This window comes from Amblyomma mixtum, chromosome 8 (assembly GCF_055824585.1).
Source record: "Amblyomma mixtum isolate Tamu chromosome 8, ASM5582458v1, whole genome shotgun sequence".
Lineage (NCBI taxonomy): Eukaryota > Metazoa > Arthropoda > Arachnida > Ixodida > Ixodidae > Amblyomma > Amblyomma mixtum.
In genome coordinates this window covers 92,482,867-92,554,955 of record NC_143019.1, presented here as the reverse complement: position 1 = coordinate 92,554,955, position 72,089 = coordinate 92,482,867, and the positions used below count along the sequence as shown (strand labels likewise).

Genomic DNA, 72,089 nt, shown 5'->3' with positions numbered 1-72,089 from the left:
AGGGGCTGTCTGGCTGGTGAGTGCAGGCATAACGGACATCGGCGCTACGTTACGGCTACGAAGCTCCAGGATGACGGGGAAAGGTATAGCAGCCTCCACCAAATGTAAGAGCTGGTTGTTGGTCAGTTGAATTTGCACCACGCTGAGTTTGCACCACCCAACGGTTGAGCCAAGGTTCGGGCTGCGAACGAACTTTACGCCACAGGTTCGTCGCCTTCTTTATTGTCACAGTTCCCCACAATGAGTGAGCGCGGCTGCTGCGCTAAATAGGGAACATTTACAGTTGTCCAAAATCCAAAGTCATGGCCTTTGCGATCCCTCTGGGTGTCCCATTCAGGCGGCCGTGATCGCTTCAACGTAGTGGTGGAAAAGAGCGATGGCGCCGAAAGCGTTTCTCACTTTCCTTTTTCTTAGTTCATAATGGCATAATATTTTGTGTACGTAGTCCTTTTTTTTCTTTATAGATTGAGAATGCAACACTGTAGCTAACTAATCATTATGAAGAGAAAGCTTTTGACTAGGCCACATTTTCATGTTGTTTGTGCATAAGATTTTCTTTTTTCAGAAAATCTACCATCTAGTCACGCTCAGAGGAAGTGCGAAGCGTCCCTGCTACACTGTCATCGCTTCATTCTGCCAAACGGCGGAACAGGCCTGCTCATACTTTAGGAGACAAACAAGGTAAGCTAAATATTCCTCTTCTCGAGTGCGAATAAGTGTTAGTGGCATCTACAGCCTGCTTCGACAGCACGCTTTCAGTCAGTCATTTTCAGCCACCAATAGCTGCTGAAAAAAATGGCGTTAGCGGCTGAGAGCGCCGTTAATGCCTTCATAAAGCAAGTAAATGCAATCTATATTTGTTGTTAAGTATGTCAGTTTCTATAGCAGTTTCACAAAGGGATGTGCCCTCGGGAAGACGAGTGTGAATGTTGATGCATATTCTGCACATTTGTCGCTTTTTAATCTCTTTTATGTAAAACAATTTTACTAAGCACCTCGTTTGCCCTGTAAATTGTCTCTTAAGAAGGAGCCGCTCGAGAAGAGTCTCATGAGCGCAGACATGACAGGAATCATCGTATTTCAAGCAACAGGTTAGCGAAAAGTGACTGAAATATCAATAGGCGTCCTATCAGCCGGAAATTCAGTGCTAATTGGTAGGAAGCACGGAACAAATAGTTTTTTTCCTTATTCTTCGTAGCCGCTGTTTGTTTATCAACACCGCTATGGGGTCAACGAAGCTGTGTATCGCCTAGCGAAAAATCGCTGCTTTGCACGGCTACTGCAGCTACCTATACTTCCTACTACTACTACTACTTATACTTCCTTAAACCCAAGCCTTTCAATTGATATTCGACACGTATTGAAGCTCCTTGTACTTGTTTATCCACTTTCTGAGCTGCCAGTCGCTTCGGTAGTACGAAGCCTTATTCTGGCGCAAAACAATCTATCCGCTTTGGCACGGACCGCAGCGGTGCTGTTACTGGCCTTATGGCTCGTTGGCACTTGAACATTCGGCGCCGAGAACCAGACAAATCCGCCACCGCCGAATACTGCCCCTTTCCCACTTCCCGGTTACTACGTCGCCGCTCGTGGCATACAGAGATATGGTTAGAAAAAAGCATGAAACGACGGTGTCGACGTTCCATAAGCGTGTTACTGCTTATGTCCGCTAAACGGAGGTATTTTGCTGGACGTTACGCTATTGATGACAATCCCTTTTTTAGTTCTGCGTGTGCAGGCAGAGACGCAAGTGGCTCAGCCTAGGGGCTCCATCTATTGTTGGACGGAAACCATATTTGTCGACAAACTAACGCACATCTTAAGCCTAGAAACGGCAGAAGCGTCACTTCGCATGAAAAACAAAGAAACTTTATCCCTCATACTTTTTATTATAGGCGAGATGAGACGGAACGAAAGACTAGTGTCCCTGTTATCTCCACTGAATGCGCTGAAAATGGCAGTGACAACGACAAAATCAGTACAAAGAAGTAAAGTAATAAAAAAGTAACTGAATAAGAGGTAGCAAAATTACGCCGTTCGTCCTTCAGTTGGTCCATTTCACGCTATGGACTAATTATTTGGTCCGTGAAATTTGCATACATCGCGGACGCGGTCGCAATTGCTCCTTTCGTGGTGATCACGGGGACCAATGGCTGCTATTGCTCCCACGGGGTCAATTTTTACTACGGTGTTCTATTTACGAGAATATACGTTCGTTTTGAAAAGAGGTACCCAGGACGTTTGACACGTTTTAACGCATTTTATTTATTGGGCTTACAGGAAGATCTTCCTGCCATCCCTCTACATATACATGTCCCATCTGACTCGGCTGGGCGAGATGAGTCTGGAATGCCGCATCTGGCCCTTGACAGCCGGTGACAATCCGGAAAACATTACGTTTGACAGATTGGGTGGGACGCCTAATATCGTAAGTGTTTGCTTGTGCAGAGTATATTGTTGTACTTTCCATCTTGGCATCGCGTGCTTTTACAGAACGAAGACTTGTCTCTCGCAACTTTTCTCTTCTTCGTCTTGCCCGCCTAGGCCACCTCTGACTTTCGACTTGGTGCTCATACCAGTGGTATCAATATAAGTGTCGCTGGATCTCTTACAATGAGATCCCATCTTTATAAGCCTAAACATGTGAATGTAGGAGAGGAAGAGGAATTTTCTTTCTACCAGCCTTGCGAAGATACTGAATCCTCCGACTTTCCACCGAGTTTGGTGAGTGAAGACATATTGCACATAGAGAATTATGTCTTTTCTCAAAATATTTACCGTTTGTTCTCGCAATGCGCTGCCTCTAATTGCGCATTAGTACAACCGTTGGCATGGGCACACAAGATCAGCTGCAGGTCTGCTCCATATCGTTAATCGTGTGCCCATAACCATTAGTATATCCATTCGTTGCTGCGGAACTGTGTTGTCTTTTACTGAAAGCCCCCTAATGACACCCAAGCCACCAGACTACAAACACGAGCGAAGAGTGCGGGCTGCCAAACAAAAGTCGCGATTCTATAAAGGTGCATTCGGTATTACAGAAATATTTTACACCAGGTTTACTGGAACTCTTCCTATTAATTCAAAGCCTATCTTAAGCATTCTCACAAAAAATAACGATGTAATTGTGACACCTACTTTAACTAAAAACGCATCACTCGAGGAAAGCTTTCCTTCCTTTTCAATCAGCATATTTCCTTTTCAACCACCAATTTCTGAGCCTTAGAGGAAACCAGGGTCCTTCATTGCGTTTACTGGTCATGAAGCTTCACCACAAGCTTGAGACAGGACGTATTACGTTTCAGTTTGCATTGAGCACCGCCATCAAGTAGCATTCCTTCATGCCAAACAAAGCATGTTTGTTATTCTTTGATCCCCAGGACGCCCCCATACACGAACAACCTTCCCTTGTCTGCCGTCGAAATATGTGGGCACTCTTTTTTTAAATGCACCTCATCTAATATGCTGCTCAGTAAAGCCCATAAAGTGTTGGTATTTGCGCATGCTGACATTTATTTGTTTCCTTCAACTGCTGGTTCAACCCAGTCTATTGAAATGCTGACCCCCTTCTTTCTTTTCCCTAGTGCGTGGCTCATAGCAGATGATTTTTATGCGTAAGTCTATTTATCTCGCAGTTTCTTTTTTAAGTATTCGCGAACCTAACATTATGCTTTGGCATTTGATATTTTTAGCCAGTTTCTGCCGTTGCACTTTGTATTTATTCCTTTTTGTCTTCATCATTGGTGTAGCCCGCTCTAATCGCCGTGAGGATCGTCTATATTTTTACTTCTATTTTGTAAGTTTTCTTCTGCATTTTATAAAGCAACCCACTTCCTTTTGTAATGCCGTCGGGCACTTAGGGCAATAAAATAAATAAGTATACTTCCGCTATCGGCTTTACTGGGCTTCTTAGGCATGGGAACAGCGATGGAACACGCTGTTTGTGGAGCACGCCGCAGATGATACTGTTAATAATGTTTTTTCGAGCCAGATTACCTGCAGTTGTGTTGCCTAGAAGGGATATTTCTGTGACTTAGCAACAAATTCCGAACCAGGAGAGGAACTTTTCGCTACCACAAAGAGATGCTGTGTAGGAGGTGCGATGTATTGGCGACATGGAAATGTTTCCTGCGGTTCGTATTAGCACATTTTCAAAATTTCACCTTGAGATTCTTGCACATTGAATTCTACCTGCATCCTTCAGCGACAGGGATGCATTCATAGGTGCATCTTGGAGGGGGCTTCTTGGAGATGGAGTTCTGTATGAACATTCCCTTTCTGGAAGTCTTCTTCGCAAAAAGCGGTATTTCGTTGGTCTCCCAATTGAATATTGTTGACTGTGATTGCGACCCCATCCCACGACTCTCTCTCCTCGCATACCGCCATTTCTTACCGGGTATTCGAGTCGGCGATACGGAGTAAAGTCCTTAATGCACAATGAAGCACAAAATTCGTCGCAACCAATAAGAACTGAAGATTTTGTTGAAATCTCCCACTGAATTTTGGTTTGCTTTGGATTTTTCAAGGTTTTTCTTTCCAAAGCGACTAAAGCTATGAGTGACGCCGTTGGACGGGTAAATAAACCTTATATTAACCACCTGGGGCTCTTTAGCGCGCCCTAACATCACATAGTAAACGTGCTTCTAGCATTTCGCCTCCACCGAAACGCGACCGCCCCGGCCAGGATCGAAACCGCGTTGCCGGACCAGCAACCGATCACCACAACCACTTAGCCACCGTGAAGGGTTCATTCTCTGAAATCAGCATTTCGGTTCGCGCAGCAAGAAAAAATGCTCCGCATTGCTGAATGGTGTGGACCATTAAATCCGTTAATTTGGCTGCTTCAAGATTTCTTATGCAACATCATTAGTTGCCGATGCACCTTAGTACGCATTTAATGGTCGAATTTTAACTTCCTCCCTTTTGTTTCTTTCACGTTTTCCGCGCCGCTCTCGTTCTGCCTTTATCTCCCGAACTCCATTATACACGCAGAGTTGCATGCCAGCGATTTTTAGACGGCGGCTAAATTCTCTGTTTTTTCTTTAATGGGCTTCTCCTTTCTGATTTGGCTGCTGACCTACTGTGAGCGCTCCCCAGCGCCACTGCGTGCTTCGTTGTATTTGTAGCCCGTAATAATGTCACAGGCACTTCATATCGGTTTAGTTGTAGAACTCTAGACAGCTATATTAGGTTTACACACATTCTCCCTTTTCTACAAGCTCTCTTCAATCCGCTGCTCTAGACGCGCAGCGCCACCGATGAGCCTCTCCTCGGGTGGCACGTTTCGCAGCACCAGCTGCACATGAACCAAGCTGAATCCCCCCGTTTTCGCCATATTATTCCTCATCCTTACTTGTTAATCGCCATCCGAATGGTTGCCGTCGAAGCCACCTTCCGCTTACGCATTGCTACTCTCACGCCATATTATTCCTCATTCCACAGTGACTCCCCTCCTTCCAAGGCAAGTACTTTCCGGCTGGTTCCCATGCCAACCACCCTCCGATTGCGCCTTACACTCTCGACATACCCTCCTCCTTTGACGGTGACCATCCTCTGGTTAGCGAATGTAATCAAATCAAATTAAATCAATTTTATTTTCCTTGAAATGGGACGGTCACCTAGGTTAAAAGCTCTAGAAACCGCTTCACAATGTTTCAGGAAACCGCTACAGGGTGCGGCAGCGGCAAACAAAACGAAATAACAATTTGAGACCAATACAGAAGTAGGCATGAATAAAAACTTAAGCAACACATACGTGAATGTAACACGCCATAAAAAAGAAAACAAAAGCACTAATGAAGTCATTAAAAACGGCTCAGCATTATGACCTTACTTGGCAAACACTTGTACTGTAATAATTGTAATTATAACTGATGGAGGGATACAGATTAAAGTTCCAGAATGTAGGTTCTCAGATGCTTTAAAATAAATCCAAGAGTTTTTTTTAAATATTTAGCCCACCCTTGCAGTGCTGTTCTAGAATCTAGCGGGTATTAAATGGGATGTCACAGCGCTCAGTGAAGTTAGGAGGGTAGGTGAGGCGTATGCAGTACTAGAACACGGGCACATAATGTGCTATCATGGATTAGCGGACAAACGAGAACTAGGTGTGGGATTCCTGATCAATCAGGATATAGCTGGCAACACCGAGGATTTTTATAGTATTAACGAGAGGGTGGGAACTATCGTAATCAGGCTTAAGAAGAGGTACGATTTGAAGGTGGTGCAGGCCTACGCGCCTACATCAAGCCATGATGACCAGATAGTTGAAAGCCTCCATGAAGAGGTGGAATTGGCAATGAGCTAAGTAAAATCACAGTACACTGTGCTGATGGGAGACTTTAGTGCGAAGGTAGGCAAGAAGCAGGCTGGTGACCAGCTGGCATGTGGCTACGGCATAGGTTCTATGAATAGCAGGCGAGAGTTATTTCTAGAGTTAGCAGATAGAAATGATTTACGGATCATGAATACCTTGTTCCGCAAACGAGAAAACAGGAAGTGGACGTGGAAGAGCCCCAATGATGAGACTAGAAATGAAGCAGGCTTCATACTGTGCGCTAACCCTGGCATCGTAGAGAATGTGGAGATCCTCTGAAGGGTCCGTTCTAGCGACCGGAGAATGGTAATGTCTCGTATCCGCTTAGATTTGAAGAGGGAACGGAGGGAGGTAGTGAAGCGGAGTTAGCGAGTTAGCGGTAGGATGGAAAGTAGCTCAATTCAGTATTTCGCTGAAAAACAGATATTCCGCTTTAACTGAGGAATACGACCGTAATGTTGAAACAATGAATGATAATCTCACAGCCGTCGTTACGGAGTGCACCGTAGAAGTAGGTGGTAGGAAGGTTCGACAGGATATCAGCAAGCTATCTCAGGAGACTAAAGATCTGATTAAGAAACGCCAAAACATGAGGACGTCTACCTCCATAGACAGGATGCAACTAGCAGATCTATTGAAGTTAATAAATAAGCACAAGGTAGCCGACATAAGAAAGTCTGACATGGAGAAAATTGAGCATGCTCTAAGAAACGGAGGTAGCCTAAAACAAGTGAGGAGAAAACTGGGCATAGGTAAAAACCAGATGGAAGCGTTAGGAGACAAGGAGGGTAATGTCATTAGCAATATTAATAAGATAGTTAATGTAGCCGGAGAGTTTACAGAAATCGATGCAGCAGCCAATGAAATCAGAGCATTAATGACAGAGGCAGTGGAACACAGCAATGGGACATCCCGCCAGTAACGAAAGAGGAAGTAAAGAATACCTTCGGAGCAATGCAAAAGAGAAATAGAGCTTGTGAGGATCAGGTAACAGCAGATCTTTTGAAGGACGGAGGGGAGATTGTGCTAGAACAACTATCTACCCTGTATACGCAATGCCTTATGACCTCGTGCGTTCCAGAAACTTCGAAGAATACTAATATTATCTTAATTCATAAGAAAGGAGACACCAAGGGCGACCGACTTCCGGCGGCACATTTTCCGGATACTTACGGCGTCAACATAGCCATGTAATGCTTTCGGATTAATAAGCTCCTTAGAGGAGAGCAGATCGCAAAGTGAATTTTGATTTTTTAACAGCGATTTTGTAGTGTGCACGTAAGAAATAAGGGCTGTAGTTGTCAGACCTTCCTGAACGCTAAACTTTCAGATCAGTTCCAATGTCAGTTTATTTGTGATGAATTATTGAATTCAAGTACATATTTGTTGTGATAGCCAGCGGTTAATTTGGGTTCAAACACTAACGCTACACAATAACAAATGCAAAAAGCCAGAACTTTAGCAGAAATGTCTTAATTCTCTATTAGCATGAGCAGGGTCGTTAACTACACCAGTGTTGAGTACTCGGAAGAACACAGATGTAGAAAAGAAACACAATGAACATGCTCGGTTGTCGAGTGAAACAAAAAGTTATCTGCTACCCGTAAAATATATAACAGCCCTGCTGAAAAAAGTTGTATAATGCACTAAACTCATACAGTTTGTCATACAAATAATATAGACTTATCTTTCAAATGATAGAAAATTATTATACAAATTTCATACATTTGTATAAAACAATAGTGATCATAGAGATTTCATAGAATATCATACAAATTGCATGATATATCTTACAAATTGAACGATATCCTATGATGAAGCCTCTATGAGGTTATTGCATCATGGAACTTTTTTTTTCAGCAGGGAGGAGTCCATACAGTGTCAGACAGGACGAAGCAAGCTTTATTTCCATTGGTAAATATTGGGGCCACTTCTCTGAAGACGAAAATGAGCGATGATGATGAATATACACAGATGAAGATGAAGGTCACACGATAGTGATGAATATGTGCACATGAAGGCAGAGGTCGCGCACTGTTCCTGCAATGGAAATAAAATAAATTGTCACGTTTATTAACTTTTTCACCCATGAAAGGTCTAAATGACTGATGCACGAAATCTGCGCTGGTTCCTTGCTGTTGTGACCGCATGGATATGTTTATAAGCACAGCGATAAATCGAAAAGAGCAATCATTGACTTATGGATGATCGACTTGCTGCATTAGTTATTCTTAATGCTGACATTTTGAAACTCGAAATAGGGGTGGAACATTTATGGTGAGACGCTTCCAACGTTTTCACACAGTATGATAGGTGGCTTCCAGTGACAGCGACAAAACAGTGACAGCTTGAGAGACAAAACAGCTGTGTAATTTTTTTTATATCTTGGTTCGTTTTTTACTACTAGTTGCACGTCTATAGTCACTATTATTATTATTAAACGTGTCATTTCAGCTCTTCAGAACATTTTAACAACCGAGAAGTTATGATAAATCATTACTTTATCGATGAAACAGCAATGAATTGATGTCACCCACACTTCGCGCACTTTTACGCGTGAAGCTCCCGGACACCCTTAGAGCGTGTGGGGGTAGCGGTCTCGGACTCAAAGGAGATGCCCTCGACTCAGCGTGGCAAGCTCAGCAGAGACCAGATACCAAGTGGCAAGATGTTTTTGGTCGTTTGGTGCCCAGCTTTCGCCGGTCGCAAGCCATACAATGGGTGGGAGCCAAAGGTTCACAAACAAAACATTGTTTATACAGCAATAAAACGATACAGAGGACTTCACAATCACTAGTACGAGCACATACAAAGTGATTACCAAAACAATGCAACTCGTGCAAAATTAAACTCGAGAGAGAATAGAATACAAAGGCAATATTGCACCTAAAGCGCACAAACACAAGAGAAAAGCAAACAAATAAAACACAATTTGTTCACCGGGCACTTCGGCAGTCCGACGACCAGAGTTCCACGACGATGCCGTCCCGCAGACTGGCGAACGTTGCCTCGTTGGTCCGATGCTGGCCGAGTGGTGTTTTCCCGGGAGTCGAACGGGCGCGCTTCGATGAAGCTTAAAAGGCGGTCTGGACTAATTTGACAGCGGTCAACTTCTTTTATAGGCTCGCTCTTACGTCTGTTTGTTCTACGCGCCAAAGTAGGCGCGTACATAGACACAGTATCTCCCGTGTAGTTTCCCTTCCTTTCTCTCGCCAGCCGCGCGTCCTCATTGGTCAAAGTCGGAAGACGTTTCGCGAAGGTTCGGGCTAGTTCTGGCGTGGCGCCGCCGCCGACGGGCGAGGGAGACGTTTCTTAGTGCACGCAAGGCTACGTACGCCCTTTTCCCCCCGTCAGCAGTAGAAGCGACTCGGATGTTCTAGAGAAATCTTCGGCATGGATGACTCATTCCCTTGGCGCACGTCGTGTCGGTGAGCGGTGGTGGAGGGGAGAGCGAGCCACGGGCTCGGCGGGGGTTTTCCTTCTCCCCCGTTCAGCTCGCGCTGGCGAGACGCCGTGCGCGCGGCGGTGTTTTCCTTTGTTTGTTTCAAAAATGCGCCGAATTTTGTGACACTGCCCCTTCCTTTAAGAATATTGTTTAACAATATTCACAAAACACAAAATTCGTGCGCACATGCATGCGCTCACAAACTCAAGGCGAATGCCAAAATGCATACTACAATACCATGACGCTTTTCACATACGTAACACAGTGCAATGGGCAGACTGCACATCAAAACACGAAGTTCGGCTGTACAATTCGCGCACACATGCATGCGCTCACAAACTACATGTGGAAATACCATGATCAATACCATGATGTTTTCACATACACAACAAAATGCAGTATTCACAATGCACTCCAAAAGCACGGCGCGATTGGGAACAACATTGAGGCATACTTTCGCCTATACTTCCAGATTCGGCTTACACCGTGGACTCGGAACAGAACTGTTCCCCTCAAGCTTTCGGTCGCGCTTTTAATTCTCTTACGCACGCGACTCTGACTTTTCTTTCTGTCGCGAGGTCTGCTCTTCTTTCGCCTTGTGTTGAGGCTTCTCTTCCGAACGCGGTTTTGGCTCCGCTTCCTACTCGTACTGCTGTCTGGTTTTGCGCCCAGACTTCGAGCCCTTCTTCCTTTCCTGCGGGTAGCGCGTCTGTTGCGAACAAATTTAACGACAGTTCGCTCATGACGGCTCCGCTCCTCGTGTTCTCCTCGGCGCGCGCTCTTCCGTTTTCTTTTGCGCCTCCAGACGGTGTCGTTGCTGAAGGCTGAGCTTGCTTGTCTCACCTTCTTTTTCACTTTGCTGCGATGTTCGCGCAGCTGCCTTGCCTTCGGCTCGGCTGTTTTCAGTTTAGTTTTCTTCCGTTCCATTTTCTTCCAGAATTTTCTCCAGGGCTTCCGCTTCTCGGCTTCACCTGCTTCGGTGGTTCCGACTTATTTCTCTTTCTTTTGTCCTTCTTCCAAGCTCTTCTAGGCGTCAAGCCCGGTTTACTGTCAACTGCGTCATCCGAGTTGTTCTCTCTCGGAGAAGCTACTGATTCATCTTTATTTTGTTCTTCGAGGGCTGAGCTTTCTTCTTCCAAGTCCTTTTTCCTTTTCTTCTTCCTGACTACTCTTCGAGCGCAATGCTCAGAGCTCGGCTCAGGAGTCATTGGAGAATCATTCTCCTTACGTCCGAATTCAGTTTTCTCTGAGTCGTTCCTGAGCTCGTCAGCACAGTGCAGAGGTGCTCCATTCCTTGTACTGCACATTCTCCTTCCTCCAAGGCAAAAGTTTCCTCGCCTTCCTCATTTGGGAAAACCCTCCTCGCTGCTCGAGGGTTCACTCGGAACATTTTCCAGGTTTTCAATGAGTGCGCTCTCCTCAGCCATTACTACGTCTGAGCTTTCGCTCTCAGTTGCCATTAAACCCCTCTTTCTCGTAGTCGGCACTGCAAGACTCACACGTGTTGCACTCGGACTCCTCCATAGAGATCTGAACTGCTTCTTCGTCCTCAGGCGGCTGCCCTAGGGTTCCCTCTGACTGAAGCGTGAGGTTCGCCTTTACTTCAGCGCCTACTACCTCAGCAGTAGCTACACTTTCAACTTCCTGAGGAAGCGACACGCCGGTCTGTTCTCCACTCTCTATGGTTGCAGCTGCAGGCACAGACTGTTCCACAACCAAATTCTGACTTGTGCAGCTAGCTACAACCTCTTCCGTGGTAGCCCAGGAATTAATTTCCTCTCTTCCACCCGGCCTCTCCGGGGGGTAAGCACCGCTAGCTCCCTGACGTTTCTCAAACGCCGCATTTCAGCAAGCTTCCCCTGAAGGATTGCCATCTCTTTTTCAAAAGCCCTTTCGGCCGCTTTTTCTCTCGCCTTTTTCGTTACCTCTCTTCTTCTTCACGTTTCTTTTGCCTGTCTTTCTCAGCGGCTTCTCTAGCACGCTGCCTTTCTCTCTTTCTTCTTGTTGTCTCTTCCATTCTCTTTCTCTCTCTTCTCGAGCTCTCTCTCTTTCCTGGTCCACCCATTCTCGCAGTTCGACTCCGGTCATCCCATCTGGAAGCCGACCTATATTAGCTTCTTTAGCTCCTTAAAGCTCATATTTGGAGACCGATCTCTAAATTCAAGGCAATGAATACGTCTACACAGCGAACCTCACTAACCGCTTCAGCGCGGCACCTCCAAATATAGCTCTGCTGATTAACACTCGTTTACGACGTCTTCGTAAACTCCTTCGGACTCTTTCTCCGTTCTCTGTGCTTACAAACACCAAACGTCATGTCGTGGACGCCAGAATATATTGTCACCCACACTTCGCGCACTTTTACGCGTGAAGCTCCCAGACACCCTTAGAGCGTGTGGGGGTATCGGTCTCGGACTCAAAGGAGATGCCCTCGACTCAGCGTGGCAAGCTCAGCGGAGACCAGATACCAAGTGACAAGAGGGTTTTGGTCGTTTGGTGCCCAGTTTTCACCGGTCGAAAGCCAGAGAATGGGTGGGAGCCAAAGGATCACGAACAAAGCAATGCTTATACAGCAATAAAACGATACAGAGGATTTCACAATCACTAGTACGAGCACATACAAAGTGATTACCAAAACAATGCAACTCCTGGAAAGTTAAACTCGAGAGAGAATAGAATACAAAGGCAATATTGCACCTAAAGCGCACAAACACAAGATAAATTCAAACAAACAAAACAAAATTTGTTCACCGGGCACTGCGGCAGTCCGACGACCAGAGTTCCACGACGATGCCGTCCCGCAGACTGGCGAACGTTGCCTCGTTGGTCCGATGGTGGCCGAGTGGTGTTTTCCCGGGAGTCGAACGGGCGCGCTTCGATGAAGCTTAAACGGCGGTCCGGACTAATTTGACAGCGGTCAACGCACTTCTTTTATAGGCTCGCTCTTACGTCTGTTTGTTCTACGCGCCAAAGTAGGCGCGCACATACACACAGTATCTCCCGTGTAGTTTCCCTTCATTTCTCCCGCCAGCCGCGCGTCCTCATTGGTCAAAGTCGGGAGACGTTTCGCGAAGGTTCGGGCTAGTTCTGGCGTGGCGCCGCCGCCGACGGGCGAGGGGGATGTGCCTTAGTGCACGCAAGGCTACACCCTTTTCCCCCCGTCAGCAGTAGAAGCGACTCGGATGTTCTAGAGAAATCTTCGTCATGGATGACTCATTCCCTCGGCGCACGCCGTGTCGGTGAGCGGTGGTGGAGGGGAGAGGGAGCCACGCGCTCAGCGGGGTTTTCCTTCTCCCCCGTTCGGCTCGCGCCGGCGAGACGCCGTGCGCGCGGCGGTGTTTTCCTTTGTTTCAAAAATGCGCCGAATTTTGTGACAATTGAGCACGAAATTCTGAGGCGCTCCTGCGTAGACCTTGGGGCCTTAAGCCACAGTGTTTATTTCGTTATCAGGATCGCCTGCTCAAGTGTGCCCACGGTCGTTATTAAATCTAGAAATACAGCTCCTCTTAGCATATTGTTGTGTACAGCCGCGTTAATTGACTAAGTCATAAAACGGCTGTGGAATTGTACTATCTGTTTGCTAATAATAAAAAAAAAACATGCTCTCAGATATTGGCCTGCAGGCATTTGAGTCTTTACAGTCCCAATCCTTAAATATCTTTCTTACCTTGACTATTATTATATTGACGCATATTTGTGAACAGAACATTAGCAGAATGGCCTATAAAGAAACATGAAACGGCACCAGCATCGCGCAATTTCCTTTAATCACCATTAGGCTTCTAATAGGGGATTGATTATTACTGGCGTTCGCCCAAGCCCTGCAATACGGCTACATAGAAAAGGTATAACGCTTCCTCAAAAATATGGCAATTAAAGAAATATTCAGACAGGTCCAGGGCTCGCACCATGACCACCTCTTCAGTGGAGCAGTCGGTCTGCAAACTGAGCTAAGCAGGACAGCTGCGATATGGTAGGGTGAGAACGAATTTATTCATTTGTTTATTTACACATGCCTTAGAGACCTCAAGAGAGGCATCGGGTAAGGGGGTCAAACAGAAAAGTTTGAATAAAATAGGTTAGAAATAAAAAGTATGTTAAATGTCCAGCAAAACAGAACAAAAACAAGTGAGATTAGATAATAAGATATCGCAATTTAGAAAACGTGATACAAAGTACACGACAACTATGCGGCACAGAGCGAAATAGGGGAAATGCACCAAGTATTATACGAACGCAAAACAAAACATTTCAGGTATATATGAACATAACTGCGTACAAATAGAACCAACGAACCAATAGTCTCGACCTGCTGAACGAAAATTATATGGTTGGTTGGTTGGTTGGTTGGTTGGTTGGTTGGTTGATGGGGTTTAACGCGTCAAAGCAACTAAGGCTATGAGAGACGCCGTCCGGATATGTCCGGAATGTCCGGAAATTTCGACCACCTGGGGTTCTTTAACGTTCTTTAAAATTATATGAATCATGAGTATAAAAATGACGTGCTAAGCCTTATAAAAGAAGTGTTTGGGTATTTAATCGCGAGAGGTGTCATGATTGCACTGCAGGCCGATGCAGTCCGGAAGATCGTTCCAGACGCGGATGGCGCGCCGGAGCGAACAGAAGTTCAAAACATTTGTACTGCCAATCGAAGAGGAAGCAGTGTTGGTACAATGTTCAGAGGAATCTCCCAAGGTGGAATAGATTTCCAATAAGGGAGTATTTACTTATTGGCATCCAACCGGAAGAAGCAAAGCTATACAGCTTTTTACGAAACTCCGTAGTTAGTCCAGCCAAGCCCTGGTGTGCAGCTGCGCTTTTGTGGATGTCACTGAGTAATTAGTACCTGACTAATAATTACTCCAATTTGGGGAATTCCCGTAAACATTTCACCTTTATGCTTATGCCATCAAAACCTGTGCCTTTAATCGTGGCAATTATTGAAACAACCCACTGTTTTTCTTTAAGTTCAGTTCATAACCTAACAAAACTAAGGCATGCTGGAAACACGCCTCAGTTTTGTTCAACAGTCTCGCGAGGAAACAGCAGCTCATAATTGCTATCGAGGTGCAGAAAGTGGTAAAGGTCTACGTGTATTTAGGGCAGGTAGTGGCTGTTGGCCCGGATCATGAGAGGGAAATAACTAGAAGAATAAGAATGGGGTGGAGCACATATGGCATTCTGTTTTAGATCATGAATGTCAGTTTACCAATGTCCCTCTATATAAAACTGATAACAGCAGTATCTTACCGGTACCCACCTACACAGAAGAAACGTGGAGGCTAATGAAAAAGGTTCAGATTAAGTTAAAGACCACGAAGGGAGCTATGGAAAGAAAAATGATAGGTGTATCATTAAGGGACAGGAAGAGAGCAAGAATGTTATGCGATGGCAAGACAACCGCTGTACCTTATCGGTAACGGAGTGTATTCTAGGAGAAGGCAAGCGTAGCAGGGTACGCCTGAAAGTTAAGTGGGCGGATGAGACCAAGAGCCCTGGTAGGCTACGCTTTATCTCCTGCTTTATTGCACGGTTGTTACCTCTATACCACAGCAATAATTAAACTTCAAACTACAAGCTTGCGTGGATTCGGTGGCTGCAGCTGCCAAAGGACAGGATTAATTGGAGAGACATGGGAGAGGTCTCTGCCCTGCAGTGGGCGTAGTCAGGCTGATGATGATGAGGATGCTAGACGTGACACTGATTGTATTAACGTTGGTTAGGTTTTGAGGGTGGTGTGGATCTACTGACGCGGAAGGTGATTTGATAATGTGAACTGTATTGTGAGCGCTGAATCAGGAAGGGCATGTCACCTTCGTTGGCTGCCCGCAGTTTCTTTGACAATACTCTGGAGTTTTTTGGTGTTTCCTTCAGCGAGAACTCTGCAATCTCTGCTAGTCCTCTTTTTCGAGCTCTTATGGCCGTCTGAGACTTGTTCCGCATGGTCTTAAATTGACGCTAGCAAAACTTGTTACAATCTTGTGCCTTGCATTTATTTTACTAGTCGTGTTTAAAAGAATTGCTGATTCATTCAGCGGCAAATCAGAATATTGCAAGCGTGAGTTGCGATCGTTTCATTGCTAGTAGATATCGCACGCGTTAGAACAATGATTAATATTGAATACACTGTAACAATAATTTTCTGATAAACTTACTCCATATCAGCTGAAACGATTGTATGAGCTCGCGGTTCATTATAACTAAGCGACTCGGAGAATAGTTGCTTCTTTGGTAAATTTATCTGTTGATAAGGTTGATAAACAACACTGGCTGTTATCTCTATGTTAAAATCTGCAAGCGCATGCGCATTAATTGTTGCTTGTGAACTACTGAGAGTGTAGGATCATTGATAATGTTTTAAAAGCAGAATGACTTCAGGAAATTTACGTTTGCACTGTTTATTGCAATTCACATATCAGTTAAGGTCTTCAACAATAAGAATTTGCTTCAGGAAGGATAAGATCGCTTCGAGTTTATTCAGAAAGGACGCTTAGCAAGAATATGTGGGTCGATAAATGACATGAATTATAATCGATGGTTCTAAATCAACAAAGGGTGCTCGCACTGAGGAAATGTTAGATATGAAATCCTCCAAGATAGAGAGGTGCTGTCCTTTTATGAAAAACGCAACGGCAGCTCCACCAGCGCGAGACGGACGTGGATCCGATATCGTTGCGTCTCCTGGAACGCCTGCACACTCGTCTTTTTTTGAAGCCACTGTTCATTTCTTGCTCTTGAACTTCAAGTGGCTAAATCCAGCCTTTAATTCGGCCCTGCCAGCAGTCTTTACCAAGTGCGCCGGCAACGAGAATCCCAATAGCGTATGTGCCATATTATGAACATTGTACTAGCAGATGCCTCAGAGGTAGAAATGCATTTTTTAACTTGGCACATTGGTCGACGAAGGCAGTGTTTATGAATAATTTTGTTCCCGTTGAGGGGACGATATTCTGGCCCTTATGAGATGACCACACCATACTGAAAGCTTTCGCCCTCTGTTCGGAGAAAAACGGCAGCGCTCAGTGTTGCTGCCGAAAGGGGTTTTAAAATTTAGGGCCCTCCTCTTACTAATCTCTTTCATCTACTCTGTTTTCTCTCCAGCTATGCAACGCTGGATTTGTTCCAGCAATATACAATGAAGACGCAGTCTCTGTCTTTTCGTACAGCCGTTTGGTGAACCTAACTGTGACGTTCGAAACCATGCGAACGATAGCAGAAAAGGTGAGTTTTCCTTACGCTCTCGACTCTTGTAATCGTAGCGCACAGTTACGTTGTGAAGGTGTAGTTAGCAGCAAAAGCAGCTTGAAAACTCATTTAGTTTCTGCGACAGCCACCAAGCGATGCATAGTGCTAACCAATAAGATAGTGGTATAATTTTAACGTCGTTTAACAGAGTAGACCTGCGAAAGCACATGTTTAGCGTGGTTACCTAATGGTCTTTTTTTTTGCTGGGTCGTCAGCACGTCTGGTGGGCATATTAGCAATATCGTAGTGTTGGGTGATCAAGCGCAAGTGTGTCATTTGATAGTCAAAATATCTACCGCTGTACTTATCAATGCAGAAGCGTATGCCCCCTGTAAAGACCTCAGTATTCCTCCAATGAGATTACGGAAATATTCTCATGACCTCCCCCACACAGAACAAAATTTTGCTATCTTGCCTAGTAACAGATATCGTAAACTATTGCCCTCTGCATGACAAAAACCTTCGTATATACACTGCTGCTGCACAGAGAGACGTGTTAGAAGCATATAAACATCAAAAGCTTCTCATCATAACCTTGCTCTGAGTGAAGGCAAAGCTCTAGAAGGTTTATCTGGCCGCATAACATAATTGACAAGCCAGTTAAAAAAGCGCTGCAATTGCTATCATGAACAGGACCGATTATGCAGCGGATGCCGAGAGGCAGTTGTCAGATAAGGCATTCTACAACCGACCGGACGGTAGCACGATCGAGAAATTTGAACAAAATATTGAAGAAACCCACGGCGGGCTGTAGAAAGGGAAGAAAACCCGTCAGCGCAAACTCCACTCCCTTAAATTACCTAAATTCCACCTAAATTTTAAAATTCTACAATCAAGTACATAAATTCCACAAGCAATGCAACCCCGGAGGTCTATCGTGTCCGGCCTCGGCACCGTCACTGAAAACCTTTTCCAATACATTGCTAGCATCATAAGCAAATTTCCACCTACATTTTCATCTTATAGCAAGTACACCAACCACTTCCTTCTGAAATTTTGGACCTTATACTTACTGTCTCCTTTCTTGTAAATCTAGACGTTGCGTCCTTCTACACAAACATAGCACAGACTGATGGCATTCAGGTAGCTCATCAGGCTTACAGCCAGTCAGTACACGAGGCATTGATTGAAAACAGCACAATAAAGTCTTTACTCGTTTTGGTACTGACACCTGATAATTTCGAATTCGTCGACGTCCATTACATCATATTCAGGGGCACAGCACAATAAAGTCTTTACTCACCGTGACTCTAAAACCTGATAACTTCAAAATTGTCGACGCCCATTACATCATATTCAGGGGCAAATCTATGGGAAGAAGAATAGGTTCTAATTATACGCATATTTTCTTGGCTATCTAAGAGGTGGACCTTTTTTGCAGAATGTGATCACAAAGCGTTTTACTATAAACATTTTGTCGTGTCCGGTCGCTGTGTTGAATGCAGCGAAAGACGCACACGGTACTTTTAGACTTCGTTTATTTAAAGCTGAAGAGGGTGCGACCAGCGTCGACCGAGGTAGGAGCCGAACTGGCCGCCCGAAGAAAGGAGGGAGTGGAGAAGCGTCCACGGCAGGGAGTGGCTTCCCAGAACAGGAGGAGGGTGCGGGGGCGCACCGTGGGGGGGCATCCGGCGACAGCGTGCGACGAGGGGCAAGCGGTCGTTAGGAGGAGGATTGAGTGGTCGTTAGGAGGAGGATGCGAACTGTCGTTAGGAGGAGGACGCGGGGGCGCACACACACAAAAGCAATAAGGGGACACAACACATTTCAATGACGATATTTTCTTAGTTTGCCCACTGGGTGAAAAAGCCCTCCAAAAGTTTATGCGATCCTTTCATAATGCTTACCCGTCCATCAAATGTTCGCACTACTGCAAACGCTCAAAAGTGAATTTTATGGACGTCAGAGTTGCGGCTTGTCTAAATCTGCTTATTACCTAACCCTACCTGAAACTTTGGCATTCAAGGGAGTATTTGCCATTTTAGAGCGCACACATGAGGCACTGCAACACATCTGTTCCTTGAAGCCAAACACACAGCATTAGGCGCATCTGTTCAAGGAAGGATTACTTCAGCTCTAACTGTGCAAAACTAAAATGCACGCCGTTGCGACGGGAATACCCAGCTACACCGCAAAAACCATTGTTGATGGCCATAGACCGAGGAGGCAGACTGAATTGCGAAGAGATTATCAGGAGCTACAATGCTACCTACTAATAAAGCCCTCCGAATATAGTTCTAACTCACTCCGCCTCTCTTCCAAGTGTCTCGTACATTGTAGCCAGACACTATTACACACACACTCTAAGTGAACACCGCAAATCTGCGTCGCATACCGAAGAAGCAGAAACATTCAAGCAATTTGAATTTTGTCCAAATTTAGCATTCCGCTTAGCGCGGGCTATGCACCCTGCAGCAAGCCTGAATGGCTGGTCGGCGCCCAGGTTGATGACCGCATCAACCACCGCCTTCAGCAGAGACTCAGATGCTTCCATCCAAATAAAAAAAAACTTCAGTTGTGACAGCTCCAACGCGGTATATCTGCTTTAGTGTTTAAGGTGTCAGCTGCAATGTATCGGCCAGAGACGCGCTTCCAACTACGGTTCTATAACCGTTGTGCACTCACAGACCAGCGACGCGCTTCCAACTACGGCTCTATAACCGTCGTGCACTCACAAACTATCTTCCAAAAGTCCCGTCATCGAGACTTTGTAAGATCGCTGGTCAATAATTAAGGCAGAAAACTTAAACTGGGATCAGAAGTCCCAAATCTGAAAACGGGCGACACAGACCACGGCCAGAAGTCGCCGCGGTGGATCAGTAGATGCGGCGCTCGGCTGCTTACACGAAAGATGCAGGCTCGATCCCGACGGCGGGGGTCGAATGTCGATGGAGGCCCATGTACTGTATGTAGGCCCGTGTACTGCGCGATGTCAGTGCACGTTAAAGAACCCCAGGTGGTCGAAATTTACGGAGCCCTCCACTACGGCCTCTCTCATAGCCTGATTGGATCTGGGACGTTAAAAACTTATAAAACCACAACCAAAGGATAGCATTAACGTAAGAATTTGGGCTAGTTCGTACGCATTCGTGGTTAAGTAGCTCAAAAAGAAGACGAAGAGTCGTGTGTCTTGTTGCCGTTTTCTTATCTTCGTCTTCTTGCACTCGTTAACCATGAACTAAAGCACAGCCAGTCCAAAGACACTAGCGGCCTCGCACAACACAGCAGCGCCTCGTCCTTCTGATCTTCCTATGCCAGTGAAAGACCAGGCCCGTCACTCATGGCTGGCGAAAATATACGTGGTGTTTGACGTAACTTGAACAAACAATTTAAAAAATGTGGCGCACCGGAGCTGGGTGAAACCAAACACATTGTTTCATGTCACGTGGCGCTGCTCAGAGCAGTTTTAAAATTCAGCGTAATTATTTAAAACGGTGAAAATATATATGCAAAAATGTTAATATTTACTTTATGGTCCCGAGTGTTTCGTTAAGCTGTCAAGGGTGTTACGAAACAACCGATCCAGTTTTTTGTGTCAACGTGTATTCTACGTGGTCATTTTTTTTAAGCTTTAAAGAAAGCATACAAAATCGGAAAAAAAAACTTTCGTGATTCCGCGTTTGCGCTACTGTACTGTAGCGCTGACAAACGCGTTTTGAGTGAAAGCAACGTGCGCGCTCCGCGCCTAGAAGTGCGCGGCCCTCGCCCAGTGCGTCAGCACTTTCTTACTGAACTTGGAAAGCGCCGGGATCTGAGATAAATAACATGGAGTCCATCGACAGCAATTTCGACAGAGCTTCTATTGAGCCATCGCATAAATGAGGCAAAGAAGAGAGGCAACGCGGTGAAGTCTGGTCATCATCATCATCATCATCATCATCAGCCTGACTACACCAACTGCAGGGCAAAGGCCTCTCCCATGTCTCTCACATAACCCTGTCCTTTGTCAGTTGCCGCCACTGTACCCCCCCAAACTTGTTAATCTCATCCGCCCACCTAACTTTGTTCCGTCCCCTGCTACGTTTGCCTTCTCTTAGAATCCACTCCGTTACCCTTAAGGACCAGCGGTTATCTTGCCTTCGCATTGCATGCCCTGCCCAAGCCCATTTCTTCCTCTTGATTTCAACTAAGATGTCATTAACCCGCGTTTGTTTCCTCACCCACTCCGCCCTCTTCCGATCTCTTAACGTTACACCTATCATTTTCCTTTCCATAGCTCGCTGCGTTGTTCTTAACTTAAGCTGAACCCTCTTGCCTCCACGTTTCTTCCCCATAGGTGAGTACCGGTAGGATATAGCTGTTGTATACTTTTCTCTTCAGGGATATTGGTAAGCTCCCATTCATGATCTGAGAGAACCTGCCATATGCGCTCCACCCAATTCTTATTCTTCTAGTTATTTCCCTCTCATGTCTCAAGTCTGGTAGGCTCCGCTTTTTTTAATTTTGATCATTTTGTCGCCTGTCCAACTCAGCTGCGTCCGCTCACCTGAGCACGGCAGGCGAGCACGTTTCGTTGATTTAAAATACGGTTGAGAGCGCAGGAATATGGTGGCGTATGAGCGCTGTCACGTGTTTTTTTTTTCATAATTCGCGCCTTCTCTTTAAATTCTGGAAAAAGGAGCACGTAGGAGGCACGTTGCTACAAAAAACTGGATTGGTTTTTTTATTAATCTCTTCTTGACCCACGTGACCCTTAAGTGAATAATACAAAATTTATGAAACTAATCATAGCTAGTAAACTAAATAAGCGAAATCAACAAACATGAGGAACACCACACGACGGTAAGCGACATGCCGTTGGTTTCGCCCAACTGCGGCGGGCCACTTTTCTTCAGTCCTCGGTTCATGTTACATAAAACGTCCTGTATATGATACACAGAGTATTCTGCATTTATATCACTGGGTTGCAAAAACAATAGCTTGCGGAAACTACTAGCCTGTTTGGGCTCAAGCACAGACCATAGAGTAGCTTAGGATAGTCTGTACTTTTGAAAAAAAAAATAATTTAAACATCGGAACTTGCCTGAACTGTCCACAATCGGCGAAAAACTGCACTCGTCTGCGTGGAGAATTTTGTCTAGGCGAGCGGAGCAGCTACTTTGACATGCTGAGTTTTTTGGGCTAGAGCGGCACCTATCCCAGCTCCGAGGAGGGACATTGGTTGACTTGCAGTTTGCCAGATGACACAGCCTCTCAAATCGGCCATCGACTCACCTCGATGAAAATTCTGCGCGCAGACGACTCCAGTTATTCGCCTATTCCGGGCAGTCCAGGCAAGTTCTGATGTTCAATTATTTATCGAGAAATGCAGACTGCCAGAAGCTACCTGGTGGCCTCTGCTTAAGGAGAAATAGTCCAGTTCATTGCGCATGAGAATATTCTACAAGCCATACAGATAAAAACGGAATGCCCTGTATATATAAAGAGGTGGTGATTCGGTCGTCGGTTCGGGCCAACGGTACCATATGGTTGATTTTATTCTGCTTTGTAATTAGTTATCTTTAAGTAATAAAATAATTTCACTCAATCTTTCATTGATCAACACCAGGAATAAAGAAACAGAAACAATCGACTATTCCTCTTAGTTTCTATTACTGTTCTGTTGTTTATATTATCAAGGAAACCAACAGCCAAAGAAACCAAGAAGCAGGGAACATTTGTTCCTTAGATTTTGGATTGCTGATCCATGTAAATTATGATTGATTATTTTATCACTTAAAGATATTTGTATAGGTAGAAGCAGAAAAAACAAGCACGTGCCGTCAGTGGGATCCAAACCCATGACCTCAGAACTACGCGTCCAGTGCTCTAACAACCGAGCTAAAGCGACACTGTCGAATCTTCTGCTTGTGGGGGTATCTATGTTTACCTTGAGAGGGTATCTATGTTTAACTTGCCTTGTGGGGGTATCTATGTTTACCTTGCCTAACCTTGAGAGCTTTCATAAACGCCATCCTCGTCCATAGTGGCGGACGTAGTACGCCATGTATTATCGGTGGTGTGACATGGAACCTCATTGAATGGCGAGGGCGGAAGCTAGGCGAGAACTTTCTTATGCCTACATAACTCGTTAGTTAACTTAGGCTGGCACAAAAGTCAGCATGGACTAAGGTACTACTCGATAACATTAGATCCTCAAATTTCTTTATTCACGGTATTGGCAGTGCAGACTAGCTCCCACAATGCCCACATCTGTTGTGTATAATGTAATACAACATTTCGGGAGAGTTGGTTACCTATATTCATTATTACAGCGCAACAACGGCACCAAACAAGAGGGCCGTCGTTGCGCTCTAATAATGAATGCATACTGTGTTAAGGCTCTGATGAATCTACAAGGTAAATTCTTCCGACAAAATGCATTTTGCACTAAAGCAGTTGTTTCAGTTTCAATGTATCAGTCGAAGGTGTCATAAAGGAAATACAAGCAGTCGAGAATAAAAAGGTTTTTAAGGCGCTTGACTAGGTTTTCAAAAACTCTGCTATCCAACAATAGAATATCTTATGTCGCTATTCTCACAGCGAATGCCTCCGCACAAGACCGGGAACTGTTAAAAGCTCATTCCGCTAGCAAACGGTGGTGTCAGCCACATTCTCTACATCGGATTCACATCTTCACTTGCAGGGACATGTGGTTATAACCATTTTTGTTTCCCTTCGTGGGGATATCTCTTTAATTTACTTTTCGCAAGGATACAAAGCCAATAGCTTTTTTAATCCCTTATTTCCAATCAACGGCAAGTTATCCAGTATTTGTTAATAATCTGCTCTGATCGTCGCGTAATGTTCGGTGTGCACTAGGCTCGTGGAGCTGATATTTGCTATTGCAAACGAAAGTTGACTTCACTTATAGATGAGCACGATATGCTAGTGATTGTAGCCCGAAAAAAAATTCACTCAAGATTAGTTAAAGCCTTCGTAAAGATCACACTCGTCATTCCAGAACCCCAATGGCTGACGCGATCCGGCGTGCCCGCTCGGTCAGCGATTGGTGGTCGCTAGGGTTGGAGCCGAACAAAGCAGCCTTCTAGGAGGATGATGAAGCGTGGGAGATGGGTATTTAATTTCCTGTTGGATTCGGGCACTCCTAGACTGAGTGACAAAATGCTGGGTTTGTTTTCTTGCACTGTGTATAGCATGTGTTGTATAGCGTGCGGAAGAGAAGGGGCTTGTGAAAATGTTAGAGCATGTGAAAGTAGAGAGTGACGCCAGACGATGGCATTGGCGTTAGAGTGTGTTCTGTTGGTTGATAGTAGGTTATTCTTTGTTTTGTAGTAGTACTCGGTTATGTTCGTGTAAGCGGCCATTTCTGAGCTTGGAGACATCGCAGCGGGGGTCTTGTCTCCTGGTCCTTTTCTTTCTCTGCAGTATGGGCTAAACCCGTTTTGTTAACCTTGTGCTCCAAGTGTATTCTAGCCTCCTTCTCCGCTGATTCCCGCGGATCACATCTCGGCCGAGCCGGTGTGCGCGTTTATTGACAGGGAGGGAGGCGCCTACGGCCTGAACCATGCGAATGAGGGGTAGGTTGCTGGCATGGCAGTGTTCTTAATGTGTCTTGTCAGTGCGGATAAGATGCCTACGCGCTTGCTCGGCATGCTGCCTGCGATTCGAGGGTGAAGGTTTCTATGCCGTCGGTTTTGTTGCGGATTTTTTTATACGCTTCAGTAGTGCACTTGTTTATGGTTTATGGTGGGCTAATGTGCCAAAGCGACTCAGACTATGAGGGACGCCATAGTGAAGGGCTCCAGAAATTTTGACCGTCTGGAGTTCTTAAACCTGCAAAGACCTCCGCAGTACACGAGCCTCTAGAATTTGGCCTCTATCGAACTTCAACCGACGCGGCCGGGATCGAATCCGTGTGTTTCGGGTCAGCAGCCGTGCGCCATAACTACTGAGACTCCGTGGCGGCTAGTAGAGTACCTGTGGTGCAGGTGTTCTGTCACGAGTGCAATAGCAGCCTCTTCCTGTGTCTTCCTTTGATTCACACCTCTGAGCCAGGCATCCATGGGTCGATTCGCAAGACGTCGTCGGGATCGATGGCCAGTGTCAGCTGCCAAATATCCGACATGGAAATCCACGAAAAAATCAACGAAATTTCTTTTTTGAGTGGTATGCTTTTGCTTTGTTTATAACCCCAAATTCCGAATACTGGACGAAGTGAAAAAACAGAACATTCTTCTTGTGTGATAGCAGCGCTTGCCTTAACGCATATATTCCGATGCAATAGGCCTTGCGTAAGTTGTGCTGCTGCCTGCCTGTAAAGTTGTTTTAATTACAAATAAGAAGGTTTGGTTTGGTTTATGGGGTTTAACGTCCCAAAGCGACTAAGGCTATGAGAGACGCCGTAGTGGAGGGCTCCGGAAATTTCGACCACCTGGGGTTCTTTAACGTGCACTGACATCGCACAGTACACGAGCCTCTAGAATTTCTCCTCCAAATAAATTCAACCGCCGCGGCCGGGTTCGAACCCGCGTCTTTCGGGTCAGCAGCCGAGCACCATAACCACTGAGCCACCGCACCATAACCACTGAGCAAATAAGAAGTACAAGCTGTTTGCCTTGTTGTCTTTTACTTATAGATACTGTTTCAAAATTGTTTGTCGCACAAACTGCGTCGTTTTGATAGGGCATTCACCTTCTGAGGACGCACGCTGCACCATCTTCGTGATATATGCACATAATCTTTATATTTCCCTTATTACGAGTCCTTGCTGACACATAATGGAGTACTCGAAGCACAAAGCTCAGCTATGCCACCTGAAGAAATTTTAGTCAAAATTTTGTAAATGTTGTTTGAGTAGTGAAAAAGTGTGCATAAATTTAGGTGAGTGTTTTAAAACTTTATGGAAAGCAAAATTGCCCTGAAACAACCTTGAAGTGTGGGAAAATTTTGAATTTTTGCGCAATATCGGCGGCTGCACGTAGTTCAGAGTACAGAGACCGCGTCTAGCGGTTACTATAGATCAAAGACTTACAGAAATAACAACCGACAAATGACTGCGCCTACCGTGAATAGTTTCTATTGCGCGGGGTATGACAGCTTTAAAAATATCAGTCGCATAGTACAATATATCCCACGTCCCAAGCTATCGAAAATTCCTTCATACACATGGGGAAAAATGCCTCGACGCTCAGTTTCCAAGATCAAGAAGGGCGGGTAAACGGACGTCGTATTAGCTGCAGCTGTGGCGCACGAATATTCGCATTCTGAAAAGGTGTCCAGTGGTCATATTTGTGCACACGAACAAACACACACGCACATGATGGATACGTACAAACACACACACACGCAGACTGGTACATTGGGCGCGCTGCTGTTGAGTAAAGCTTACTCAACGCGGCACGTCGTTTCTTCCTTCGCTTCTTGCTTTTAAAGTTGCTTTCTTATAGCAAGAAGCACACGTGTCGCGCAGACATTAAGAAAACGCGTCCAAAAATGTGTTTGCGGATGACATCTAATGCTGTCAGCTAATTTCGATATTTCCGGAAAGTGAAAGGGAGACACATTGCTAACAACACTCATAATGATAGCACCGGTATTTACTTTCTCTTCCTTGCTTCCTGCTGGGTTTACTTCTTTGCCGCGGCTCCTCATTATACCTCTAATATCTAAGAACTCACAGCAAGGGTTCTAAATTTTGTATATAAGGTTTTTGTTCCTTTTGTTGTTATTCTACTTCTATGCAGCTCTGCAAGTTCTGGCTGGCCTTATTGCCCGTAGGCAGCAGCATCGCCGTCTATGACGTCGAGTACGACGCCGAGACCGCTGCTTGTCCCCAGTTGAACCTCAGTGCCGGTGCTTTCAGCCGTGTGAAGCTGATCAAGAAAATCAACGACTACCACCTGAATCTTGGGACAACCAAAAAAGTGTACAATGAGTGTATGGCATCAGCCTATTTTTAATGTTATTTATAGATCACCGGTTTATGTCATGGTGGTAGCAATGTTTTTATATGGAATATAAATGTAGAGAATGGCAATAAACTTTGCATGCATGGAAATCCGTTTTTTTTTTCAACTGTAAATGCTCATCTGCAAATCATCTCACTGTGTGCATGCGTTGTTAATACATTTGAAACAATCATGAGTGTGGGAAACACGCAAGGCGAATGTATTACGGGGGTCGTGTAAACGCCGGGTATTTTTCAGCAACATTTATTTGGATTTGACATGTGATTGTGGGAATTAGATGCCAGCGGGACTGCCGTAAGCGACTGGGCCTCTTAGCTCCAAGAGCTTGTTGAGCATCTGAAGACAAAGACTTACGTTCATACCAGCCGCAGCATCTGCCTTTTAATGCAACAAAAATGACAAAGCGGTCAAAAAAACGAACACACAATAAAGCTTTGGGGCTAAGAACGACAGTAAGAAGACAACTTGATTCCTAAACTACTGCGCAACAACTCTTGTTATAGTAAGGAGGAAATGGTTCACTGTGGAAATAGAACCTTATATTAATTGAACCCATATATATTTCCTCAAGCACTACTTGAGAGCGCGTTTTCTATTTTTCCCCAATTTCATATTAGGGTGGAATAGTTTTCTCTAGTTTTCCCAAAACCTTAGAAGTTGTGTAAAATGGTCATGTAAATAAATGACAATGGTCATGTAAATAAATCTGCAGTGGAAGTTAGCAAAAAGCGATTGGAGGATTGGTGTATGAAAAGCAGAGATGTGGCATAAGGTTAGAATTGTAGGAAACCGTAGGTAAAGATGATGGCGATTCTTAATGAGAATTGCCAACACAGTAAACAAAAATAATAAAGAAAGAAAAGCTGGGCATGGTGGCAATTGCCACCACCCCGTTTCAAAGGGGGCGCTCCTATCTATCCATCCATGCATCCATCTAAACGGGGCGCCGCAGGCGCGCTCCGCTTAGTCATGTCTGAGGAGTTGTACAAGGCGTCGTTGGAGCGACGTGCTGCGCGCAAACGCCGGCGCCGTGCCGAGGCGACAGATGAAGAAAGGCAAGAGCGGTTGGCTAAGCAAGGCGCCTATGCCGCAGAATGGCGAGCCCGCCGGCGTTCTACAAGTTCAGTGAGCGAGAGTAGTTTCGTGGACTCTCTGAATGCCGAAGAATCGTCTGTATGCCAAACCACCAGCAGAGCCAAGCGCAGCCAGGGAGTTATTGCTTTCGTAATCACTCAGGCTTAACCAGAGCTAAGCCACAGCTAATTTTTTTACGCAGCGTAACACTGGGTCGCTACGGTGATCCGCTTGTTTCCAGATGACGACAGCGGGAAGGGGCCAAGCAGGTCCATGCGATCTGTTTAAAGAGCCTTGAAGGGGGTTCAGTAGGGCTGAGGAGGACTGCTGGTCCGGCTGGTGGCATCTTTTGTAGCTGACTATATCGACAGGTTTGTACGTGTTGTGCGATGCCCGCAGGAAGTGGTGGCCAGTAGTGTGCCTGTTCAATGTGGCGAAGCGTGCGGGAGAACCCAAACGTGCCCGGCTGTTGGGAACGACGAGGAAGTACGCAGCCTTGTTAGAGGTGAAGTTCGCCCTCACCTCGGTGCCACCTTATCGACAGAAAAAGCAAATAAAACTCTTGAGTGCAGCTTGGTGTGAAGAATGAAGTCCAGATTCCGGACGAGACGTTGAAGGCAAGGGCCTGAGCGTTGGCACTGCGTGAACTCGCTGGTGCTTATTTATTTACTTATTTGCCCTCGGGGCGAGATGCATTACAGAGCGAAGTGGCTAAAATATACAACAATTAACAAGGAATGCACTTAAACGTTATAACAACAAGGTTCTCCTAATAATACAATGTTAGGCAAACACTTTCGAAAGAGTTAGTTATTATCAATTATTGATAGACACAATTTCAGCAGGTTGGCGGTTCAATTCACGAGATGTAAGCGGGATATATGACTGAAAGAGAGTTATAGTGCTTCAAAGAGCTAGACCAACTTTGTGAATGTCATCAAAGGGATGGGGGCGGTAGAGCGGTTCAAGAATCAGTTCAGTATGCGGTATGGGGTAGTGTAAAAGTTCATGAAACCAGGAAATTTTGCCGGGAGATTTTGGTTCTGAAATTCTGGGAAATTTCGCTAACCATGAAATTTTGCGGCCAGACTCTAAAGACAACAGCTCAAGGCTACTGTTCATAGTTCATATCCTGGCTTTCTGGTTGTAAATAGACAGGATTAAGCGAGTGGAATTATTTTGAACAAGCTCAAGAGTATGGGTTACAGTAACGTAAGCAGGATTTCAAACGTATGACTCGTAGTCAAGTTCCTGGTGTATAACAGTATTAAAAATCATCAATTTAAGAGAAGGGGCAATGGAAAAATTACGGAGGTAGTAGCCTAGCATGTGATCAGCATTATTTATCATATAATTTATGTTACTAGTCCAGGATAATTTATTCCTTATATATAATCTGAGGTACCTGTAAGAGCAAACGCGCTTAGAGGTCCTTAAGTCATGTCCTTAAGTCAGGCGCTTAAGTCATGGGACCGGAATCTGTACGAGATACTAGCATACCATGGTGTTTGTTAAGTTCGCTTATTGTGCAGAATAGTAGTGCCGTTAGCGTTCTTTAGCTCGCGGAAAAGAGCATCCTCGTCAGCAAAAGGATGAATATTCCATGACACAGTGTAGGCAAGGTCATTTATGTAGATAAGGAAAAAAAAGTGACCCAAGACTAAGATGTATTGCACTAAGGTCCTGTCTTCCGTGCGCTGTGCCTTCAGTTTTGACCCAAGAGCTGATCCTTGTCGTGTACCAGAATGCACATGGGTTAACTGGGAGTTATGCAACAAGCTGCAACAAATTATGACGGATTAGTAAGGAAACATTCGAGAGAGTGCTCGTGGGAAACCTTGTCCAAGGCTTTAGATAAATCTAAAAGCACAGTCGGCACAAGATGATGGACAGTATAAAGTGTCGTGGAGTTTGTGCGTGAAGGATATATAAGCTGCGTTACACCTGAACATGACTTACGGAAGGCATGTGAGACGACAGAAAAAGAAGTTCATTCAAGGAAGTTCAATGAGGAAAACTTTACATGCTCTTGGATCTTGCAGCAAGTGCTGGTGAGGGTAGTGGGTCGGTAGTTCGCAGGATTAGTTTTTTCGCCGGATTTGTGAATTGCAACCGCCTTCCCAATTTTTCAAGCAGTAGGAACTGAGGATGTATCTAGTGATTGGTGAAAATATTTCGTTAAGATTACTGAAATAAAAGCACATGTATTTTTTAGAAACTGGGCTGTTATTCTATCATACTAATTCGGCACTACTATCAATTTAATTAATGATTTGCACGTCTACAATTATTCCGGGAATCTAAGTAAGCTGTAATGTTGTGAGGAGCGAAAAAAGTTTTTAGCGGGAGAAAAGATTTTTATGACGGAATTGTTAAAGAGGGTCGCACGTTAATTCTCGGCATCAGGGTTATGAGACGAATCTTCAAGAGCAGTATGGTCATAGGTCGACGGGTTAACTGCGTGCCAAAATTTACTAGCATTTGTTTTCAGCATGGATGGAAGAGTGTTAGAAAGAAAATAAATTTGGTGCCATTCAATGCTTTGACATAAGCTTCAGAGGCTATTTTGTACGCGGACGTGCGGGCGAATATATTTAGCGGTTCGATAAAGACGTCTCTTTCTGTCTGAGGTGTTTGATGCGTGCATTATACCATGGTGCTTTCGCGTTATTAGTAATGCTGAAGCCAGGAATGCGTTTTTAGATAATTTATGAACGATGCAAAAATTTCCTAGTTAGTCTACGCACAGCGGCATTCAAAACCATGAAACAAAATCTATATTGGCAGAAAGTTCATTATTTATGGCGTCAGAGTTAGCTAGCCTATAATCTCACAATATACTGACTTCTTGAGATGTCTTCGACAAGTAGAAATTCCTGAAAAATGAGAACATGCAATGGTCGCTTATGCCAGGATGGCATGTTGTTGTTGGTAGTGATCGGAGCGACATGTGTGTGCATTGAACGCGGTGTGCAGATCCTTAGGAAGCTGCGTGCTGAAGGCAATGTCATGTCGTAAATTGGATTGGATTGGAGTAAACTTTATTTGTGCCTGCAGTTGGACGCTCGCGCGCCCCGACGAGGGCCTACGTCGTCTACGAGGCTGCCGTTACTCGGCGCGGGTCTCCGCTCGCCGTTGCCGGCTCGCTGGATCCCTGCCTTTCGAGCGCCCCGAGGACCTGCTGGACGGCCCATAGCTGTTGGTCATGGTCGTTGCTCTTCGCGGCTGCCTCCAGCCGCGGCGGGATTGTTCCTGATCTTGCTTCCTTTGGATTTTTGATGCAGTCATGTCGTAAACACTTTTTTCCGTAGTGCTTTGGTTTGTTCCACCCCAAAGAATGCAGTTCTCCAAGTCGTCCCTGTTTTTTAAGAAGCTACAATGACAATTTCCTGCAGCCATGGATGGCTTTAGCATAGACTGCTAGGGTCTTAACGAGCTTGACTGCGTAGTGTGTTCTCCTTCCCGACTCGTTGTTACGAAGAAGAGCTAGCATGAGAATAAAAAAAAAGGATGAACGCTGAGGGGTAGTACATAACGGAATGTTTAGGGTAGCCAGTTGCGCAACGCTACCCGATGAAACACCAACACGCGCTTCTCGGTCTTCATTTCCTACCTTGCTTCTTGAGTTTGAAGAACGATGAATAACTGAGTGAGATGGTAATAATAGTTCATTTTAGGTGGTGCAGTGCGAAACAGACGAAGGAACAAAAGAAAGAGACACCACAGACGAGCGCTGACACGTAACTAAAGATTTTGTTGGAAATAACAAAAAATTCATACATCAAAGTCAAGTGGCATTACAGAGCCGAGAGCACTTGCACAAGCACTTTCAAGGGGTGACTCTTTAGCGAATCATTTGACTCGCGGTGAAGTCGCATCAAAACGAGCCTTCCTCCCTGCTTAGTTTACATCAAGTTAAGATCGTGAATTATCTAGAAACAGAACCTCTTTGTCAACCAGCAACAAGGAAGGCCGGCTTACACATTGTGACTGTTTATTACGGATAAAATATACTTCCAGTAGTTCTCGCGTTGCATCATCCCGCTGACGAAACAAAATCTGTGTTAGTGATTAAAGGCGGCACTTTTCTTTCCGTTTTCTTTCCCGCAAACGCGGAAATGGTCTTTTAAATGGGAGTGTATAGAATCTGACAGTGAATTGAGAACTTCGCGCACACTAATGTTAATACAATGGCTGGTCTGACCTATATAAACTTCCCTGCATGACAGAGGAAGGTCATAAACTACTTCCCAGGCGCGATTTGCTAACCTTGACCTATGTAATACCTGGCATGTAAACGGGCTTGTGTTAAAAACATTCTCATGACGATCCCTAATGGCACGGCGGAGCCTGTTCAACTTATATGACTACGAAAAAGTGATGCCCACCTCAAAGCGTAAAGCCGCATTCTTCAAACCGTGTGCAGTTTTACGTATGTAGGAAATTACAGCTACTTTCCGGCGTACTTTTTCTCTTTCTTGGTTTAATATCCCCGCCCTCAACACTCGCAAAAGCTTTTCACGAGTTGCAGATATAACAAAATCTGGTAAACTCGAACCAAAAAATCATACACAAATCTGAAAATCTTCAATGCCGTCCCATTGATACGATTATAAGCAGCTCTGTCTACTTGACTGCAAAAAAAAAATATTCCTTAGTACTAGTGCCACTTCCATCCAGTACATATGCCCTTTTTTGTCTTAAACCTTGAATCGCCACCCTAAGTAAGTGGATTCTGTCTAAAAAGACAAGATTTCCAGAAAGGTATCAGAGAACACTTCTCATCAATCCCTAAAGCGCACTTCATCATTTTCGTCAGCGATGCGCTTTTTCACTGCCTTCATCATGCCCTTGTGAGGCAGGGAGTACTAGAGGTCTTCAATATCTATGGTGAAGGCTGCACCAAAACCCGGATTTCCGTGTAGTAATACATTACCAAGAAAACAATGATGGCAAGAGTTCATCAGGCTCCAGTGTATGCAAGACACCGCAACTGTATATTTTACAATCTTTGCGTGCCCAGATGAACAGTTTAGCACCGGTTTCTGATGAATACATCCAACATACGTGGTCACTTTTGAAAAATAAAATGAGACTCAAAATAGGAGAGCATCATTCGATGACACCTCAAAGGTGTAGGACAGTCCCCTTGCACGTTCGAGGAACAGCTTCAAGAGCTCAGAGGTCAACTAGTCTCCTCCTGGCGTTGTGTTCTTCGACCAGAACCAAAAGAATCACACAAATCTGAAAATCTGCAACGCCATCCCATTAATACGATCATTAACCGCTCTGTCTACTTGACCCCAAAAAATATTGCCCAGTACTAGTGCCGCCTTCGATCCTGTACACATGCCCTTTTTGTCATACACCTTGAATCACCACCCCAAGAAAGACAAGAGTTCCAGAAAGGTATGAGCTGACACTTCGTATCGATCCATAAAGCGTCCTTCATCATTTTCGTCAGCGATGCACTTTTTCACTGCCTTCATCATGCCCCTCTGAGACGGGGAGTAGTGGAGGTCTTCAATATCTATGGTGAGGCCTGCACCAAAACCCGGATATCCGTGCTTTAGGAAATGGTCCAGCCTGTTTGTTTTATCAACCAAAATAGGATAATCGACAACCGAAGTTGAAAGATGTTTCTGCAGGTAGATACTGTACACGGCCAGGTGCCGGCTTCGGAAATGATGGCTCTGATGGATACGTTGATTTTATGCGTCTTTGCGGAGAAAAATAAAACCAACTTACCATCTTCTGCCTGCAAAACCACCGTCGACAAGGGTACAAGATCATAATCGTTCAGCCTAGAAATGGCCTTTTGTCGTCACGTGTGTAACACTATCCGCTTTTGAGGCCAAGCCCTGTGGCGGAATCAGGCATTATCACGAGAAAGGCAGGGTTTGAAACGGGTAATGTGCGTGATTTCAGTTTGTGTAGAACGTATAGCACAGGCGATAAGACGCGAATTCTGTTAATTAAGGTCCTTACCACATAAGGACCAGTGTAGTGTGCCAGCGTTTTCTGGTGTTAGCCCCGCTTACGCGCTTGCTTCCTGAGTCATTGTGGTGACGTATGTAACAATATTCTTACTCTGTGCTTACTATCCAGAGGTTGCGGGCAGTTTCTCGAGTGAAGTCACTGGCGAAAGTGCCGTAGCTACTGCAGTGTACTATTCGCGTCATAGTTCAAAATAAAAAAAAAGTGTAGAGACTAAAAAAGAAATGTTTCAATGGTCCATGCGGCCGTCAGCACCCTGAAAAACTACGCCGCATTAAAACAAGGGCAACAAATTGATGTCAGCGGAGCTGTCCTTTTCCATTTTCCTAAAAAAATAGCCACTCAATGTGAAGCAGCGAACTTTATTTGTCACAGTTTCGTTGGCGGCGGAAAATGTAAATCACAACGTGCTTGAGGGTACATGAAACGTGGTACATCCTGGCGTTTTATTTTCCTTGTCTGTCAAGGGATCTGTGGGCAGCTGAAGTTGCCGGGATGGAGGTAGGCATCCTGAATCATGTTTTGAAGCCTGTCCAGGAAGCGTAGCCTCTCCCAGTTGCCTTTGATCCACCTTTGGTCGCACTGGGTTGTATTGGCGTCGTAATTCACGTCGTACACGGCCACTGCCAACTCCAGCCGGGTTTTCTGCCACGCGTCGCACAACTGCACACAGTTTTGACACCCTTCGTCTTTACGACTGTTTATCACAGGCAGTCGTCACATTATTGAGAAAGCAATACTAATCCCAAGAACGGCCTTCCGCGTAGCGGTGGCCACTTGGCACGTTTGACCTTTAGAATGACCCCTGACGTCATAACATGCCTAGTGACGTCAGAGCGTGAGGTCATACCAGGAGCGAGAGACGGGCTACCAACTCGGCTCGTCGGGTAACGGCGGCCGCTTGCCACGGCGCGCCGCCCTCCACCCGCTAGAGGCTCTAGTGACGTTATGGCGTGAGGTCATACCAGGAGCGAGAGACGGACTACCAACTCGGCTCGTCGGGCAACGGCGGCCAATTGGCACTGCGCGCCGCGCTCCACCCGCTAGAGGCTCTAGTGACGTTATGGCGTGAGGTCATACCAGGAGCGAGAGACGGACTACCAACTCGGCTCGTCGGGCAACGGCGGCCAATTGGCACTGCGCGCCGCGCTCCACCCGCTAGAGGCGCTAGTGACGTTATGGCGTGATGTCATACCAGGAGCGAGAGACGGGCTACCAACTCGGCTCGTCGGGTAACGGCGGCTGCTTCGCACGGCGCGCCGCACTCCACCCGCTAGAGGCGCTAGTGACGTTATGGCGTGATGTCATACCAGGAGCGAGAGACGGGTTACCAACTCGGCTCGTCGGGTAACGGCGGCTGCTTCGCACGGCGCGCCGCACTCCACCCGCTAGAGGCGCTAGTGACGTTATGGCGTGATGTCATACCAGGAGCGAGAGACGGGCTACCAACTCGGCTCGTCGGGTAACGGCGGCTGCTTCGCACGGCGCGCCGCACTCCACCCGCTAGAGGCGCTAGTGACGTTATGGCGTGATGTCATACCAGGAGCGAGAGACGGGTTACCAACTCGGCTCGTCGGGTAACGGCGGCTGCTTCGCACGGCGCGCCGCACTCCACCCGCTAGAGGCGCTAGTGACGTTATGGCGTGATGTCATACCAGGAGCGAGAGACGGGCTACCAACTCGGCTCGTCGGGTAACGGCGGCTGCTTCGCACGGCGCGCCGCACTCCACCCGCTAGAGGCGCTAGTGACGTTATGGCGTGATGTCATACCAGGAGCGAGAGACGGGTTACCAACTCGGCTCGTCGGGTAACGGCGGCTGCTTCGCACGGCGCGCCGCACTCCACCCGCTAGAGGCGCTAGTGACGTTATGGCGTGATGTCATACCAGGAGCGAGAGACGGGCTACCAACTCGGCTCGTCGGGTAACGGCGGCTGCTTCGCACGGCGCGCCGCACTCCACCCGCTAGAGGCGCTAGTGACGTTATGGCGTGATGTCATACCAGGAGCGAGAGACGGGTTACCAACTCGGCTCGTCGGGTAACGGCGGCTGCTTCGCACGGCGCGCCGCACTCCACCCGCTAGAGGCGCTAGTGACGTTATGGCGTGATGTCATACCAGGAGCGAGAGACGGGCTACCAACTCGGCTCGTCGGGTAACGGCGGCTGCTTCGCACGGCGCGCCGCACTCCACCCGCTAGAGGCGCTAGTGACGTTATGGCGTGATGTCATACCAGGAGCGAGAGACGGGTTACCAACTCGGCTCGTCGGGTAACGGCGGCCGCTTGCCACGGCACGCCGCGCTCCACCCGCTAGAGGCGCTAGTGACGTTATGCGTGAGGTCATACCAGGAGCGAGAGACGGACTACCAACTCGGCTCGTCGTCGTTGCTATCCTAAAGGCACACACACACATGAATTTCAAGAAATTTTGGTTCTCAGCGAACATAGACTCTGTGCTTAATTTTTTTTCGATGTTCACGTTTTCGAAGAGGAAAAGCCCGTCGAGCACCTGCATTCTTCACATCACTATTTGCGAGTTTTTACGAACCCCACACCGGAAAAAGGGAGCGGATTAACGCCTTGGGCTTCTCCAGAAACGAAGCGGCGGTGAAATTGGTATTATGCAGGAAGGAGTGCTACCGTTTTAAGCCGGAATACTGCACCCGTCGACGGCAGCAAGAGAACCGCCTATTAAGGACTTTGCTGTGGGTCACGTGGCCTGGAAGGACACGGGTCAGCGAAGGATGGGCTGGGCTTGGTGTGTCACTGACCCGTTTGACGTGACATTTTTATTTGCCATCATGCACTTAGATAAGAAATTACGACGGCATGTAGGGGTGGAGCGCATAAAAATCGACAAACAATTACGAGAATCGTTAATGCAAAATTTCAGCGCAGCTCTCTACACGCCACCTCCCAATGCTGGCAGATGGCGTGTTAAGCAAGTGTCGTGACGCAGATGGCGCGCCAGGTGGCGTTCCGGTCTCCTACTATATGCCAACACGCCACCCATCGGGTGGCTCGTTACGCCGACGCGGTCGACTACTACGACGTGGAACACAAGAACAAACATCTAAGATTGTAATCTAGAAAGCGCGTTTAACCCTGTATTGGAAGCTCTTTTTCATTTCTGCTATCAGAGTAAAGAGTTATGTCTGCTTCCCTGGTCCCGTTTCCGCCTTGGTGACCACCTCCCGATGCCAGAGTCTCAAAGGGCCGATGCCTGACCCTCAAAGCGCTACTCTTGGGATCAACCCTCGCAGTAGTCGTTTTGAACTGGTTGACCGCTGTGGGACCCCAGCCACACCATCTTTAAGTGAATGGTGATAGAGCTTAGCCTTGAGGGTGCGCATGAAAGAACTGTGTCGAAGCCGTTTTACTCGCCAAATAAATCGGTGTTTCACACGTTAGCGCAAGAAAGGTGGGCAAGACAAGGCGCTTATAATTTCCTCGTTTTTGCGCTTACGTTTGTACGTCGTACTATGCACCGAATAGCCCAGCAACACTTGAGGACCTGTGTATCACTTTAGGGTCCTTTCTTGCTAATAAAATCACTATTTTCAATTACAGAAGCGTCATTGTTAATAATCCGTAATTCATACGACAGAAGCCATCTTCCGTTTCAGCTCACTGTCCCTTTGATGAAGTCTGAATGAGTTTTAAGTGACACTCTTTGCTGCACCCAGTGACAGCGCCTGCGAAAAAACGGCTCCCAGAGCGGAATCCATACACCAACGGTACTTACGTCATGAAATCTTTATATGAAAATTATATGGCGCTTTCCGGCCATTGACTTCTGCAGGTTTTACAACATCAGAAAGTAGCATAGTTGCATAACAAATAAGAAATGAGAAAAGCTTGACCATTGTTTTTTTTGGGAAGCTGGATATTTCGCTTCTTAAGCTGCAGAAGTTACAATGTTCATGCTTGTTACTGTTAGGTAAAGGAAGTTTGCTAGTTGCTAGTTAGGGCTGAAATCGAATATGAAACGTGAATTATGTTCTACATGAAGCTACAAAGAGGGCATGTGCTAATCGGATACGTCAGAGAAGAAAAAACAAATTATGAGGGAGTGTTCTTTTTTACCCACCTTAAATTGCAAAGACTGCTCGTTGTCGAACGTTATCGCAAATCCGTACAATTGGTCGTAGCTGATCAGTGCCTTGTTAGTATCGTCGTACGCCTGGTTCCGGGCGTACCCAAGGTTTGGGTCGTCGCACATCTTGAAACAGAATTAGAAAACAGTTATAATTTTAGGAACTTACCACGACGCGTTACAGTATGTTTGGATATACTGGTAATATATATTTCTGTTATCGTAACGTCGAACTAATCAATGACTTTTAGGATGATTGTATTCAAGACTGTATGGTGTTTACAAATGGTTTGTGCTCAAGATATAAATTGACACAGAAATTGCACATTTATTGTTTTATGTGGCAAATACCCTCAGGTGCCCTACCAAATGGAGGAAATTCCTCTTTATTGTTATCAGAGTAGAAATTGTTCATAACATTTTAGTAAACTCTGAGAATGCGCGAAACGTGTTGCTACATCCCGCTTTTGGACGCCTGTTTCTTGGTTTCCCGCTGACAGCACTGCAAACGGTTCTCAGCATTTGCAGCGGGAAGAGTGAACATAGGTATTCGTGGAATCTACTAAAATTTTTCATATGAGCAGCTCGGATAGAATTATGGGAACATGGAGTCCATAATCTATGAACACTTATATAAAAATCTATATCTTCTATACACGGGGGCCGTAACCATTCTCCATAACTGCCATATGGTTTCCATACAGTGTAAATGGCGTCATATGGTGTCTGTAAGATTTCATACGTGCTTCCATGTTGCCCATACTGACTTTATATGCACCACACTGACTTCATAAAATTCAGTTAACTAGACGTACGGAATTATGAAGCTCGTCATATGGAAATTTTAAGTAGGGGTGCCTCGCAGCTCCTCGGCTTATTCACTGAAGTTACTGCCCTATTCAAGTGATAGCGACAGCAGTTTAGAATATGGTCAAGTGGATAACTTGAGGCAGAAGTATCCTGAACTGGAATAGGGCTGTGAAGAACACACATTTGTTGAAGTAATGACTGGGGACTGCCAATGGCGCATATTTTTATAGGTCTACCGTCTTTCATTTCTCATGATTTGGCTATAGATTGGGTAAACAAGATTAAAATAATAAGAGCCGAAGATCAGTGCCCGTCTTGTTCGCACCGCAGTTTCCGCGTTTATCTACGCGTGCATGCTCAAAAAGGCATCGTTACTGCTCTTCTTTGGTCGGATACAAGTACGCCTGTGCACGTTATTACGCCATTGAATGTCAGTGCATGTTAAAGAACCCCAGGTGGTCGAAATTCCAGGAGCCCTTCACTACGGCGCCCCTCATAACCTGAGTTGCTTTGGAACGTTAAACTCAAATAAACCAAACAACTACGCCGCTAGGACAAATCTGGCCGCAGCCACGAACCAAATGATCATAGTGTTCGCAGAGAATGTTGCTAGAAATATTGCCGCTGCACGGCGTGTCTTGCATCCAGTAAAATAAAACCTCATGAACATGCGTCGACTAACACTTCCTTGCAGCTGCAACTAAAGCACGGAACCAACCAGATATTTTCTTTTCTTCAAACTTAAACAGCGCTAAATTTTCAGAAGAATACAAAGATAGACATGACAGGACGGGCGCTGACCCGAACTATGTTTATTGACACGTATTTTCGTTGAAAATCGCCAACTATCCCCTCAACGTGTTTTACTAAGCATTTCGGATATGTCTTGGAACTTTCATCTGCGCACTGTGCTTCGTCTAGAGGCTGTGAGAGAAGCGCACACAGAATGTGGACGAAGGATGTGTTTTAGTATGTTTGAGCATGCTGCTCGAGATTCCCGTATAGACCCAAAGCTGGGAAAGAAGAAATAATGCCGAATAATATTATCACAAGCAAGAGGGATCACTTTTTACTGCATGAAATCTTAAACTGCGCTTCTGTTTTTTTTTCATTTCCGCAGGCACAGATGGAGTTTAGCTGATAAGAGATCTTCTTGTTTGCTGAGCCCGTGGTAGCGGAAATAACTCTTGATGGGCGCGAATTTTAGGTGGTGCATGGTGAGTTATTTTAGTAAAGGCATCCGTCGTAGCTGCTTCCCGTGTTTGCTCTATATGAAGGGTGCTTCACGTAACATGAACAACGGATTTAAAAAAAAGTGGCTCACCGAAGCTGGGCGAAACCAACGACACACTATTTCCCGCCGTGTGGCGCGCCTCAGAGCCTATTTTTAGGTTTTGCCTACTGAGTTAATTACCTGATATGAAATGCGCAAATTTTCTATTATTCTCTATAAAGACACGTGCATTCTCTTCAATTTTAAAGGAGTTTAAGAAAGAACCCATCTAGCTAGCTTTTGTAGCAAAGTATCTAGTATGTGGTCCTTCTTTACTGCATTGAAAGAAGGCCCGCGAAATATGAAAAAAAAAACGGGACTGCGCTCCTGCGCTACCAAATTCCAGCGCTGGCAATCGTCTTTTCAACTAACTAAAAGCGCGCCTTCACCGTGTCGAAATGAGCAGACACCACTAAATGCAACGGGCTGCAAAATGATAAAGATAAAAAAAAAAAACTCGGAGGCTACTTTGAAATACGGGGCTTCACTGTTTTTCTTTTTTTTGTTTTGCCTATGCCATGGGGAAGTAGAAGCGCCGTCTTAATTGGCTGCTGATGGCCAACTTATCACTTATCGCAGACCACTGCGCAAGGCTTCCATGTCCGGGAAGACTGCGCTGATGCACTTTCAAGACTGCAGGAGCGGCGTCGGCCGCTCACTTCGAGACTGTGTGCGCGCACGCTTCGTTCACTTAGGAGGCGCTCGGCAGCGCTACAAAACGCTGGCGCAAGAGCGAAATCACGTGGTTTTTTCATATTGTGCGGGCTTTGTTTAAATGTTCGAAAAAAAAAAAAGACGTAGTAGATATTGGAAAATTGCAGCGCAGCAGTAACAAGGACGAGACGAGAAGGACGCAAACACAAGCGCTGCTTCTATTACTCTTTTTAGGGCCCAGAACCAACTAGCCAGTCACTATGTAGTAGATATGTTGTTACCCAGAACCGACTAGCCAGTCACTATGTAGTAGATATGTTGATACCCAGAACCGACTAGCCAGTCACTATGTAGTAGATATGTTGCTACCCAGAACCGACTAGCCAGTCACTATGTAGTAGATATGTTGCTACCAAGAACCAACTAGCCAGTCACTATGTAGTAGATATCTTGCTACCCAGAACCGACCAGCCAGTCACTATGTAGTAGATATGTTGCTACAAAAAACGGGTTCGATTGTTTCAGAATCCCCCTACAACTTAACGAAGCGCTCGAGACCTTAAAGTGAATATTTAAAACTTTGTTTAATTAATATTAGTGAACTATTCGATTAAGTGGAACTTCAAAATATTTTGAGGAGCGCCACACAGTAGGAAACAATATGCGGTATTTGCACCCATATACGGCAGGCCACTTTTTTAAATCTTTGGTTCAGGTTACGCGAAACACTCTGTACAGCACGAAAGGAAACAGATCGTGCGACTTATTCCTGTCGAAAAAATGGAGAGGAGTTTTTTTCGTCTCTACATAATTTTCGTAGTAATTTGCGCCGTGAGTTTTGCGTAACAAGAGAAACTTTAGCAAAAAAATAAGAAACTTCTGTGGTGTTGCCCGTGTTTGGCCGTTACGACGGAAATAGAAAATTAGTACAGTACTGCAGAGGAATAATGCAATTTTAGAGACAAAATTACTCATTACGGCAAGACGACAAAAAGTTTTATAGTGCTTTAAGTCCGATTCTGTCGTCTTTAGCAACTAGCAGATATTCCCAGAATCATTACAGAGCCTAATAAAGAAAAAGTTTGCCTCGAGTACCATAAAAGTAGCCTTATTCTGTAACTGCTATCACAGCATATCACGGGCGTGCCGCAAAGAAAAATGGTAGGAAAAGGTACTGTATCTGCTGTTTTTCCGAGGAGAGGCAGCGTTATGTAACGAATGTTATTGTCACAAACCCCTCCTTTACGGTCAACAGAGGCGCGGAATCCCTTTACGGTTACCCGTCGTCCCTCTATGAGGTTTGAGTACACAGCTAAAAGTTAGGCCGCTCAACCCGTGAAGCACGTGTGTCAGTGTGGGATTGAGGGATAAGTACACAGAAAGTTACCATTCTTTCAAACAATTGAATATTTACAGCTGGTAGTCCAAATTACACTGCATAATAATCAAAGAAACAAACAAAAAATAACCCCACAATGAACAAACACTGCGATGAAAGAATATAAGGATAGCGAAGTAATTATTACAGATATAGTAAGAAGTGGCAAGGGTTGACAAAAACGAAATGTAAAATACTAGTCAGATCGAGGTTTAAACACAAGGTGAAAAACAATGTTCAATTGACCGACTGTCTTTTGCACAAAATGAAGGAAGTTCTCACGGCTTCGTGTTCGATGGAGCGTCATAGTTGCAGAGTTCAGTAGCGGCGGTCGTGCCAGAGGGGGAGCAACAAGGAGTTGATCGCGGGCTGGGCGAAGAAAAAAAAATACCCCTTTCCCCGAGCGAACGGCCGTTTGAGTGACCCGGGAGGCTGAACCTCCCCAGAGCGCACTGCCAGGGCGGGTGGCGGTCCCCCTTTTTATTCCCTCGCCGGTTTGCCGGCGCCCCATTGTCCGTACGCGCGCCGTCCGGTCGCTGCCCCCGAGAATCATGTCGAGGCATGCTCGCAGGAGCTGGGAGATGCCGTAGTTTCCGCTGCTCAGAGGAGCGGCGAGATCTCGTATCTTCCTCTCTACAAGTGAAGCAGCTTGTGACAGTTATGAATATCTGGAGGAAGGCAATTTGAGCCATTCGACATTGATGGTGCTGTGTGGGAACGACTCTTCATCATATTTACGTAGATGAGCAGCCAACGAAGGCAAGAATTAATTGAAGGCACACAGTCAGTCACTGCATGTAATGTGCTTACTGGAGTATCGTAGCATCGGTGCACACAATAAGACTTCAGAAGAAGAGTAGCAGAACCCAGCCCTCAAGCAGCCATAAGAAAATCTCGTTTTTTACTGATATCTTTTCAGGCTGCCTTCATATGTCCAACATTCTTTGGCAAAAAAATTTTGAACATTGGAAAACTGTGAGGGACTGTTACGGAAAAAAGCGAAATTAATGATTCATTTTTTCCAATCCATAGCAAGATCTTTTTCTTAAAAGTTTTCCATCCTCGAACCGAGGAGTTAAGATAGAAAACCAATGAAGAACGCTCTTGACGATAGCAAAAACGTCAATAGCAAAAAAAAATGCAAGCCTGCCGACAGGAGATCAGCGGATATACTGATTATTTCAGTAAAATCTTGTATGAAAACCTTGCATTGATTATTTTTTTCGCGCTCAGAAAATGCTTCCGTCCGGAATTTTTCCGTATTGTTTCCACTTATGCGAAAGCTCTGCAGAAGTTCTATTGCCTTGTCTGATAGGTGGTCGTGAATACTGGGGTTAGCCCATGGTATATTGCCGTGAATGTCTGTAGTGGTTGTTTGTTCATTGTTCAAAGCTACCGGCATGCCGCTTTATCGCTTCGTTTGGGACGCAAGACGCGCCTAGATTTATCTCGATTGATCGCATCCAAGCAGAGCTGACTCTACTTTGTTCCGGAGTGTTCTAGTAACTTTCGAAGCTTTATCTCGAAAGTTCGCTATCAGCTTTATAAACAGCATGACCGAGAGCGGCGGGCATTCTGTTCGACGACAGCCGAGCACGCTTGTTGCTACGCCGCCGCCGAGTGATTAAGTTCTTTGCTGGCGCAAGTCAGCCCAAATAAATAGTTTCGTTTAGGAGCCATTCTCGCTGTCTTTCCGTTCGCCGGACTGCAGTCACCTCTACGTGACAATATTAATCGCCCACTTGATGCGTAAAATTCGAGGTGTTAGTGGACGCAGTTCCTATGATATCACACAGAGCAAAAACTATATGAGAAGCTAAGCTCACCTCTTGTACTGATCCTTCCTGGTCGTATACGATTCTGCCCACGCAGTTCTTGTAGAAGTATTGCTGGCCTTGGCCGCTCTGTACACTGCTGGCGTTCCTAATGGAGTACCAGCGTCCTTGCATGGTCACTGAGACCGAGAAGGCGGTTCGCACGCCACGGTTCCAGAGGCAGTTCGTCGCGGCCACGGCGTCGCTCTGTAGATTGGTTGAAAAGTAAGGCTTTAATTGCGGGCTCTGCTTATGTTTATCCAGGAACGGTGATGAACTGAAAGTTATTATAATTAGTACCTTAACTAAGCGCCAACTGTTTGTTTGAAACGAACATGCAGAATGTTGCGTACAGCAACCATATATGTATTCTACGGCAATAAAAATGCCACATATTCTGAGTAAAGATGTAGGCCTTTTTCCATGGTGCCCTCAAAAAGGTGAGTTCAGCAAGGCTTTGGAATATCGGGACGCTTATAGAGGACTCCATTAAATTCGGCGAATTTTCGTCACGACGTTCACTTTGAACAATGCTTTAATAGTGATTTTGGAATATGGGAGTAATTACTCACTGGCATCCATCCAAGCGCAGCCATACGGCTACAAAGAGAAGCTGTACAACTTTCTTAGAAACTTTGCAGTTCAAAAACATTCTTCCAGGTCCAGAGCAGTTTCCTTTAACTGCGAAAATTCTGAGAAAGCTGTGCAGCTTTCCTTTGTAGCCGTATGGCTGCGCTTGGATGGATGCCAATGAGTGATTACTCCCACATTACAGATTCTACTCCACCTTGGGAGATGCCCTAAAAAACTTGACCAATAGTGAGTCTGATTTTTCATCGCAGCTTTTAAGTTCAACCCACATACTTCAATGCTTCCATTAAGATTGAATTCTGCATTTTACTTTCTCGAGTCGAGGAAAATGGTAACATCTCCAGGACTGGTTTCTTAATGTCGTGTGTTCTTGCCGTTATCACATTATCGAGGTGAAATTATGACCAATGCCTATTATACAGAGACAATAGGTAGAAATCCGAGTGCTCATTTCAAGACCCATTCATAAGTTCCATCTTAAATCACAACTTAACGTGTGTATTTTGCTCAACCAACTTACGAAGCTTCGTTTTCTAATTAACATCAAAGTTCTCATAACAAGATGCAAAATTTCAAGCAGCGTCTCTTAAAGCAGCCTTACGGTGTACACACGCACGCACACGCACAATACCAGGGTAGTTCGATAGTGTACAGGTCACTGGCGAGTTAGTCGCTTGGTGTATTTTATTGCAACATGTTCGCTGTAGCCGAGGAACGCTTTAACTTCATCACGCAGCCTGCTAGCGTATCATGCTTTCTTGCACCTTTCTTCGCAACGCTGAGAAGTGTGCTTCATCAGTTCACCGTTCCTTCAAGACGTAAAGCAAGCGTTAATACAGATGAGAGTAAACGTCCCTTTGCAGACTATCAGAGAAGGTTTTTGGTTTCGGAAACAAATGTATTAATTGCAGGGGGCATCTGGCTAATCTCTTTTACACGTGATTTAAAATGTGAGCAATCCAAGTTTCGATAGGTTTGGTTTATGGGGACATTGCACAGTAAATGGTACCCGTTGAAAAGCATAAATTTGAGAATCTTCCATGGTACTTTCTTATATGAATCATGGTGTGTCGTTAAGACAACTAGTATCTCATAATGGACGTTATCAGGCCTAAGCCTGTAACAGGCGTCCAAATATTTACGATCAATGATTCGAATGTTAGCGGCTTCCGCAAGGCACCCCTGACAGCCCAGCAAAAGAATGCGCTCAGGAGAGACGCAAGCCCCTTAAAAACAAAACGAAGCCAGAGGTCAGTTCTCTCGCGCGTTTCGAAGTGAACGATGAAACACCAACGTGTGTGCAAGAAATTTCGGCGAAAATATAAACAACCACGACAATCTGTAAATTCCTAGGACACGGCTTAAGTTCGGGAGAAAAATGAGGAGTACTGCGTTCAGAGGAATTAGGTGTAAACCTTTGCAGGTACTTAAAGGTAGCTAGCAGGATGATCATGACCACATCACGATCGGGCCATGTCCCGAAAGTCTCAGCTCAAGCCTTGTTTTTGACGCGATAGACAGATACCGTGTTCGTAGACACAGAACAAAATCTGAGATGCATTTTCGGCTTTGCCATTGCCACTCCGCCGCCAGTGGATAAGGAGCAAGAAATCTGGTTAAACCAATGGTCTGAGGCTGAAAAAATTCTCGCAAAAGTTCGCGGCTGAAGCAGTAGTACGTTGTTTTCGTGTTTTCCCACAGGACAAATTTTGAGGCATACCATTTTTGTACGCGCCATTCAAAAATACGGAGTCTACTTTAGGTTGCTTTGTGCTGTGAAGGTTGTTTTGTGCTGTGAGTTTACATATCGTCGGTTGGAATCCCTGCAGCGAGCTAGCCTGCAAGTTGAATAGCAGCTGCATGCTATAAGCAACGAGAAATCGTATGGTACCAACAGCTCTTCAAACAGCATGCATACCTGATGACTGGAAGGTCGGGAAGGTGATTTCCCTGAAAATATATGGTGATCAACATTCCCCGCATAATAATCGACCCATCTCACTTACCACCATTCCGTGTAAAATTATGGAGCATGTTATTCACTCTCACCTTGCATCGTTCCTAGATTCTAATGCCTTCTTTACTGACAGTCAACATGGATTTCGGGAGTCGTTCTCTTGCGAAACACAGCTTTTAACCTTCACGCATGATCTAAACTCATTCCTCGACAGGGGTTCCGTTGTCGACTGCATATTCCTCGATTTCTCAAAGGGTTTGACAAGGTCTCTCATCCACTGCTTTTTTTTTTACTTAGTAAACTTAACCTTGACCCTAACGTTCTTAGGTGGCTGCATTCGTTTCTCACTAATCGTTCACAATTTGTCACCGCTAATAATGCTTCTTCCTTCACTTCTCCAGTTGGATCTGGAGTGCCACAAGGCTCTGTTCTAGGGCCTCTGCTTTTTCTTATATATATCAATGACTTACCTGACAATCTATGTTCAACAATAAATCTTTTTGCTGATGACTGCGTCATATACCGCGAAATTAACAGTGACTCTGATATAGCTCTTCTTCAATCGGATATTGATCATGCTCTTGAATGGACTAACAATTGGAACATGGAACTAAACATACAAAAGTGCAAGTACATGCGGGTTTCTCGTCGTAACACCACGTTGCCTTCATAACGTCTTAATAATTCTAGCCCCGAGTCTGTGCCTTTTTCTAAATATTAGGTGTCTTCATTTCCCATAATCTTTCTTGGAAAGTACACATAGACCATGTAAGCAATAACGCTAACCGCATGCTGGGCTACATACGCCGTAACTTTAATCTTTATAATAAGGGAGTAATTACTTATTGACGTCCACCCGAGCGCAGCCATACGGCCACAAAGGAAAGCTATACAGCTTTCAACTCCGATGAAGCGGTAGTCCCGGGTTCGAACCCCGGACCAGGACGAATTTTTCTTTAACTACGAAGTTTCTGTGAAAGCTGTATAGCTTTCCTTTGTGGCCGTATGGCTGCGCTCGGGTGTACGTCAATGAGTAATTACTCCCTTATTACAAATCTACTCCACCTTGGGGGATTCCCCTAAAATATTTGGTCCACTTTAATCTTTCTTCTAGCTCCGTAAAAATGCTTCTCTACAAGTCGTTGGTTCGTAGTAAACTAGAATATGCTGCATCTATCTGGGATCCCTATCAAGAGACACTAATATACCAACTCGGATCTATACCGAACCGTGCGGCCCGTTTCATTCTCTCGAATTATCACCGTAACTCTAGCGTCAGTGCCATGAAATCAAGCTTATCACTACCACTACTGTCGCAACGTGGAAATATATCCCGCCTTTGTCTATTCCATAAGATTTACTCCCCCATCCTTAAGAGAAAATTTATAACGCCACCTTGCTACGTTTCAGCTCGGATCGATCATCGTCATAAAGTTGGTATTCTTTCCTGCCAAACAAACCACTTTTACAACTCATTCATCCCCAGCACATCGGCACAATGGAATCACCTTCCCCGATCGGTGGTCGAAATAAGTGACCATTCTGTGCTTAAATCAGCTTTAACTAACCTGATGGTAACATAGGACATGTAATTCTGGCGACCTGCCATTTATTCTTTTCAGCTTATGTGGTAGTTCAAACAGACCTGGTCTTTTTTTTTCTTTCTCCTTCACAAATTCTGCTCTTTAAGGGCATGAAAGAATGTGTGCAATAGTCTTTTCCTGCCATTTTCAACAACTGCTCCTTGTGTTTTTTTTTGTCTGCGTGGTATGCTTACTTTTATTCTGTGCTCATAATTTCGTGTTAAATGACTGTTAATTTGTTGGATTGTATTTGCTGTAACCTACTCATTTGCGCGAGCCATATTTTTGTTCACATTTTGTGTTACTTGTGACTGATGTTCTTTTGTCATTTTGTCTATTGTACCCCACTCCCCTCTGTAATGCCCTCGGGCCCTGAGAGTACTGAAATAAATAAATAAATAAATAAATAAATAAATAAATAAATAAATAAATAAATAAATAAATAAATAAATAAATAAATAAATAAATAAATAAATAAATAAATAAATAAATAAATAAATAAATAAATAAATAAATAAATAAAGAAACCGGAAAGCTTTACGACGAACAGTTGTGTCAAAATTCTTAACCGAATTCTGGAAAAGGCGTACCTTTAAAGTACATATATCGTCGGTTGGATTCCCTGCTCCAGCTATCCTGCAACTTGACTAAGAGACGTAGGCAATGTGCAACGAGAAATTGTATATGGCACCGCATGGAACACCGTATGACGAACGGCTGCGTCACAGTTTTGATACGAATGTCGGGGAAGGCATACGAGTGAGGGTAAACCCTCCCCCCTCCCCTCGCCCTCGTCAACAGTGCACGGCCCAAGGGGTTTGCTTGTGATGCGTGCTGCAGGCTTTGTTATACATCCGTAGTGACCTCAACTTCTCGAAAGAGGAATGGCATCGCGTCCTCAACCCTCACAATCTTTAACCTGCTAGAAATGCTACGGAGCCACGCTAAACAGCTTAGAAACAATCCACTTTGGCAGTGTACTTTTGACGGGGCCGTACATCGTGAGTTTATGCTGGATCAAAGTTTTCGTTTGGCGAGTTGGTGACCGTTCATGATGACTTCACAACGCGACTTCAAAGCATGTTGATTCACAAACAAGGACGAAAGACATAAAAACGACCCGAACAAGCGCCTACCACTAACCGACTTTACTGAAGTGAACGGACGTTGAGTTTTTAGGCGGCCATCACCACCTGTATTCTATGAGCCATGGAATGAAAAGGGGCTAAACAAGTCCTTTTATTCTTTTTTCTTGAGTGAACTGATTGATAGCTGCACACGAGATGCGGTGTAATCCAGTACACGAAGAAATAGTAGACACCCAAGGCTGATAATAAATGGCAGGGTGGAGGCAGGACAAAAGACAGGTGCGGAAGGAGCAGTAACATAAGAGCATCGAAAAAAGCTTTACACAGGAAGGCGAGCTATAAAAGAAGAACCGGCTTAGGCAAGGCTTTTAAAAAACGTAGGAAGCCGCGACAGCCGGGTACACAAAACATGACACAAAAGAACGAAATCCTTGACAAAAAATAGTTGGAATGTAGAAGGCAAACTAATTAAACATGAAAGGTCACAAATGTATTCTAACGAGAAAGTTGATCCAGCATCTTTCTTGTGCAATGCGTCCTTTTCTATCCCGAAATACCAAGTACGATCAAGCCATGGCATGTGTCAACTTCATCCCCATAACGACCTGTCAGTCATGGGCTTTTTCTTCCTGCCGCAAGAAACTAGTCCTTCCATTGGGACTCCAGGCCTTGCTCGAATATGTGGATACATCTTGGGGTCACGCGAAACGGGTCACCAAAATCCTGAAATCCGAGCTCCAGATTAGTCTTCACCAGGACGATCTCCTGTGCCTAGTTCGCCAAGGCATCAGCCTGAGAAACGACAGGCGCCGTTACAAAGAGTACAGGAGACCGACTTCTCAAACTGCTGAATTCCTCTGGCTAAGAAGGTGGTCGCTCACAGATCCGAAGAAAAGAATAGGAGCCGAGCGATAAGCGACGGTTTAGACTGCCGTTTTACAACCAACGGTACTAACCCAAAACCAGAGCCCAGTTCAAGAAGGTGGTGCGCTACATGAGAGACATAAGGATGGCCCTGTTGCAGGGTGACAAAGAAGGAGGATTCATCGATATGCTGATAGGAGCTTCCAGAAAAGATTCAAGCTGCACTCGACAAGAATTTCAAACCCATCAGATCAAAAAACAGAGCTCTGTAAATTGCGAGTTCCTTCCAGTGGGAGTCGAGTCGGCAGGCCACGCTTCAAACTCCAGGAAAAGGTCGGGAATTCGTGCGGTGCCCATGACTTCGAAGGAAGCGCGATGTTGCGAAGTTCAGCAAGACCGACGCAGTCAACACTCACATTGCTTCCTTCGTATCTCACTGCACCACCATGAACGTCGTCTGATCGAGTAGGAGATAAGTCATCAGTGCGACGACGCTTTGTCTTCTTTTCGGCAGCGACTAATTGTAGGCGTTTCCTTTCTGGCTTCGGGGCCGGTATTTTCACATTTGGGTAAGTAGGCAAGTTCGGCAAGATTGTCGGCGCCGCATCGCGGGAAAGAGTTGGAGATCCTCTCGAAATTCGCTCCTGAGCCCTTTTCGCAATACGCATATAGTCTCTTATTATGAAGCGCCACTCAAAATGCTGCTCACACGCTGCACACTCGACGTCCAGTAGGTTGTTTAACCTGTGTAGATTGCGTTGCTGACTAGTCGCCGCTCTTCGTCAGTTGGAGCTTTGAAAAGTGACAGCTTACAGTTCTGTCCAGTTCGAGCATATCCCGTTGTGAACCCTGGCGCGTAGCCGTCATTTAGGCGTCGCATGGGAGGCATTCCGGGCGAAGAGCAGATAAGCAGAAATTTCCCAATAGCATAACTACCAGAAACCATTACAACTACCATTTCCATCAAGCAAGGCATAACTAGACGCTCCTCAACTGCGGGTGACGACAGCACCGCCGCAACTTTCTACACAAGCGGGGACCGCGGCTGACAATAGGACCGGTCTCCGCTCCTTCAACTTAAAACATTCCAGTAGACTCTAGCACACAACTTATAAATTCACAACTTATAAATTCTGCACTGCATAATAATAAGCTGGCCATAGTAGTATATTTAGACATATCAAAAGCTTTCGATACGGTTGATCACACAATACTACAACAGAAATTGGAAACCTACGGTTTTAGAGGGACAATTTGTGATCTAATTAGAAGCTATTTTACAGGACGGAAACAATATGTTGTCGTGAACAATTTAGCCTCACTACCACAAAGCATTAATCTAGGTGTCCCTCAGGGCTTCGTGCTTGGGCCGCTATTCTTTTCCCTGTATATTAATGACCTTCCATCAATGCTGAAATATTCAAAAGCTGTAATATATGCCGATGACACTGCATTACTTTTTACAGGAGAAAATTTAGAGACACTTAAATGTATAATTAATGAAGAGCTTAGTGAAGTTTCGCAGTGGTTTAAAAGTAATCGGCTAACCCTTAACACTGAGAAAATAAAGTACACCGAGTTTCACTCGCGCAGGAAGAACATGAACTACGAACATATATCTCTAACTATCGACAACACGACTCTGCTGAGGGTGCCTCAATACAAGTATCTTGGTGTCCTGTTCGCGTCTGATATGCACTGGAAAGAACAAATTAATAATATTTGCTCCAAATTAGCCTATGGTTGTCATGTTTTACTAAAGGCCAAGGACTGCTTTGATCTTCCAATTCTACGCATTCTGTATTTCGCCTTTGTGCACAGTCAATTATCTTATTGCCTGGAAGCATGGGGTGGTACATATAAAAAATACCTAGATCCTGTTTCTCGCCTTCTAAAACGAGCTATTCGTATGATAACTTGTTCAAATAATACATACCCCAGCAGGCCACTCTTTCAGCAGCTTCGTATCTTACACCTATCAATGGCATATAAACTGAAGATAGCTGAAATAGTAAACAATGTAATAAAATCTAACAACCCCCTGCCCCTTAGTTTATTTAGATTACCAATGAAAGAAACAAGAGCTGCAACCAACAATCTATTTAATTTACCACCTTGTTACAATATGTACGGCCGGAGACTCCTAGAATACAGCGGAGCCCATGTGTGGAATGAAATCCCGAATGAAGTTAAAGAAAAAAATAACTTTTCGGCATCTTTAAAACACTATTTAATTTCCATGGAAATGCAGGAACGAATTCAATTGTGCGTGTTAATCTTGAAGTTTTTTTATTTTACACGGTCTGCAGTAATATTGTACTTGTTTTGTATTTGGACCCTCACTAGCCGTAAAGGCTATAAGTCCAAACAATAGTTTGTGTACTGTTTCTGAGAATAAATAAAGAAAAAGTTCAAAAAAAAAACCTCCCCGCAGCGGTGGCTCAGTGTTTATAGCACTCGGCTGCTGCCCCGAAAGATACGGTTTCCACCCCGGCCGTGGAGGTCGAATTTCGATGGAGGCGAAATTCTAGAGGCCCTTGTACTGTGTGATGTCAGTGCACGTTAAGGAACCCCAGGTGGTCAAAATTTCAGGAGCCCTTCACTACGGAGTCTCTCATAGCCTGGGTCGTTTTGGGACGTTACACGCCCCTAAACCAAACCAAACCTCCAGTTCAAGTTCCTACCCGTGCCACTCTGTGTACGGGCGCCACCTGACAAAAATTCCTCTGCCAACACTGCCGCAGTGTTCGACCTAAGAGTGTTAGGTACGGGAGATTCTAGTGTTTAGATTCGGTGCTCAGCAAACGTGGACAAGAATAAATCCAACTATCCGAGGATGTTTCATTTCCGGAAACGTCTCTTTCAAAACACAAGCAGGGACGTCTATCTCATGGATTTTGCACAATTGAAATTTACCAGCCAACATCGCTATATACGGTATATTTCCTTGTTATATCAATTCCTAAATTTTATAAATGTGAGCATCACAACACGCCAAATTGATCTTCAGACGGCCGTCATGGCCGTCTGAAGGTCATAGGTATTGTAGGGTTTGGGAGCGGAAAGGTCGTCGTTGCGAATCCCACAGATATTTCGGGCTCTATCTCAATTAGAGATTTTATCGTCAGGAACATGCCAAGTCATTTGACACCACTTCGAACATTCTGCATCAATCAGGCGGCCCCCAAATTTTATGTAAATGGTGGTCCCGGGGATAGTCCCACTTTGATGGCCACCATACTAGCCCATATATACCGGATCGAATGTCAAGGTGTGAGTTCAGGCGCCACGAGCCCACTGTTTGTATGTGATATGGTGTGGTCACGTGGTTGCTGTTTTGGTCAATTGACCTTCACTGCACATAGACGCGTCTTGACAAACATAAGTAGTAAGAACTAACGCTCATAAAAGACTTCCGGTGTCGAAACGGGCCCACTGCATCAGTCTCGACACCAGAAGTGTTGTCAGGTGGTGCGCCCACGCAGAGTGGCACGGATCAGAACTTGGAGGAGGGGGGTGATTTAATTACGAATTATGGTGCGTAAATGTGATCTAAATGTGAATTAATGGTACATTAAGGCGAATTAAAGGTGAAACAATTATCATTAACTTTGAATAATTGTGAATTGAGGTGAATTATAATGAATTAATTTTGAATAAAGTGCGCAATTAAAGAACTGATTAAAAACAAACCAGGAACTTGAATTCAGGAGGCGTCTTTGCTTTCGCTTTACTCCAATACGGGTTACCGCAGTGGTCTCGAGTTCTTCCGCAGCCTTACGCTACGGCATCTATTTCTCTCTTCTTCCACTACCACCTTCCTCCCTTTCCTTTCGGCGCGGTTCAGGTGTCCGCCGAGATATGTGAGACAATTACTGCACCATTCCCTTTCATGAAAAACCAAATTTCAATTTCTCCAGGTTCGAACGCGGGTGAGCCGCACAAACGTGGCATGTAATCGAGTGGAGGGAGACTGAAAAGATGCGGTGCGTTCACACAACGTGCACGCGCTAGCCACACTGCCTTGGAAGACGCCATGACGTCATGCATTGGAAAGCGAACAACCCGCTTCGCATTTTGATCATGACATAGGTCGCTCCATTGGCGCTCTCTTTCTGACGAAGCCTCCGGAGCATTGTTCGGGACAGGAGAACGCAGGTTTGAGTTCTCTGCCCCTGCCGGAAGGACATATGTTTACACTGCACATAAGCTGAACTATTGATATTTGCTCGCTGGCTAAAGAACCTGGCAAGCTCGATGTTATACCTGAGCCTTCGCTAACGGCGACCTGCCAGCTTAAACTTACATCTATAAAACCTGACAATCCGATTTTATATCACAGCCTTTACTTATGGCATCCTCATAACTTAAATTTAAATCTAACTTCCTGGCATAAAAAAAATGTTTTCCATCGGGACGCGCCATGGAAATCGAGTTCTCGCAAACCGCTAATCGTGAATCTTTAATTACTACTCCTTCTTGAGGAAGGGGTATGTAAACACGAAGTTCTACGTACAAACTCAGCACATCAATAAAGGGCTCGTCTGATTCAGTGGCGAACAAAGTGGCCCAAACTTTCGATATAATTTTATCAGTTGTGATAACATTTATTAAAAATGCCTGAGATTAGCTGCTGCCTTGGTAATGAAGAACTTTATAAAACTAGGACGTTGCTCGAATTAACTTCTACTGCGGTCGCTACTTACGATGGAGTGTCCGTAGCGGACGCTTGGGCTGTAGACGCGTGGATCTTTGAAGTTTGTGGGTGGCATAATTATGCAGTCGGACCTGTTTCTGTCCATGTACGATATGTGACCCAGGGCGATGATGCCAGTCGGGATGAAGGTTGTCCTGTGAGGCAGGCGGTAAGATATCAAAGGAAACCGATGGTTGGCTGAAAAACTAGTTAGGTGTAAATAATTGGATGATATAACAGACACGAACTAGATGCTTCAGGGACGCGAGAATCTTTATGTTGAGGGCAAAATACATGTACAAGAGTGAATTAAGACCTGTGCACAATTGAGGCGTACTAAAAATGAGACCTTTCAGATGTTTCCAGAGATTGCTATTATTTGTTAGACGCTGTCACATATTGCAAATATAATGACATGAATGTGACTTATAGAGAGCACGCAGAGTCTATGTTGCCTGATTTTGTGTTCTAGGTAACATAAGGCGGTTCAATGTGCAACTGTTCTTTTTTTTTACAGTAGAAGAAAAATTGAAGAAAGATGAGTTCCATTCATTTCCTCTAGCACATTCCTCCTGGAAATGCATGGTATTATGTAGAAACTATGGTCACTAAAGGTTAATGACGCATGCCGGCCTATTTTTTGAATGTTAGTCGCTGCGACTACCTCTTGACAGTGCGTTTTCTGACAAATTTCGAGAACAGAGGTGACATGCAGGGTTGCTTCAAAAATGATTTCAGGCAAGTGAGGAGCTAGATGACCTGCTGGCACGTTCTTTAGTGGTTCTGTGCGTCGTCATCGCCCTTCAATAACGTACTTCAATGATTTGTTTAGAAAGTAACGGCTCTTTTTCTAGCTGCTACCGTAGACAGATAATTACAACGCTAATAATCCTAATTTTATTTAGAAACAAAAAAAAAAGAAACCCGTTCGCATGGGTCAGGGGAATTGTAACCAAAATATGTCCAGTTTTCGTTTTCTTTTTATTGTAATTTATTTTTGTTGAAAAAACTATCGCCTCTCAGATGTTTAGCACTCGTCATGCAGTCCGTAGCTGAGGTCGTACCCTTTTCTTAGCACTCTTCTTTACGGCTCTTTCAAAGTGCGGTATGCAGAGGCGCACGTAAACGCTTTTCAGTAACGCGCATACGGTGGTGTTTATGAATTTGACGCAGCAAATGAATGCTTACAACGGAAACTCACCGTCGATTGAGGATATGAATAGTCCGTTGAAATGACAATCACCTTATGTGGTCCGCCACCATCTCGCAGAGGTCCGTTGTGAAGTAGATTCCAAGGAATGTGTAAACTTTTTCACTGCGTTTCGAGGCTCCATGTTCGTGCATTTTCTGTCATCAAAAATGAACGGGTGAAATTTTTCTTAAAGGACATATTCCATCAACACTTAGAAAAATATCCCTTCATTACGCAATTGGTTTTCGATTTTCTTTTTCTGAACATTGAAAACAAAAACGCGCAATAAGTTTCATACTAGAATTCGCTGATTTACTTTTTCATGGAACAATAATATCTATAGCTCATTAGTCTTCCAAACTGTAATAAACTCTTTAGAAAAAAGTAAAGTTTGCTTTTGAGTCATGCTTATCGAGGAAACATTGCTTGAACTCGCATGATGTGTCTCCTTTATAACAGAAGCTGGGTATACGTGCCTTAACTACGAATTTCAATTTAATCCGTTCTCGCGCCTCTAACCACGCATAACTCATACAAGCGGACACGAATAATTTGAAACTTCATATCTTACTGCTTCCTTCTATGGAGGTGACAAGCGAAGTCAAGGGAATGGGGGAATATAGACGGAAGGCGGCAGTTCCATGCATGTTGACCAAACAAGGAATTTTGTTAAATTCCCTTTTTAGGTGACAAGTAGACGCCAAAGGTTGGGTCGGTGCACGGCACACACTTCTTTTTAATGCAGAGAACTCAGGCCCAGCAGCGGTGAACATAGAGATTAATGAGAAGGGGTCTATTGCCCATCTCCACTAGCTTTCCACGTTTAAATGGATTTACTTAGGGGGAATGAAAGTCTTAAAACTATTAGCTTAGTAACCAACTTATCTTAGAGAAACGCGGCATGCGGGCATATTACAGAATGCTGATTTATAATATGCAGCTAGATTGCAAATACCTGACCTGGAAGGAAATATAAGTGAAAATAACGTTTTCAAATTACTTCGTTTCTTACTAAACGTTAAGGTAATTTCTCAGTTAAAAACGTTTAGAAAAATGCAGACCTTTTTAACTGCCCGTTGCGCATACAAAGGCAACAAAATGCCTATAATCTTTGTTCATAATCAATAATAACAAAGTCGAAAAGAAAGAATAGTGGGCTAGGAAATGGCCCATTCTTGACCTAATTGCTCATCTAACATGTTTAAAGGAAAAAAACAAACATTTAGAATATGCGGTTTACCGTTGGGAACGTCTGCACATTAAGAAAAAAGATTTTATTAACTGAGAAATAATCATGAAGGTCCCTTTGAAATGGCATAATTGGGAAAATATTTTGCCTAATATTTCCTTCTAGCGAGGCATTTTAAATCTAAATGGAACTTTAAACCGTATTTTATGCTGCACCTGCATGCCAAGTTTCAACAATTACAAAGTTATTTTTAAGAAACAGAAAGTTCTTAGGACCTTCATTCTCCCTAAATTTTAAGCACCACCATCCTGATCCCATCAAGAATTTTTGGCAGTTTGGTAAAAATTATCCTACATTTTGAAGCTGCAGAGAATCACGGCATAAGAAATGTTTTTCTTATGAGCTCAGAGTGGCGAAATGGGGGAGTTATAAAGCCGTTGACTAACGCTGAAACTAACGAAACATGATTCCGAAACATCCCCTTTCGCTGTTTTTTGTGACACCAACAAGCTAATAGCGCGTTGAATATCTGTGTTCGAGCCTGCGTCCAATTAACTTACCTTCAAGTTTCGCGTTTTGATTCCCAGTTTTACATGATTTACCGTGATCCACTACATCAGATTTCACAAGTAGCATGAAAGAACGTACAATAAGATGTTTTATGGTGTCATCTTGTGCCACTGAGTTCATCAGAAACCAGAAAATCAACGCTTAAGAACATTTAATCCACGGAAGAGAGACATCAGTATGCGTTTGTGTGACTGATTCTTGGCTGAAAGGTCATGCACGTTCGTTTTCGACACCAGTCTCTGTATAATAACGCTGGAGAAGTTTATAATGCCTGTTCCGACAAACCTATCATTTTTGACATTGTTGCAGTAGCAGTGTTCATTAAAAGGTGCTCAAATGCGAAACTTCACACCAGCCGAACAATACCAAAGCAGAAAAACATAACTCTACGCACTATAACTATGCATTGTGCACGCTTAGATCGCAGGTGCAAAAATATTAACTGCATATCATATTGAATTAGCTTTAAGAAAGTGCCCTACGTAGAAACCGCCTGGTAAGGATTAATCGAACAAAATACAGGAATAACTTCACGCTGGCATTCCACACAAAATCTGGACTGACATCGCGCATGTTGAGTCAAAAGAATGAGTGCGATTGATCATTCTAAGGTGACCATGTGATGTCAAAACATCTTTGAGGACATCATTACAACCGCCTAAGCATATGTTGGCCCAGAACATAATTTATGGGTGTGTTCGGATAAGAATGGTAATAAACGTCTCATGAAATTTTGTTTTGAATTAAATTTTAGTATGTGATCGGAGAATCCGTCGACACGAAGGTATGGTACTCAGTTACGCAATAGACGGTGTTTTGATTGGAAAAAATAGTTTACCACATAGTGCTGAAAACGTCGCCTTTGCAATTGTTCATAATCACTTATATGGGGCCTCGCGGGAAGAAAATTAAAGTTTTGTGGAACCTGAAAATTATTTCAGTTATTGAAGGTGAAATTTTTATTGAACGCAGCTGAAAATCAGTTCAACGCTTTTATATATCGGAGGAAAAAATCGCCCATATTCTTGAAAAAGTAATGTATTCCAGTAATGACAGTAGTTAGGAGAGTAATGCGTCAAGAAAGAGTAAGAACATGAGATTGCAGCTTTTGGTCAGTTTCGATCTCTTTTTTGCTGCAGTCAGGCAAAATTTCTACTTCTAGAGCAATGAAATGAGCTTCAATAACGCAGTGAAATAAGCTGGAGTTCCAAGTATTTAAAAAGAAGTGAACTTGGACACAACCTTAAAAAAAAACATTGCTAGTCTGCCGTAAATTTCTCTGAAAGACATCCAGTGTCTGGTAACTTTATATGAAGAAAGAAGTGCTGAATTATATTGTTTCAAACTTAACAATAAGGCTTAATGCAGAGGATAGCTTCTTCAGTTGTCATTACGAGATATTGTTCGTTAGGAATAGCAACGCAGCATTTGACTTCGAGCTGACTGCATGCGGTTGCGTTTAAGTTAGCACTATGACAGGCAACCGGATATTACCCTCGAAGCATGTTTTTGCTTTGCATCTCTTTTTCATAATTCTGATGGGGAATACGTTTGTTTTTACATGCGGCATGTGTATGTCTCGCCAATAGCAGTCAATATTTGCCGCACTTATAAAAAACTTCGTGCCAGTTTGGCAAAGAATAAGATTTACAAAAGGCTTAGCTGAGTTTCAGGGCGTTTAGATCAAGCATAGCTCCTTTAAATAAACTTTACAAAAGGTGCCTGAAATGGTAGTGCTGTGGTCTGTGCTTCTAGCACTGAAAAATGCGCCAGGGAAGCTACTTAATTCCAGAAATGTTCATATACTATGCTTACTTCGATGACAGAGTTCTGCTTTCATTTTCGGTAAGGGCAAGCGTTCCCGAAACGATGCAACTTTCGCCAGAGAAAAATTATATATTCTGTAATGAGCACGAAAACTTAGCGGCAAATTGTAAGTTGTATAAAGTGGTTCAACAGCTGACAAATCTTTATTGCTGTAAAAATAAATTTGAGGGAAGGACACCGAATTACTCTCCACACGACATATATTTCAGTCGGATTTGAGGATCAAGGAAAGCAGCGCGATAAGCAGAAAATATTATTTTGCATGTTTGATTTTCCCGGTACTGAACAGTTTAGTTTAGAAATCCAGTCATGGGGTTCCCAGCGTACGAAAGCGCACTTTTACTCCTCAGAAACTGGACGCACAGATTTGCCATTATTTCTGATGAAAGATTTTACCAGCTTGAACATGTGTGCCTGGCTCCGTACAAATCCAGGCTTACAATACATAAACACGAACGGAACATCTTATACGTTACGGCCACATTTACCAATTGTAGGACTCCTACTTACTGTGAGATCAAGTGTAAGTTTAGCGAGGTCGAGGACAAGGAACGTCAAAAAACAAAACAGTTGTTTCCGTCCACAATGCGTGTGCGCAGTCGCGATGGTGGTCTATTTAAGAAACTCTACTCACAATGACTTCGATTGAAAATGAGGTCATAGAAAGAGCCGGTTGCTTTCCAGACGTATTCAGAGGAAACCTAAACAATATTAGCATTCTGTACCTTCGGCTTAGACAAGGTACGACTTTTATGACAGGACAGAAGAGTGGAAGACGGCACAGAAAGTACGCGTTGAGCACAGTACTCGAATGTAGAGGTGTTGAATCCGACTTAAGCAACGCTCAGGTAGTCTACATCACCCTTTCAGAGTGTAATCAGATCTATACTAATTCACAGTCTAGCGCGGTGCCACTCCTCAGGCGGGTAGCAACGTGAACTGTACGAACTCAGCGGGTTCTACAGTTTACAGAAACAAAGCCACGCGGCCTGAAAAGCTTTTTATTCGGTGACATTCGCGTTTCGTCTATAGACTGAAGCAATCTCTTCAGTGCAGGATGCAATTTGCCGTAGTACTTAGACATTTAGGAGAATCAGAACCCTAACAAGCGATATACTCAAGAGATGAGAGCGTTCCTGAGCTGATGCGCTCTACCACAGTCCTGCGTCAGTGAATTCTATGGATTAATAACCTGAACGTGTTCCGGCTCTATGTCAGCCTAAATGAACTGGCCAGTTAAAACAGCCTTTCTTATCAAGGTACTGATAATCACATAAAAAAAATTCGCGTGTCTTAAAACGCATAGAGAATAATTGCTATGGGGAGTCATTGGTAGGATATTACTCATTAAAGGCCAATAACTAGCGAGTTATAAAAACTAATGATTACTCGCAATAGCTAAAGATTAAAACAAAATTGAATTATTCGTGCTAGGAACAATAAATTTTTTCCGGCATTAGCTGCACCTGGGGAAATTACAGGAAATAGAGGAGTTTAGCATTAAAAGTAATTAAAGCTGACTAATGAAGAAAAAATTACGAGCTATTTCCTTTGACTATGTGAATATGCTGACCGAACATTCAACTATGTGCACTGAGTTCTAAATGGAAATAGTGAACTTTATTTTTTTTAAAGGACAATATCTAGTACTGGCAAATGAACGACATAAAACTGCATTAGGCCTTTAATCTCAAGGTTAAAATCAACGTTACGCAACACTGTTCCCGATCTAGAGTTAAAACGTACTAAAGCTCTCAGAAAAAAGAAAAGAAAGAGCGATGAGGTCATCTTTAATATTTCCTCAAAGAACTCCCTTTTTTCGCATTCCAGATGATTACACCGACTATTTAAAGATCATCTTACGAACCAAGAAGTAGAAATTTTCTCCTGCAGACGTCGAAAGGGCAGAAACGTTTTCACAAAAGTTTTCAGCCTGCCTCATTCCTGTCCTAAAACTGCCCTTTATGGAATGCATTACCTTATGTAAAATATTTGCGATCTTTTTAACCGCGAAATAACACAAGCTAAAAACTTGCACGCCACAAGACATGTTATTTCTTGTGTGATAATGAAGGAATGTTTTCTAGAGAAAACCTGACCTGCCGAAGATCGTAAGGTTGTGAATTTTTTCGCCATAACCATCGCTCTGTGCTCCGCTAACCCAAATACACTTTGCTGAAAAGAGAACTTGTAAATTTGAAATGATCAGCTGATAGCTAAGTAGAAGTGTGGCTGATAAAATGATAGCTGACGGTAATGGGCTGCATTCTTGAACTCAAAAGCGTGACAAGCTGTCCGCAACGGTGCACGAAATTGAGAATTAAGACAGTTCATTCTAGCTGTATGCTGCGCTAAACCCCTTTAAGCAAAAGTAGAAAGCGCAGTGCGACATGCCTGAAGCATGCGCATAACTTATGCTCACGACTCATCATGCCTTGCTACGAGGTGTAGCTGCATTATACAATTATGAATAATATAAATCACCACGCATAGTTGCGATATACGCTCCGTAGCATCACAAAGGGCACAGCACTCTTGCCGGTCACAGCATTCGATAGGAAGCACTGACCTTTAGAACTTTCATCGCGTCCACAATGAGTTGGGTGTGCCTCCATGCCTCGAACTCATGGACGGTCAAGAAACCCCAGTCGAAAATTTTGACGCTCCAGTAACTTTCATAGTCTTCAATGCCTATCGTAGTGGCGAGGGCGCTGCTCAATGTTTGAGCCATGCTGAACAAAAGAGACATTCAAAGAAAAAAATTGACAATGCTCCATCGTCAGACTACAGGCGAGTACTGCAGCGTAGCTAGGCAGAAAACGTTACATAGCAGGACAACCGCAGGGCATTTATTAAATCTATATACGAACCGATTTTTAATCAAAGTTGGTTAAAGTAATTTGTCTTAATAATTGGCCTGCGTGTGATAAGCGTTTTGTTTTTCTAGCGCCGTTGGGACGGTCGCGCAGGGGAATGCGGTTTCCCGCGTGGTCTCCGCCATACGTCGTTACCAATCTAGACAAAGTCTGAAAAAAGTTGCTAAGCTTTAGCTTCGGTTAAACCTGGTAAGTTGCGTAAGCATCGATAGCGTTCCATTCGGGATCATCACCGGTTGTAGACGATTCGGTTTCGATAGAGGCGCGGTGCGCCCGTCTAGCAGCGTCTTGAACGCGCCGCTTAGCAAGGCGCTGTTCGCGTTCTTCATCTGTCTCCGAAGCCTGTTGTCGTTTCCTGGCTTCGGCAAGCCGACGTAGCCTCATGGAGCCGGCAAGCGAGCGAACGCATCTTACACCCGCCCCCCCCCCCCTCCCTCGTTCTGCAGCCTCCTCTCCACACTCTGTAGCTGGCGAGAGCGCGGCGAGGGCAGCGCCTCGCGCCGCTCTTCAAGGTCAAACGTGCCTCGCGGCCGCCCCGACACGTAGGGCTAAAACCGGTGCTAATATTGCTATCGCAATAAAAAAAACTTCTTTCATGAACCTATAGAGAATATCTAGAGCAAGCTTCAAGCTAACGCCCTAAGTGGTTTTCCAGCTGTTAGCCATTCAGCAGCAGAATAGCTTTACGTTGCTTGTAGACAGACCTGAGATCGATGGACATTCCGTAACGAGTGCGATTAGCAGCTCGGGCCTGGTCGAGGAAAGGCTGCCGAGAAACCTCGTTTTGGGCCGACACGCCAAATTCGTTGGTGGGGTTCTTGAAGTACAGCGAAACGCAGAAGACGAAGTCGCACAGACCGTCTTCAGGAAACAATCGGCTCTCCTTGCAGTTGCCCGTAGTACACACTGTGGAGAGCACTGCAGAGAAGTCACAGATACACATACTGGAGCCACGTGTTCATGGCCATGGTAGAATTCTATTAGGAAGCTACTTTGAGGCACTCGTGAAACGGACAGTCTGCACTTATAATTCCGTGTCGAAGCCGGCTTACACGGTATTTTAGAGTATTGCTGCATGTTTCTATTAGCTACTGTTGCTTGCTACTGCTGATACTGTTGCTTGATGAAGAAAACACTGCGCCATACTGAAATGAAATCTCCGCAGGGTGTTGAGGACAGATAAGCTTAACAGGAAAAATAAAATTTCCGGTTTTAAAGGCGTGTACAAGGCTAAAGAATTTAAATATTAGGGGAATAAACTCACATTTACGACTACCTGTTTAGACTGTGGATGATTACAGCCGACCTGGAGATTTGTCGTATGCGTTTTTTTGTTATAATGAGTCATGCAAGGGATCAATGTATTAGGCTTGCAGTAATTAATACATACATATTACGGGCCTACAGCCAGATGCCCTATTTAGTACATCGTTCTTTGGGTTAAGAATGTTTCCACCTTTCCAGGAATTGAAAGGGCTGGTATTGATAATAAAGTGCTACTTTATATATGTCAGTTGTTTTCACCTTTACACTGCGACACTGCAAGGAAGTTTATGTGATGGTAGATAGGAACTGGTACACAATGCTTCTGCCTGCGTTTGTCCCATTCTGTATGCGCATTGTATAGAAACACACTACCGTTCATTATCTGGCCACTTAAACTTTTATTCTGCTCTGCCACGTTCACCTGATGTTGACCAATGTTAAGACTGCGCCATTTGAGTTCAAATATATGATCAGGATGCCCAGCCTTACGTGTGCTTGTGTGCATCCGCTCTGATGACTGGCAGGTGAGGACGATTCATTTCTGGTAATCACTTACTTTGCCTTCCTCAAACCGAAAATCTTTAAGGCATTATGGCTGGTGTGTTTGCAACGAAACAGCCGTCTCTTTTGAGGTGAGGTTTTCGAGCACTTTCTGCTCTAAGCAACGCTAATTTCACGGCATAGAATTGTATTTCTAGAATTACTAATAAAAGCGTGTATTTTACTTCCGATTTCAGCCAGTTATCCTGCTTGCGGACATGTTTCCTGTGGTAGTTCTGGCGGGCAGCAGTTTCAGCTTTGGGATTACACATCCAGAGCTTGATTTACGCCTTCAGACATAAACCGAATAGCAGGCTGTGATAACCCTCTCCAGCTTTTGATATTAGCACTGGTGCGTTGATTGGAGCTTCGTTTAGAGTGATGAGAAGAGGTAAAATCTATTCGGATATTCTATTTGATTTCATCGAGCTGAAAACGCTGCACGAGGGCAAAGGAGAAATTGCGATGGCAAGTTTATCGTCAGTTGTTATGACGCATAGTCTGAAGGCATGACATTGGTTTTTGTAAAAACTTTCACGCATGGGATTTATCTTTGTTATGTATATTCTTACATCTAGAGGCATATTTTCACACTTGAGATAACTACTCATGGAAGCTGTGAGCACTACTTCTAATCTGATTTCAGGAAGGAACTCAGCTTCCTGCTTCTTATGGAACTGCATGCGTAATATTAGGCGTTTGCCCTCTGTATAACAGGTGTTCTACCTACCAGCAAGTTGAGTAAGGAGTATATAGCCTAACGTTTTTGTCACTGGTCATCAGCGCCGCTTTTTGTAATTGAGATGCGTGGTCGAGTATGTTCATATTATAATCATTTCATAAGACGTGAAAAATCTACATACACACGGTGTTCTAGATCGGTGCGTGCTCTACGGCAATTTATTAATGCGAATAATGAAATATTGGCGTTAATATTTGTACATTTTTTTGTTCACGCTGGAAACCGCCGGCGCACGGCTTTATCATTTTGTTTGTGACGCTAGATGTGACCAGATGCAGCTCTAATGATCGCAGCCACGCGCAACTACTTCCACATTGTTCCGGATTCTTGCAGTTGCATTGGCGCCTTATCTGGGTGGCTCCTTGACAGCGTCAAAGTGAGCGTGGCCGAGAACAGGATGCATTCTGTTGGGCGACGATCGAGCACGCTTGTTGCTGCGCCGCCGCTGAGTGACACAGTTCTTTTGGGTGCAGGTCCGCCTAATAAACAGTTCCGTTTGGAAGCCCTTTCACTGTCCCTCTGATTGCCGGAGTGCCCTCATCACGACCTCAATTTCAGACCACAATTTATGCCTGCGTTGTAACCACAGCGGCAAGGTGACTGGTAGACTAGCATGCGAATGCTGGCAGTGGATATAGCTCACCAAAGTTCTTAAGTTTTCGTGAGTCACGGAGTCGAATATACCGGATAGCTTTGTCAGGTTATTAAACCTAGGTGGACACCTTATCGCCCCTCTCTCTGCTAGAATTGGTATATTTTAACATGCATCGGCTGACCTTGCTTGGGAGTCCCACATTAATGGTGTGGCGGCTTTCGCGGAGAATTATAATAAGGGAGTAATTACTCATTCGCATCCACCCAAGCACAGCTTTACAGTTACAAAGAAAAGCTATACATCTTTCTCAGAATACCCGTAGTTAAAATGGAAAATTACTTCCCAATTCCGGAAGTTAATGGTATTCATCGGGCTACGAGACCTTTCACAGTGGTTTCAGCTATTGGTGTGAAAGGTATACGCACGGCATTCTACTTATAATGGCTGTACAAATGTTTTCCTGTGTGTGTGTTCTAAAAACGCGGCATGAGGCATGCTGTACACAACACTTGGGTCTCAAATGCAGCTTTATTCTGAGCCATCGGAATATTCGCAGAAACGCTGTAGTTAAGAAAAAACCATGAATTGTGGGCTTCTCAATCACGGAAATAATTCACCACTGTGAAAGCACTGAGGAACTCAACAGGCCTGTCTCAAATGACAGTGTCGGTGCGATGTTTTCCGATTCAGCTTTAAAATCACACAGGAGGCGAGTAATAACAAAAGGAACAGAAAATTGTACCGAGGGGCCTTTTCGTCGTCGGAGGAGGCGTGGTTCGCTGCACTTTGATGTAAATCACAGGGCTCACCGGGGGCCCTCCAGCACTGCCTGACGTACTGCCAGACACCTCATCGTAATGCTCAGTCCCTTCGCCATCTGAGGTAGCAGGAGGAAACGTTCATGTTGATATATTTCATACAAATGGAGTAGCGTACGTGACAATTTACATTTCACCACGCCCAGACCGAAGGGAAATGTAAGAACTCATCGCATTCACTTATTCGCAATTTCCCCACAATTTCCCCCCTGTGAGCCTAGATCTGCCCTATAATGTTATCGCAACCATAGCACCCGGCCGCCTCATGTCAGTGCTAAATTGTAACTACGTCCCCTCATGTTGCAGGCAACTGAAAAAATAGGGTAACTTTGGCAAAGCGAAATTGGGTAGTTTTTGCTTCAGCTGGAAGGAGTACCAAGCACTGTCCGCGAAGACAGTACGTATTCCACCATAAGATCGAAACAAGGTACCCATGTGGGCTAGTTGAAAAGAATTGAAAGAGGGAGGTACAAAGGCGTTCTTAGGCAATATTATAGAAATTGAAAACAGGAATAAGAAATTAGGCAAGAGGAAAGACTCCTGACACATAACGTTTCCCATAGTGTACCTCAAGATTTCTCAGGCACTCCTGAAAAAAAATTATAAAATCAACTAAGCACCAGCGATAAGTTAGTACATTCAGTTTATGTGAAAGATTGTTATGCTGTGAGAGAATTAAAATACCCATACCTCAAAGAGAAACATCGAAAACGACTTCCTAGTGTACGCCTCTATAACAAAGAGAATAGTTTCATATTTGAGGTGTTAGGTATGTTGGAACAAAAAATAAGTGCATAGCTTCAGTACGGGTTGCGAAAGGAAACACATATTCTTTAATATATTTATTCATTCTTCAGAGGCCATTACTATGCGCGAGATGAATTTGGTTATTTTTATGCTTTGTTTCAAGTAATAATCAGAAGGACTAATCTTGAGAAGTGCGATAAGCAAGATACAGCAAATGACTCAAATGAAAAGGACAGCAACTGCTGGTTAACCAAGGTTAGGTAAAATCTTCAAAATATTCGCTTTCTGATGCCAGTTCCACCTTAAGCGGTGGAATAAAGACCAAAAACACCATCTACGCATAAAAACAGAGCGACTCGCATTTAAATTAAGGAAGGTGACCGAAGGCTGGCTGGACACCTACGCGTCACGAATATGTTGCGGCGGTCACGGAAGCAGCAACCTTCGTTCAGTGCTCCGAAGGTAAGTTATGCCTGCGAAATATGCAGCAGTTATCGGTAGGACTTCGCGGCTGCTGACGTAACGTGTTTTTCCGGCGAACAAAAAGCGCACCACTCTGAAAAGCTTGTGAAATTCTACATCAGCAGTTGAGAGGTGGACCAGGGAAAGTTTATTCCGCCGGCGTAGAGTGCACTTTATGGTATGTAAGGGCCGTCCTTTATACAGCACAGTGTAAGACTAGGCAGAAATACGGTTACTTGGTGCCTACCATAAGGCCACCGATTCAGTTCAAAGGCTCTTGTCCAAACGTTTCACCCCCGAGGAGCCCAGCACCTGGCCAAGTAAAATGTTGTATGCATTAGAAAACAGGCGGGTAGACAGTGGCGGTGGGGATCGAGCCCAGCAACCGCCGAATGCTAGGAGGATGCTCTGCCACAAGAACACTACCCGGGTCTAAACGAAGGCCACAATGAGCTTTACCGCAGACGGCAGATTTCGGTCCCTTGGGGATAGATTTTTCATTGAGGGAAGGGTACGTGACCAAAGGTCCTTTTCCAAGCATTTCGTAGCAGAAGAGCCGAGCACGAGGACGCGGGAAATCATGTACACATTAGAAAATCGGTGGGTACTCCGCGGCACTGGCGACCGAGCGCAGCACATCCCGTATCCGAGGCGATTGCTCTACCACAATGCCACCGCCTCGGTGTAACACAACGGTTTCAGTCGAAGACCCTTTTAGTCCAGCACAAATGTAGTGCTATTTGGCCTATCCCTGATTTATAGACCAATAAAACCCGCAAAAGGTAAGAAATGAACTGATAATTTGACGAATAAATAATATGAGCTTAGCGAAATTGATACGCGCAAAAAATCAGAATAAGCCTCTTATGTTGAATGGTAATGCTTATAAGCTTTCAAAACATGCCTTTTAAGACGACTGCATTATTATATTGATCCCTGCGGCAATGGTGTTCAGCGAGCCCGCTGCAATTGCAGCGCAGCCTCCTGTCTTTACAAATGTAGAGTACATATATGTGTTGAAAGTTATGTCAGGAGCATAAGTTTAGTGGAATAATGATAGTGCTTTACGACAAATCGAATTGTGAGAGGAAGTGAGCCTCCACTAGATTTTGAGCACGACATACAAGAACGAAATGATTAATACGCTGAGTAATGTTGCGCTTTGAGGACTTCCCCGATTAGTATTTGTTTTTCTACAGTACTACAAACTTTCGTAAAGAACAATAGATGAGTGTACATTGTTTAAGGCAAAATGAATTATGTAAAAAGCAGGAGTTTGATTTCATCAGGATGTAAAACCGGTTGGTATTTTACCTCTAAGAGCCCTAGAATTGTTCCTTGCATCAAGTAGTGACTCCCTTTCGGGCGACTTATTTATCTGTCATAAATCTAGAAGAAAGTATGCTGAATCGTAGCAAACACGGCATTTATGTTCATTTGTGTACATGTGGGTAAGGATATTAAAAAAAGCTACTTTTGTGTAAACTTTTGACGATGCTAGCGTTCTTTTGTCTTAAGGAAGATACATGCGTGATTCACGCTTCAATAACAACGCTGCCTGCATGTGTACTACATAAAATAGCCTCCCTTGTACGGAATCCCACTCGACAACTAGACCGTTAAAATGGAAGATCAAAAAGAGCCTTATTACCTTCGTTTGGAGAGATCAGTATGAAGCCGATGGCGGCGAGAAAGGTGAGGATGACGACAACCACGCACAGGATAATGGTCCAATACTGCCATGTCGGGATGCCAGCCCTGGATTTAGGCGACAAAGGTGATTAATTAGCAGCTGTTATTGGTTGGTTTATTGGGGTTTAACGTCCCAAAGCGACTGAGGCTATGAGAGACGCCGTAGTGAAGGCCTCCGGAAATTTCGACCACCTGGGGTTCTTTAATGTGCACTGACATTGCACAGCACACGGGCCTCTAGAATTTCGCCTTCAAGAAATTCAGCCGCCGCGGCCGGGATCGAACCTGCGTCTTTCGGTTCAGCAGCCGAGCGCCGTAACCACTGAGCCACCGCGGCGGGGCGCAGCTGTTAACAATTAGAACTTTGATGCACCCGCATATTTCTGAAATGCATGTAAATGCATTTGTATGGGGAAGCATGAATATTCATTGCGGTATGATTTGATATTTTTAGCACAATATTGATTTAATTACTTCGGGACCGATGAGAACAACGACGTCTCACAGACATGAACAGCTCGATTGCAAGGCTAGCTATAGTCCTCATGGTAACGAGGTGCCCAAACTAAGTGACACGTATTTGCATATTGTCTCGAGCTAGTCTCGGCGGGAATTTTATTACATTACGCTATGCAGGGCAGGAATGGGTGAAGGCCTGTGAGCGATTAGGAAATATCGATGCTAAACACCGTAAGTAGCTATTACTAAAACAATTCCTGGCTTTGGAAGACAGGGCTGAGGGATTAGTACTGGTGAGCCTGCACTTCACTACAAAATAGTGTGAGATGTTGTTATCGGTATTTACTAGCTTCGCAAATTGGGGCGACAAAAAGGCATTGTAAAGAGACCAGAAGCGCCTTTTCTGAAGCCCAGTGATCCTCCTCGAATTCTGAAAATTGTTTTGGAGTAATAAATGCTATGCACAGAGTATCTTCCCTCATTCAAGAATCTATTAAAGTAATGCTTTTGAGAAAGCCAAATTTTAGCAATCTAAAAAATCACGAAGAACAAAAAAAGCAAAAAGAGAGTCGGCAACCCAGGGCGGTATAATTTTCTTTTCATTCTCTTTTTGCCGTTTCTATTCTTCGTAATGTCCTGCCAACAGGCCTGCAACTACGCCCTCCTAAAGAAAAGAAGTCTGCCGTTTAGCTACAGTGTCGGCAAATATTAATGCATAAAAAAGAAAACGAAACCCACTATCTTATAGGAACGCTCATACGCCCATTACTCTTCAGTTTGTTGTCAATCGCAGAGACAAAATTCTCGATTTCTTGTCCATCGCGCAGGCAATTTTTCTAAATATCAATATGCTTGCGGTCACTTTCTAACTTTTTAATTTAGCAGTGGTTATTAAGAATGGCATGTGTTTCAGCTAATTTCGACTTTCCCAGTATGACCAGGCTGCAGCTCTACATGAACAATACAGTTGTGTATTTCATCAGTAAAAGAATCGCGTAATACTGACTTTCTCAATTTTTAAAATGTCCACAGAACGACAAAGTGGCCACGGAAAATTCTTATAAAATGCTTTCGTTTCATAAAGGATTGATTTTAACAACCGAATTTTGCTTTATACATCCTTCTACACTGCAAATGCAAGTAGTGCTAGAATTGCTGTTCTTGCCGCCGTTTTTTTTTTTTTCAGTGATACATACAGTCACGCATATAGTTGCACTAAAAACGTAGTGAGGTAGGTGTTATGACGAACGTTAGTACGCGCAAGCATGTTTCACTGGGACCTGTAATGGTAGAGGACGAAGAAAGAAATTTACGGTCGAACTTATAATATGCTTAATGTATAACACTGACGGGTGAACAGACTAGGTTGTTTTGACCAGATAAAATAAATGTGAAAAAAAGATTCGTTTACTTGCCTTGTTGCTGATTCAATGAAAAAGGCAATGTCGCAGACCAGTCAAGGTGCTTCGCGCTGCAGACTTTCAAGTTCTACACATTGAGCGCTTCTGCAAAGCATTCCAGTCTCTCGGCCTCTGAAGAATTCGCTACTGCGATTATTGCAATGAGTGATTACTTTCCCGCGTGAACATTTGCATCAGTTAATAATTCACGTCAATGCTTTGTGTCCTTCAAAGTGATTTACCTGTACTTAGCCTGCAGTTAGTTCAATAAATAAAAAGCTTTATAACAGTGTCTCTTCCAAGCCAATATCCGCGTCTAAGAAAACGCTTGTGGGTGTCCTGCATGCTAGCCTTACTGCAGCATGGGCCTGATTTGATAAGAAAAGAAAATAATGACCACAGTCCTTCTGTGACATATTTCATATATTCAGCCATTCGGGGGCCGATGCGGTCTCTAGTCGCTATCTGAAAGCGCCCAAAAAACAAAGCAAGCGGTTGAATTGCAGATAACTATTGCTTCGCATCACATGGGACGACCTAACATAGTGCTCTTATAAAAGTGTAGCACAGAATATAGGATGAAGATGGGTGGCGTTACCTGACTGAAAACGACATGCTTGACGGGACTGAACAAGGTAAATTAAATAAAATCTTCGACCGCTAGCAGGGAACGGGAGAGGGTGTGGTACACTACGGCAGCACAGTCACGAGATGCGCGGGAACGCTGTCGAAGGGAAGGGCATAACATTTATCTTATTTATCTTTTTGGTTTGTATAGTGTGCGTACTGCGTACATACACTGGCCATCACGGGTATTGGACCGAGATAGGTGAAACACGCGTGACCTAAGAACACTGAAGGCATTATGCAATTCTTCTTGCTGAATATTTATGGAACGCGGAAGAAGAGAGTTGCACTAGACCT

General features: G+C 44.4%; 2 protein-coding genes across 2 annotated transcripts; one reads left to right on the top strand and one right to left on the bottom strand.

Moving 5' to 3' along the window:
- Window positions 1–2,311: 2,311 nt before the first annotated feature.
- On the top strand, window positions 2,312–26,908 carry LOC149333507 (uncharacterized). Its single transcript, XM_089557741.1, has 4 exons — window positions 2,312–2,428; window positions 2,545–2,724; window positions 16,863–16,982; window positions 26,693–26,908. The coding sequence occupies exons 1-4, from the start codon at window positions 2,312–2,314 to the stop codon at window positions 26,906–26,908; spliced, it is 633 nt and encodes a 210-aa protein (XP_089413867.1).
- Window positions 26,909–34,417: 7,509 nt separating this feature from the next.
- LOC149333506 (uncharacterized) lies at window positions 34,418–71,780 on the bottom strand. The gene is made up of 10 exons (XM_089557740.1): window positions 71,764–71,780; window positions 69,266–69,372; window positions 66,330–66,464; window positions 63,149–63,362; window positions 62,138–62,300; window positions 56,034–56,137; window positions 54,801–54,945; window positions 44,024–44,218; window positions 38,077–38,208; window positions 34,418–34,651 (listed from the first exon to the last, which is right to left on the bottom strand). The coding sequence occupies exons 1-10, from the start codon at window positions 71,778–71,780 to the stop codon at window positions 34,451–34,453; spliced, it is 1,413 nt and encodes a 470-aa protein (XP_089413866.1). The 3' UTR covers window positions 34,418–34,450.
- Window positions 71,781–72,089: the final 309 nt, after the last annotated feature.

What these genes read in the sequence shown, in the direction of transcription:
- LOC149333506 (XM_089557740.1), bottom strand. An exon ending in GGAATGTCCATCGATCTCAG is followed by an intron (nt 62,301 to 63,148) that starts GTCTGTCTACAA and finishes TCTTTTGTTCAG; the next exon opens with CATGGCTCAAACATTGAGCA. An exon ending in ACGCGATGAAAGTTCTAAAG is followed by an intron (nt 56,138 to 62,137) that starts GTCAGTGCTTCC and finishes TTTTGATGACAG; the next exon opens with AAAATGCACGAACATGGAGC.
- LOC149333507 (XM_089557741.1), top strand. Translation starts at nt 2,312, where the DNA reads ATGTCCCATCTGACTCGGCTGGGCGAGATGAGTCTGGAATGCCGCATC. An exon ending in TGGGTGGGACGCCTAATATC is followed by an intron (nt 2,429 to 2,544) that starts GTAAGTGTTTGC and finishes TTGCCCGCCTAG; the next exon opens with GCCACCTCTGACTTTCGACT. An exon ending in TGCGAACGATAGCAGAAAAG is followed by an intron (nt 16,983 to 26,692) that starts GTGAGTTTTCCT and finishes ACTTCTATGCAG; the next exon opens with CTCTGCAAGTTCTGGCTGGC.